The sequence below is a fragment of the Rhamphochromis longiceps genome, linkage group LG14, assembly GCF_057381845.1.
Source record: "Rhamphochromis longiceps isolate RC_006_pf linkage group LG14, R_longiceps_female_GT1.1, whole genome shotgun sequence".
NCBI classification, from domain to species: Eukaryota; Metazoa; Chordata; class Actinopteri; order Cichliformes; family Cichlidae; genus Rhamphochromis; species Rhamphochromis longiceps.
In genome coordinates this window covers 42,659,089-42,715,455 of record NC_140570.1, presented here as the reverse complement: position 1 = coordinate 42,715,455, position 56,367 = coordinate 42,659,089, and the positions used below count along the sequence as shown (strand labels likewise).

At 39.9% G+C, this 56,367-nt stretch overlaps 1 protein-coding gene, 1 long non-coding RNA gene and 1 pseudogene across 3 annotated transcripts; 1 reads left to right on the top strand and 2 right to left on the bottom strand.

Moving 5' to 3' along the window:
- Window positions 1-1,800: 1,800 nt before the first annotated feature.
- On the bottom strand, window positions 1,801-17,714 carry LOC146654906 (uncharacterized; annotated as a pseudogene).
- Window positions 17,715-21,368: 3,654 nt separating this feature from the next.
- Window positions 21,369-23,235, top strand: LOC146654905 (uncharacterized). Its single transcript, XR_014907315.1, has 2 exons — window positions 21,369-22,068; window positions 22,279-23,235. It is a non-coding gene; the product is annotated as an uncharacterized LOC146654905 (long non-coding RNA).
- A 967-nt stretch (window positions 23,236-24,202) lies between these two features.
- On the bottom strand, window positions 24,203-31,882 carry LOC146654904 (uncharacterized). 2 transcript variants are annotated; one of them, XM_085380859.1, is made up of 3 exons: window positions 30,592-31,882; window positions 27,044-27,184; window positions 24,203-26,901 (listed from the first exon to the last, which is right to left on the bottom strand). In XM_085380859.1, the coding sequence occupies exon 3, from the start codon at window positions 26,854-26,856 to the stop codon at window positions 26,071-26,073; it is 786 nt and encodes a 261-aa protein (XP_085236985.1). In that variant the 5' UTR covers window positions 26,857-26,901; window positions 27,044-27,184; window positions 30,592-31,882; the 3' UTR covers window positions 24,203-26,070. The 2 variants fall into 2 exon arrangements, with proteins under 2 accessions (XP_085236985.1, XP_085236984.1); XM_085380858.1 differs by lacking the exon at window positions 30,592-31,882 and having other exon boundaries at window positions 27,044-27,573.
- Window positions 31,883-56,367: the final 24,485 nt, after the last annotated feature.

The window sequence follows — 56,367 nt, the reverse complement described above, 5'->3', positions numbered from 1 at the left end:
AACAGGAGGAGACTGCTGGGAGCACAAGGGCCTGTTTCTAGCAGAGAGGGGGAGAGAGGAGTGAGGCGGCTCTGAGGGACAGAGCCTGCATGCTAACATAACACTGAATGCTGATCAGACTCTTAACGAAGAGACTGCTCATCGTTCTCTGGCGTGAAATAGGATTACCATATGTTGGTTAAAGTCCTGCTAAATGTAAGCCAGCAGTAAATGCTAACAAGGACAAACTGATCAAATAAACTCACTGCGTTACTTAGATAAGGTTGTATTTATGGGGATGGAAATTTGTATAATTTGTAGATTTTAGCATGTAAAAAAATGGAGCTATTTTTAAAGGATGACAAAAAATCTAGAAAATGAATGTAATTCATTGACATTATTGTATCATAGTTTGCATTGTTCTGACCAGCAGTGTCCTGCAGCTCCCTGTGAGCACTTAATGAAAGAGGTTATGGTTTAATGTCAGAGCAGAGAACTCACAGTTGTCAAATATGATTTTGCTCTAATATGCACCATGTGGCGCTGTATGTTTTCTGTGATTGGAGGGTAGTGTCACTGCAGCTGTCACCCCAGCCTGCTCTCTGCTCTGCCTCGGGAAAAAAGCAGCAGAGATACAGATGTAATTACTTGACAGAACAGCAACACTGTATGAAAATGTGACAATTTCATAAAACCCACTGCAGCAAGGGTAACAGATGATACAACACACAATACTGTGCACAACTCTTTAGGCACAGATGTTGGCAGCGAAGCATGGTGAAGCATCCCGCTGTTTTAGTTTTTGTTGTTTTGGGGGTTTTTTTGCAGAGAGCATGTCAAAACTAGAGACTAGAACTACAATTAGATCTTTTATCATGCAAAATAATCAGATCGCTTAAGTTCATTCTGTAGCGTGACAATGACCCCAAACAGAGCCAGAGTAATAGCTTCAGAACATGTACTGAATGTGCTTTATTAAAGGGTTTTTATCAGACTGTGATTTACGTTTACTTCACCTTATGTGTTCATTGTTGAGTAAAAGCTATTGATACCAATTATTTTTATACTATATCCTCACTTCACAGTGAGAATCAAAATCTGTTTCTTCTTTCTTTTGTACTAAACATGTTCTCACACTCTGGAGCCATTTTGGTAACATCTCCAGGCACTTATTTGTCCAATTATTTTTAAGCTATATCTATATTAACTTTAATTTCAGTGATCATAAAAGTTATATACTAGAATAAAAACAGTTTTAAAGTTTTAGAATAGAATAGGATAAACCTTTAATACTGCACAGATGAGAAATTTGGGTGTTACCCAGCTCTTATGGCAAGGGGAATATAAAATATAAAATTGAAAAATTTATAAATTATAAAATTTGCTGACTTTGCACCAAAATGGCTCCAGAGTGTGAGAACATGTTTAGTACAAAAGAAAGAAGAAACAGATTTTGGTTCTCACTGTGAAGTGAGGATATAGTATAAAAATAATTGGTATCAATAGCTTTTACTTTTACTTTTACTGTTAGCGCCGGTGTCCTTCTATTATAGTGATACTAAACAAGGCAGGAAATTATATTTTTATTCTACAAAATGAAATGAATGTATCTACTCTGCAGAAGTGTTTGTGAATTTCAACAGATCGATTAGCTTGCTGCATTATATGTATGAACTGCATTTTTATCAGTTGCAGTTTCACCATCTCAGTGCCTAATGCTTCCCTCTTGTGGTGTCATGGTGGTTAGAAATAAATATGATATGTTATATGAAGTATATAATAAAAGCAAAGGCTTCACGTAAAGAGGGATTGGGACAGCTTTTAAGCAGGGTGACCTGCAGTATCCCACTGATTAACAGCCTCAACTGACACGTTCATGATGACTTTTGCTTTGTTCCCATTCCTCAGATCGATTTTCCCTTTATAAGGTTTGCTAAACCAGATGCTATATTTATGCTAAAAGTGGCCATAAAGAGTAAGGTCAGAAGGAGGAAAGGTAATACAGCAATGAAGAATAAAGGCAAAGTCAAAGACCGATTCCAGCTTTAAAAGCTATCTATGTATTTTTTTGTACATAGATTTATATGAAAAAGATGATCTGATTTCTAGCAGCAAAGGGCACATGCAAAAAAGCATTGGCAGGATAAATTCAGTTAAAGCAGTTAAATCAGTGCAAAGGTACAGAAAAATACTTATATTAGTTTGGAAATCAACAAGCAAAGAAATCCAGATAGATGTGATTTTTCCCATTCAATAGTACTTTTAATGTTCATAATTAAAAATGCTTTTGATTAATTTTGTCAGTAGGAGTAAAAGTTTGATGATTTTTTTCTCAGTTTTACTGCTCCATTAATAATAAGTGTTTAATAATTAATAATAAGTGAATCCAAGTTTTACCCCAATGTTTCCACCATTCCTCTCACCTAACCCTCATTTCCTCTTCAGGCCTTGCCTTTCAACCACACACACCCTCTACAGCAAATTAACAATATCTGAAAGTCATGTCCTTAAGAAATAAGAGGGGAAAATCGAGTTAAGACCCAACACAGGACCTGAAAGGTGCATCTAGCCCTTCAGCTGATTCATCTACCGTTTGCTGAACCCTTGTCAGAAATTGTTAGAAGAAGAAGAAGCTATTCTTAAGGATGGGAAACTCTTGATTGATGGAATCTTGAATATAGAAAAGTAACAATGGATTTTAATCCACAATGTAATGCCATTGGGAAAGCATGTGATTGGCAAATGCATCATTTTTCAGGATAGCAATGATCCCCAAAATACTGTCAGTACAGTAAAAGCATACCTGGATAGAAAAACATACAATAGAACAGCATCAGTCATGGCTTGGCCTCCCCAGAGCCCAGACCTCAATATTACTGAAGCAGTGTGGGATCATTGTGACACGAGAACGGAACAAAAGGCGGACAACACCCAAAGACGTGCTCTGAATATCCTTCAAGAAGCCTGGAAAACTGTTCCTGTGGAAATGACAAGAAAACTAGAACTGAAGAATAACAGTTACAATGCCAAATATTGACTTTCAAGCTTGTTATATTGTTATAAACTCTATTTTACGTATATTTCCATTTATGTTTGCACATGTTCAATAAAATCATTGCTCCTGAGGCAACGAGGAATGGCTAAAGATTTCTGCCACTACTCCATAACAAACATCAACTAAAAGTGTTTGATAAATGCATTCTATTTGCTTTTTTAAAAATCACAAAGTGAAAGATTTTTTTTCAATTTAAGTGAGCATTATGTTAATGTTTTAAATGTCATGGCATAGGATCAGATCGCTTCAAAGTAAATTATATTTTGAAATGTACAATCCCTTAAACACTGTGTCCTGATCTTGAACTAATAACTACTGAGATCTCAAGTCTACTGCATAATAAGACAAACAGCACCATTTAGAAAATTTCTTTTTATTGCAAGTATTCTTAATGCTTTGATGTTTTGTACAGATTTTCATATTTACAGTGATAATTAGTATTCGTCTAATAAATAATACAACTGAAAGTCATTCTCTAGCCTACATGTTTAAATATTGCACGTGCAAAGTATGTATAATATGTGCTTGTCCAATAGATATGCTGTCTTAGCAGCTATTTACAATGTTACATAAGAAACAAATGTGGGATCCAACCACCATGCTACTAAAGAGACACTGTGCGTTTCCCCTCCAAAACAAACCCTCCACTTCAGTGATGGAGTCATGCAATTATTCTACTGGGGTGAAGACAGTTTAATTACAGCATCACTGCAATAACAGTATCCATCCAAAAAAAAAAAAAACATCAAATAAAATTTTAATTATTTCTAAATAAGAAATTCGTGATAAAACAGTTTTCCAATTAACCACTACATAACAGTAGTGTCTAGTTCTTATTTGGTAGGAAATGTCCACCAGTGCTGTAACGTTTTCAAAAATAATAGTAAAAGAAAAAAAGCATTTTGATGAAAAACTAAACCAGCGTGACCTACTGTACAAGTTTGTTTAGGCTGCTTTTGCAGCAGTGCTCTTTATAAAGTCTCCAGGGTGTGATAGTAATAAATCATCTGTGAATGAAACCTTTTACACGTTTAAAATCACTTTGTCTGCCATAGGCAAGAAATCTGTTCCTATAAATACACCGTTTAATTATGTGTTCGCATTGCAACTGCTGCTCTGCCAGAAGTGTAGGTAGAGCAAAGTCAACCTATACATTATACATATCCTCATATTTGAACATTCAATATCAATATATTTTCCACATATTGTGAATATAACGCTGAGTGTGCAGAGAGGGAGAAACACGCAAACACCGTGACGAGACAAGAGCACGGGCAGTGTGATGTTACTTCACCTCTAGATGGCACTATTGCACAACCTACAACCTTCTGCATCGTTTCACTGGAATGGATGACAAGTACAGTGCAAAAACAATAACAGGAACAAACTGAGTCCGATATGATATACATATTTATGCCAAAAAAAAATGCCCGTTTGATCTTGTGTTTCCATGTAGGAACAGGGAAAAATGTCTATATTGTGTTGTCTGGTTCACCTCGGCAGAGTTCTATGGCTTTGGCAGGAGGGTTGAGAGGAAACAGAAAGGGCCTTTACCGCCTGCACCTGGCATGTTTGTGATGAAGCAGCTGCCTCTACTCCTGCTGAGCCTCCTCCCTGTACCTCTGAACCCGAGTGAGCAGAGAGCACCGACGGTCATGCACACACACAGATACTGTACACTTCAACAGACACTGGAGATACAAATGATGGGCCATTTGCTAAACCTGCAGCACACACTGCTTTCTATGTGAAAGAACCATTCTGTGAGAAAAACTCTACTGCTCATTTGATCTATGACCTCTGAAAAACAGTTCATGATTTCCATTACTATTCAATTATAAAAAAAAAAAAAGTACATTCCCTGGGTTATACAGCACTGATATGCAAAGCTTAATTGTATATCTGTAACTCTAGAACTGCAGTATTTATAGTTTTCTTAGTTTAATATTTCAATTTCATATTCTTCTTCTAAGTATAAAATCCCTTTTGTTATATTTGTCTCGTTAATTTAACTGAAATACACTGAAAATTGCTCACAAATTAAGGTTTATGTGTCAATACAAATGCAGGTTTTATTGCTGGGAGCTTCCCGTGATGCACTGACTATTTCTTCTTCCATGACACTAATGTTTTGTCTTTGCTTCATCATTTATGTACTGTACTGTATCCCCAGTTTTCCAGCGAGGGCTGCGTACATTTTGATTGCATTAACGTTTTTATCCAGCCTTTATGTGCAAGCTTGAGCTGCAAAATTCAAATGTAGTTACTGACAGGCCAAAGTGCAACAGGGAAGAGATTAAATGGGATCAAAGGGAGTGGCATTATAAATTCCTTCCTTCCTGAGATTCAAATCCTCCAATCAAAACGGTGCCAGCAATGCAAAGACAGATTTCTTTAAAGGATTGCACACAATAACAAAGTCAGTCGTTTATTTATTAAAGCACTGTTAATAATTTTAGTTGCTGCTATTTCAAATAAATGTTTGGTACAACAAATTTCTCCGTGTTCTGTCTCAGGCTTTATTCGGGCCCTGGTACTAGAGCTATGGTCTGTTCTTGAGTGCAGCAGTGACGACATCAGAGTGGTCCGTCCCAAACCAACTCCCATTGACCCCACAGATAGGAGTTGCATTAAGGTATTGTATGTATGTGCGTGCGTGTGTGTGTGAGAGAGAGGGAGAAGGAGAAACTTCCTGGAGCCCACAATGCCCCAATTTTTAGATATCTACATAATAGTACAGACACAGATCTCTTAGAAGTTTTGCTTTTCCATCATGTTTTTAGCTCACTGGTTACAAAGGTGTTTAAATTGATTAAAATTAAATTGATTCCAATTATTATTAACCCAGGACTCAGAATAGTGGTCCATGTGTTGCTGTGATACCAGCAGCCATGTAGAAAATTCACTTGTGAATATTCATATTTAAGAAACTGGCAATAGTGATTTTGTTAACAAGAAAGGCTTTTTGCTGATTGGTTTATGGGTGTCTGGGCAAATAAGCCTTACTTTCATAAGACTGCATTTTTAGTTATGTTTTTGGCAGAATTTCTCTCAGGAAAGCTTCAACAAGCTCCAGCGTGAGCCTGTCTGTGTGTGTCTGATGCTTGGCCTCTGACAGCAGCCAAGTCATCTCTCTCAGAGAGACTAGCCAAGTGAATACGGACAGCCAGTGATGTGTAAACTGTGTCCTGCCACAGGCGACTTTAAAGTCTGCCTTATCAGTGGGTTATACATATATGCTGAGGTCAAAGGAAAACTAAATATACACACACCAGCACTTTGGTGAATTAACTCGAGTCTTTGCTTTAATCTGTGCTAAGTACAGTAGGAGGTTTGGTAGTACATATGAAGATAAGTTCACACATGCACAGAAACATCAGAAGACACATGAAAGTATAGATATTTCTATTTTAGAAAAAAAAATCCATCGTATCTTGTTTTTTTCTTTACGTTTCTTTGAAGCTGTTTAATATAATCTAAGTTGTAGCTCGTTTGTGCAAGTGTCTCTCTTTTTTTCCTTTGATGCTTTTGATGATATATTTTCCCTGTTCTACCAGACCCAGTGAAAAATGCAGGGAGCTTTCCTGTAGTTTAATATTCTTCAGGCTGCAATAGGTTTCTGCTCAACCACTCTGCTCAGAATATATGTCTTATTCAGTTTTGAGAGTGTGGTAAACCATGTTTTATCTTTGCAATCATAAATTCTTTTTACATTTTGTTTTGCTTTGAATACTACAGATATTATTTGTCATATTATCGGTAGTGTTTGTAGTTGAATAGTGTTATATTATTATTATGTGTTAGGATTTGATCAATCCATGACGTGCACAAATGCATTCACAATGGTCTTTAAAAGCAAATACATTTTTTCTCTCTAACAGCTGCTGTATTTACTTTCCTCTTCAGTCCTTCCTGTACTTGGTCAACCTCCTCTCCTCTTCCCAGTCGGTGTGGCAACTGCTGGGCCGACAGTCTTTGGCCAACAAAAGCGAATACACCCTGAGGGAGATGCCAACCTCCATACCTGTAAGTGTTTTTCTTCTTCTTCTTTTCCACACACTGCAGGTTTTTTTTGTCATCCATCTGAGGGCATGTTTGCACTTTTTATTTGGCCTCCAAACACCACCCACCCATTTGTTTTACTTCAAACGCATTCAAATAAACCCTCTCACACTGAGACTGATATACGTTCTCCACCTTACCCATTGTAAATTTCCACACAGTTTTCGTTTTGCACCCTATCCGGTGCATTCTTGTTCAAAGCCTCTCATTTTACTCCACAGGATTTGATTGACAGACTGATTGCCGTGAATTCGGATGGGAAGATTCATTCTCTCTTCCACTACGAAGAGAGTCACACATTCGGCCTAAGGTGGGATTCATTATTTTTTTCATATTACTTAACATCAGTGGGGAAGTAGACGATATCAGATTATCACCTGGTGACTGCACACACACTTCAGCCTCTGGCAATAGGAGACTGGCATGGTGACGTAATCGGCCTTAAAATGCGGCCTTTAAGGCTGCAGACCCTGAATTGGGATACAGCCTCTGAATCGCTGCATCTTGTAGCTGTGTCGTCTTAAATTGGTCATGTGATTTTGACGCGCCGGCGCGTCCGGCAACCCCAGAGGTTTAACTTAATATTTAAGTGTCTCTTGGTTTTAGACTAGTTGTTTAGTCTAATTTGATGTTTTAAACCAGAAAAGGAAGAAGAGGGCTTAGAATTACAGGTAAGAACCTCAGTGGTATGTGATAAACTGTAAATGTAAAGCTTACAGGTCAGTCCTCATGTTTTTAAATCAGATTTTGAGTCTGTACATGGCACATTATGCTTTTGCATGTTGTGAAATGTGCTGCAAAACAAACTGAGGTAAACTAACTGGTTTACTGTGATGGATTTAAAGTGCGTGTGACTGGTGCGCAGTGGCTGTGGTGCTCACGGTCAGAGTTCAGTCACAAAGAGGGTAACAGAGATGAATTTAAAGTTAAGGTGATGGTGCTTAGATTCATTCACAGACTGAAACCTTCACACCAACTTTATCCTGTGTCTCTTAGTTTTAGACTAGTTGTTTAGTCTATTTTGATGTTTTAAACCATATCACAGGGTTTTTACTTCACCATTTACGGGGTTTTAACAAGCAAACAAAAGACAGATCGTGATGTTTGAAAATGTTTTGGAAATATTCTTTAAAGATTAGATGTAAAATACGCAGAGGATAAATTCAATTGGTTTATTAGTTTATTACATAAGTTGAAAAAAAGTTAAACAAGTAAATAAAGAAACAACGTAAAAGAAAAGTAAACAAAACAAATCGGTAAATAAAGGAAAATGGTAATAAGAAGGGGAAAAAAAAGAAAAGAGAAAACCCCAACAATCCCCTCTGAGCAAGCACTAGGCGACAGTGGGGAAGAAAAACTGCCTTTAAACGGGCAGAAACTTCCGGCAGAACCAGGCTCACGAGGGGCAGTCAACTGCCGGGACTGGTTGGGGTGAAAAAAGATGAAGGAGAGAGGGAAGAAGTGTTAGGAGAGAAGGGGAGAGGAGAGGTGAAAATTAAGATGGAACAGAGGTGGAGGGAGACGAGGTGACGTCAGCAGTAGAAAAAATAGAAAGAGTAGAAAAAGCAGGAGTGTCCCTCCTCCAGAAGAAGCGGAAACGTTTTTTCTTCTTTTCCATGAGCTTTTCCACGACCACTTTTTTCTCTAGGATGAGGGTTCTCAACTGATCGGTTGTTTCTTCAACTTCCTTCTCAAGTTTCTGGCATCTTTGCTCCATTTCTTTTAATAGATTGCACTTGTCTGTATTTTGCTGTTGTTTTTCCTTGTGCATCTTTTCTAACTGCTCATTTCTTCTTGTGATTTCTTGAAGCTTACGCTGCAGGTCTTCATTTATTTTCTCTTGTTGCTGCTTTTGTGCAAGCATTTCAGCGTTTTCACACTTCAAGTTGTCTGAGTTCAACAACATCTCATTAATGACCTCTGAGTGTTTTTTCGCCATTTCATTGATCCTACGCTGCATCTTTGAACATCGTTTTTCCAATACTTCTCCTTCCAGTTCAGGTGTTCTGTCCTTCATTGTATTAATTTGTTCAGTTGTAGATTTCTTCTCTCCAAGTCCTGGAGAATACGTTTTTTTTCTTTTTCCTGTTGCTCTTTCTCTTGAAGAAGCTCTTTATTTTTGCACTCTGTTTCATCCAGCCTGACTGGATTTGGATTTATTGAAGAAGGACCACCAAAATCTTTGTTCTATTTGGTGTACATGTTAAGAGTTGCTGGACTAACAGTTGGTTTGATTTGCTTCAGAGAATCCTCAAAGTCTTTTATCTTAATGTTGCGCACCTCAGCAGCAGCTATAACACGGACTTGTTCTGGTGCCAACTCTCTTATTGGGCCAAGTGCAGCATCTTTGGCTAATGCTGTCAAATCGCTCCCTGAATATCCTTCAGTCACTTTTGCAAGACAGGACAGTTCGTCTTGGCTCAGTGGACTCCCGTGCGTTCCCAAAAGATTTTTCAGCAGCGTAAATCTTGTCTTCTCATCGGGTAAGGTCACATATACTCTTTTTGCAAAGCGCCTTAATATTGCTTCATCGAGCTCCTGGGGCCTGTTCGTTGCTCCCATTACAAGTACTCTGTCATCCTTTCCTGACTGCAACCCGTCAAACTCAATGAGGAACTCAGTTTTTAAACGGCGAGAGGCGTCGTGCTCCCCCTCCCTCCTTTGACAGAGCAAGCCGTCCACTTCATCGATGAAGATTACTGAGGGCTGTCTCTCTCTTGCAACTGCAAAGAGTGCTCGTACGAGCTTCTCGCCTTCTCCCACATATTTGGAGGTCAAACTAGCAGCACTGATGTTGAAGAATGTTGCATTAGACTCTGCAGCAACTGCTTTGGCGAGCATGGTCTTCCCATTTCCTGGTGGGCCAAATAAAAGCAAGCCACGTGCAGGAGCTCTCAGACCAGTAAAGAGATCAGGTCTTAAGGCAGGAAGGATGACAATTTCTTGAAGTGCTTGCTTTGCCAGATCCTGCCCTGCGATGTCATCAAATGACACAGTCGCTCCACTGTATACAATTTCATTTGTAATTAAGCTGACCAGTTTACTGTCCACATTCTTTTTCATATCCCTCTTCGGGGGCTGTTTCACAGCTGCCGGTCTTCCATTCTGAGTTTTTCCCACCCGAGCGGTTTTCTTTGCATCAGTTATTCTTAATGGAGGTCTTACAGAAGTGGAGGGTCTGATGGTGGTGGAAACACCTGCGGGTTGACTTTTAGGAACTGACTTTGGCTTACTTGCAATTGTTTTGGTCGACATTTCTCTTGCGCGACTTCCCCCCTGTTCACAGTCATAACACGGTAAACTAGTCATAAACGAAAACGTTTAGGCTATTTATCGCATTTAAAGGTCTTTCTTTGGGACAACGTCACAGAACACAGAAACGTCACAGGGCTTTGGAGCGTGATGTTACAGAGGTTTACAAATACTTTCAAATATAGCTCTGGTCGAACGTTTGAAGGCTGCGAACAAACTGACTAAAACTTGCTGCTCCTGACCCCTATTTATAGAAAAACTTCAAAGGCTCAAAGGCATGTGCTTGTGACATCATCACATGTCCTTGTGACATCATCACATGTCCTTGTGACATCATCACTCTTCATGAATCAGATTGTCACATGACATTTTAGAATGGGGATGTTTTTTTTTAAACCGTTTTCAAATTTAACCCTCTGTGGTCCAGGGTATAATTGGCCGTTCTTGACTATTTTTGATTTTACCTCTATATTTCACCTTTAAAATATGTTTTTCTTGCCTTATTTGGCACCATTATTTTCAGCACAACCTCAAATATCTGAAATTTGAGTTATTGTTTTCATTTTGGTATACTATATTAGCACAGTTGATCTAAATTAATAACACAATAAATTGTGTGTGCATCTCCTGTTTTGTCATGGTTGTATGTCCCGGTTCGTGACAGGCTGCATGAGCTCATCTGGTGGGAGTGTAGTACTGTAGTATTTCAGGCATAAAAACGTGGTTTTCACAGACCTTGTCACAGGGTCTGAGTCTAAGATTCAAATTGTAAACACACAAACACTCAGGCTTGCTGCAAACCTTAGCTGATCCCCCGTGGGCTTAATTTACTGCCATTGTTTACGCACCATTGTAATTGCTTCTCTAGTTTGGCATTACACTTTAATTATGGAATGTAATTATATTTTGTCTATTTTTAGTTGTGGCATTGTGTTGTAATTAATGAAGGGCCTGCACACTCCAATATCAATTTACAATTTAAATTCTCCACAGCATGTTTAACTACATTATGTTGTGCCTTTCCAGAATCCCAGATTTACTTACACATCTCCCTTTATGATACATTAGTACTACATTTGACCTAAACCTTTTCCATCCTTTTTCCAAACTCTCATTCATTTTTTACCTGATAACCAAAAACTGTGATAGTGAAAGGCTGAAATATTTCTAGGGGTATGAGATTTCTGTGTGTTTTCTGTAGGTGAGCAGCTGCGAGAAGTTTGGCTACGGGGTGATGGTGACACAGGTGGCAGCAACTGCTCCGGGAGTTGTGGCTCTGCACAGTTCAGGTACTATTGCAGTTATTTGGACACAACAAACACTTGTCAGCTGTGATGCTTAAGGCTTATATTATAAGTTGTTGTTGTTGTTTTTGTGTTGTCGGTATAAAGGAGACTTAAGGCAGCTTAGGGAGAAATGTATTTGTCAAACCGTTTTTGTTTGGGTAAGAAAGAGTAAGAAGAGGCGTTCTTTTTTGATAAATGGATTCACATATCAGTTGTATACTGATACTAGGTTTATCCATATGCAAAAGGCTCCAGGAAATACCGTACTCTTGTCAAAAGAGGTCAAAAAATGAAGCTAGTGAACAAATATTTTAATCCTGCATTCTTTCTATTGGCTAGAAGGGGCGACTCAACTGGTTATGGGAAAAGAAGTCTGATTACTTATCAGCCCTTCGCTTATAACAGCACCGCTGCGTTCTGAAACCTATTCTCTCCTATGACTTTACCCACGCAAGAACAGTTCCCTGCTGTGTTGAGCAGCGCTGGCTGTGGAGCACTCATGTGTTCCATGATGTGACATATGTTTGTGCCATCGATAAAAAGGCAGACTGACAGAAAGAAGGATGACCTCAAAAAGTGATATAGTCCAGACAGAGCTTACAAATGATGGGCCATTTGCTAAACCTGCAGCACACACTGCTTTCTATGTGAAAGAACCATTCTGTGAGAAAAACTCTACTGCTCATTTGATCTATGACCTCTGAAAAACAGTTCATGATTTCCATTACTATTCAATTATAAAAAAAAAAAAAGTACATTCCCTGGGTTATACAGCACTGATATGCAAAGCTTAATTGTATATCTGTAACTCTAGAACTGCAGTATTTATAGTTTTCTTAGTTTAATATTTCAATTTCATATTCTTCTTCTAAGTATAAAATCCCTTTTGTTATATTTGTCTCGTTAATTTAACTGAAATACACTGAAAATTGCTCACAAATTAAGGTTTATGTGTCAATACAAATGCAGGTTTTATTGCTGGGAGCTTCCCGTGATGCACTGACTATTTCTTCTTCCATGACACTAATGTTTTGTCTTTGCTTCATCATTTATGTACTGTACTGTATCCCCAGTTTTCCAGCGAGGGCTGCGTACATTTTGATTGCATTAACGTTTTTATCCAGCCTTTATGTGCAAGCTTGAGCTGCAAAATTCAAATGTAGTTACTGACAGGCCAAAGTGCAACAGGGAAGAGATTAAATGGGATCAAAGGGAGTGGCATTATAAATTCCTTCCTTCCTGAGATTCAAATCCTCCAATCAAAACGGTGCCAGCAATGCAAAGACAGATTTCTTTAAAAGATTGCACACAATAACAAAGTCAGTCGTTTATTTATTAAAGCACTGTTAATAATTTTAGTTGCTGCTATTTCAAATAAATGTTTGGTACAACAAATTTCTCCGTGTTCTGTCTCAGGCTTTATTCGGGCCCTGGTACTAGAGCTATGGTCTGTTCTTGAGTGCAGCAGTGACGACATCAGAGTGGTCCGTCCCAAACCAACTCCCATTGACCCCACAGATAGGAGTTGCATTAAGGTATTGTATGTATGTGCGTGCGTGTGTGTGTGAGAGAGAGAGGGAGAAGGAGAAACTTCCTGGAGCCCACAATGCCCCAATTTTTAGATATCTACATAATAGTACAGACACAGATCTCTTAGAAGTTTTGCTTTTCCATCATGTTTTTAGCTCACTGGTTACAAAGGTGTTTAAATTGATTAAAATTAAATTGATTCCAATTATTATTAACCCAGGACTCAGAATAGTGGTCCATGTGTTGCTGTGATACCAGCAGCCATGTAGAAAATTCACTTGTGAATATTCATATTTAAGAAACTGGCAATAGTGATTTTGTTAACAAGAAAGGCTTTTTGCTGATTGGTTTATGGGTGTCTGGGCAAATAAGCCTTACTTTCATAAGACTGCATTTTTAGTTATGTTTTTGGCAGAATTTCTCTCAGGAAAGCTTCAACAAGCTCCAGCGTGAGCCTGTCTGTGTGTGTCTGATGCTTGGCCTCTGACAGCAGCCAAGTCATCTCTCTCAGAGAGACTAGCCAAGTGAATACGGACAGCCAGTGATGTGTAAACTGTGTCCTGCCACAGGCGACTTTAAAGTCTGCCTTATCAGTGGGTTATACATATATGCTGAGGTCAAAGGAAAACTAAATATACACACACCAGCACTTTGGTGAATTAACTCGAGTCTTTGCTTTAATCTGTGCTAAGTACAGTAGGAGGTTTGGTAGTACATATGAAGATAAGTTCACACATGCACAGAAACATCAGAAGACACATGAAAGTATAGATATTTCTATTTTAGAAAAAAAAATCCATCGTATCTTGTTTTTTTCTTTACGTTTCTTTGAAGCTGTTTAATATAATCTAAGTTGTAGCTCGTTTGTGCAAGTGTCTCTCTTTTTTTCCTTTGATGCTTTTGATGATATGTTTTCCCTGTTCTACCAGACCCAGTGAAAAATGCAGGGAGCTTTCCTGTAGTTTAATATTCTTCAGGCTGCAATAGGTTTCTGCTCAACCACTCTGCTCAGAATATATGTCTTATTCAGTTTTGAGAGTGTGGTAAACCATGTTTTATCTTTGCAATCATAAATTCTTTTTACATTTTGTTTTGCTTTGAATACTACAGATATTATTTGTCATATTATCGGTAGTGTTTGTAGTTGAATAGTGTTATATTATTATTATGTGTTAGGATTTGATCAATCCATGACGTGCACAAATGCATTCACAATGGTCTTTAAAAGCAAATACATTTTTTCTCTCTAACAGCTGCTGTATTTACTTTCCTCTTCAGTCCTTCCTGTACTTGGTCAACCTCCTCTCCTCTTCCCAGTCGGTGTGGCAACTGCTGGGCCGACAGTCTTTGGCCAACAAAAGCGAATACACCCTGAGGGAGATGCCAACCTCCATACCTGTAAGTGTTTTTCTTCTTCTTCTTTTCCACACACTGCAGTTTTTTTTTGTCATCCATCTGAGGGCATGTTTGCACTTTTTATTTGGCCTCCAAACACCACCCACCCATTTGTTTTACTTCAAACGCATTCAAATAAACCCTCTCACACTGAGACTGATATACGTTCTCCACCTTACCCATTGTAAATTTCCACACAGTTTTCGTTTTGCACCCTATCCGGTGCATTCTTGTTCAAAGCCTCTCATTTTACTCCACAGGATTTGATTGACAGACTGATTGCCGTGAATTCGGATGGGAAGATTCATTCTCTCTTCCACTACGAAGAGAGTCACACATTCGGCCTAAGGTGGGATTCATTATTTTTTTCATATTACTTAACATCAGTGGGGAAGTAGACGATATCAGATTATCACCTGGTGACTGCACACACACTTCAGCCTCTGGCAATAGGAGACTGGCATGGTGACGTAATCGGCCTTAAAATGCGGCCTTTAAGGCTGCAGACCCTGAATTGGGATACAGCCTCTGAATCGCTGCATCTTGTAGCTGTGTCGTCTTAAATTGGTCATGTGATTTTGACGCGCCGGCGCGTCCGGCAACCCCAGAGGTTTAACTTAATATTTAAGTGTCTCTTGGTTTTAGACTAGTTGTTTAGTCTAATTTGATGTTTTAAACCAGAAAAGGAAGAAGAGGGCTTAGAATTACAGGTAAGAACTGCTCAGTGGTATGTGATAAACTGTAAATGTAAAGCTTACAGGTCAGTCCTCATGTTTTTAAATCAGATTTTGAGTCTGTACATGGCACATTATGCTTTTGCATGTTGTGAAATGTGCTGCAAAACAAACTGAGGTAAACTAACTGGTTTACTGTGATGGATTTAAAGTGTGTGTGACTGGTGCGCAGTGGCTGTGGTGCTCACGGTCAGAGTTCAGTCACAAAGAGGGTAACAGAGATGAATTTAAAGTTAAGGTGATGGTGCTTAGATTCATTCACAGACTGAAACCTTCACACCAACTTTATCCTGTGTCTCTTAGTTTTAGACTAGTTGTTTAGTCTATTTTGATGTTTTAAACCATATCACAGGGTTTTTACTTCACCATTTACGGGGTTTTAACAAGCAAACAAAAGACAGATCGTGATGTTTGAAAATGTTTTGGAAATATTCTTTAAAGATTAGATGTAAAATACGCAGAGGATAAATTCAATTGGTTTATTAGTTTATTACATAAGTTGAAAAAAAGTTAAACAAGTAAATAAAGAAACAACGTAAAAGAAAAGTAAACAAAACAAATCGGTAAATAAAGGAAAATGGTAATAAGAAGGGGAAAAAAAAGAAAAGAGAAAACCCCAACAATCCCCTCTGAGCAAGCACTAGGCGACAGTGGGGAAGAAAAACTGCCTTTAAACGGGCAGAAACTTCCGGCAGAACCAGGCTCACGAGGGGCAGTCAACTGCCGGGACTGGTTGGGGTGAAAAAAGATGAAGGAGAGAGGGAAGAAGTGTTAGGAGAGAAGGGGAGAGGAGAGGTGAAAATTAAGATGGAACAGAGGTGGAGGGAGACGAGGTGACGTCAGCAGTAGAAAAAATAGAAAGAGTAGAAAAAGCAGGAGTGTCCCTCCTCCAGAAGAAGCGGAAACGTTTTTTCTTCTTTTCCATGAGCTTTTCCACGACCACTTTTTTCTCTAGGATGAGGGTTCTCAACTGATCGGTTGTTTCTTCAACTTCCTTCTCAAGTTTCTGGCATCTTTGCTCCATTTCTTTTAATAGATTGCACTTGTCTGTATTTTGCTGTTGTTTTTCCTTGTGCATCTTTTCTAACTGCTCATTTCTTCTTGTGATTTCTTGAAGCTTACGCTGCAGGTCTTCATTTATTTTCTCTTGTTGCTGCTTTTGTGCAAGCATTTCAGCGTTTTCACACTTCAAGTTGTCTGAGTTCAACAACATCTCATTAATGACCTCTGAGTGTTTTTTCGCCATTTCATTGATCCTACGCTGCATCTTTGAACATCGTTTTTCCAATACTTCTCCTTCCAGTTCAGGTGTTCTGTCCTTCATTGTATTAATTTGTTCAGTTGTAGATTTCTTCTCTCCAAGTCCTGGAGAATACGTTTTTTTTCTTTTTCCTGTTGCTCTTTCTCTTGAAGAAGCTCTTTATTTTTGCACTCTGTTTCATCCAGCCTGACTGGATTTGGATTTATTGAAGAAGGACCACCAAAATCTTTGTTCTATTTGGTGTACATGTTAAGAGTTGCTGGACTAACAGTTGGTTTGATTTGCTTCAGAGAATCCTCAAAGTCTTTCATCTTAATGTTGCGCACCTCAGCAGCAGCTATAACACGGACTTGTTCTGGTGCCAACTCTCTTATTGGGCCAAGTGCAGCATCTTTGGCTAATGCTGTCAAATCGCTCCCTGAATATCCTTCAGTCACTTTTGCAAGACAGGACAGTTCGTCTTGGCTCAGTGGACTCCCGTGCGTTCCCAAAAGATTTTTCAGCAGCGTAAATCTTGTCTTCTCATCGGGTAAGGTCACATATACTCTTTTTGCAAAGCGCCTTAATATTGCTTCATCGAGCTCCTGGGGCCTGTTCGTTGCTCCCATTACAAGTACTCTGTCATCCTTTCCTGACTGCAACCCGTCAAACTCAATGAGGAACTCAGTTTTTAAACGGCGAGAGGCGTCGTGCTCCCCCTCCCTCCTTTGACAGAGCAAGCCGTCCACTTCATCGATGAAGATTACTGAGGGCTGTCTCTCTCTTGCAACTGCAAAGAGTGCTCGTACGAGCTTCTCGCCTTCTCCCACATATTTGGAGGTCAAACTAGCAGCACTGATGTTGAAGAATGTTGCATTAGACTCTGCAGCAACTGCTTTGGCGAGCATGGTCTTCCCATTTCCTGGTGGGCCAAATAAAAGCAAGCCACGTGCAGGAGCTCTCAGACCAGTAAAGAGATCAGGTCTTAAGGCAGGAAGGATGACAATTTCTTGAAGTGCTTGCTTTGCCAGATCCTGCCCTGCGATGTCATCAAATGACACAGTCGCTCCACTGTATACAATTTCATTTGTAATTAAGCTGACCAGTTTACTGTCCACATTCTTTTTCATATCCCTCTTCGGGGGCTGTTTCACAGCTGCCGGTCTTCCATTCTGAGTTTTTCCCACCCGAGCGGTTTTCTTTGCATCAGTTATTCTTAATGGAGGTCTTACAGAAGTGGAGGGTCTGATGGTGGTGGAAACACCTGCGGGTTGACTTTTAGGAACTGACTTTGGCTTACTTGCAATTGTTTTGGTCGACATTTCTCTTGCGCGACTTCCCCCCTGTTCACAGTCATAACACGGTAAACTAGTCATAAACGAAAACGTTTAGGCTATTTATCGCATTTAAAGGTCTTTCTTTGGGACAACGTCACAGAACACAGAAACGTCACAGGGCTTTGGAGCGTGATGTTACAGAGGTTTACAAATACTTTCAAATATAGCTCTGGTCGAACGTTTGAAGGCTGCGAACAAACTGACTAAAACTTGCTGCTCCTGACCCCTATTTATAGAAAAACTTCAAAGGCTCAAAGGCATGTGCTTGTGACATCATCACATGTCCTTGTGACATCATCACTCTTCATGAATCAGATTGTCACATGACATTTTAGAATGGGGATGTTTTTTTTTAAACCGTTTTCAAATTTAACCCTCTGTGGTCCAGGGTATAATTGGCCGTTCTTGACTATTTTTGATTTTACCTCTATATTTCACCTTTAAAATATGTTTTTCTTGCCTTATTTGGCACCATTATTTTCAGCACAACCTCAAATATCTGAAATTTGAGTTATTGTTTTCATTTTGGTATACTATATTAGCACAGTTGATCTAAATTAATAACACAATAAATTGTGTGTGCATCTCCTGTTTTGTCATGGTTGTATGTCCCGGTTCGTGACAGGCTGCATGAGCTCATCTGGTGGGAGTGTAGTACTGTAGTATTTCAGGCATAAAAACGTGGTTTTCACAGACCTTGTCACAGGGTCTGAGTCTAAGATTTTTTTTTCACATTCTGTCTCTCACAGTTGAAGTGTACCTCTGGTGCAAATTACTGACCTCTGTCATCATTTTAGGTGGGGGAACTTGCACAATCGGTGGTTGACTAAATACTTTTTTGCCCCACTGTACCTATGAAAATATACTCACTGTATATATATATAATCAAAGCATTTCTTTAGCAAAGTGCACATACTAGCCCTTTTTAAGTTCATTGACATATGTGCACTCAAACAGGCCCAATGAGATTGAGGGTTATACCCCAATTATTTGTGTTAGGTTTGTAAGCTTTTCCAAATGAATACAGAAAATCAGCAAAACCACCATAAAGAAAGCTTATTTAAATAAAGCTGATATTGGGAGAACAAAGCCCAAGGGGTGGAAAATGAGTAAAAAACCTGTGAAGCAGAGAATAACATGAGGGACTGTTGCAGAGCGCATGAGTGAAACAAGCTCACAGATGAGCTGACAAAGATTGGCAGAAATCACTTTAGAGCAGCCGGGTAATAAGGAACAGGTGAACATAGAGTGGAGCAGATAATTACGAGCAAAAACCCAAACAAATACTTTCAGACAATCCTAAAGCTCTTATTTAGTTGCATAGAGCCATGTGTGAACATTTTGTCTTTACATTTTGCTTCCAAGGAACCGAACTGTCTTTTAATTCTGTAATTTATTTCACGTTCTTCAGGCTTTCTGAAGCTCCTTCAAATTTTTCTTTGGACATCATTTTATTATAATTTTCAGTGCAGTCCTTTATTTGTTTGTTCCTATGAATCATTCACACATAATAAAGGCACCTAACTCAAGGGACAAATTCGTTACTGGCACATTACCAGCAGCTTGTCACAAATACACAATTTGTTTCCTGCACAAAAAATGACAACGATAACACACCAGCAAGGTGATTACCAAAGAGCTATTAGCCAAAAACTTGACATATGTCAAGAAACTAAACAAGTAGAGGACAAAAGAACTGGCAGCTTAAATAAAAACATCTACAGCAGACGAACAGAATTTGAAAGTTGTGTCCTTAAGAAATAACACAAAACTGACACACAACCTGAGAGATGCATCTGGCATCTTATGTTTGCAAGTTTCAGTAAACTGCTGCATCTATTTCCCATTTTCCTAGCAAAATACAAAGACATGATGGCTTATTAGCTCATCCTATCCTAAATAACCACTAATGTATGCCAACTATTGTCACTGCTACACTATCAAAAGCTGAAAACAAACATAAAAAACATACAAATTCATCACCACAACAACACAGTTGATAAATAAAGAAATACAGAAGCACACATGCAAATAGAGAGATGACATAAAAGTTCTCACTCAGCTCCCTGCGGTGCTGTTTTAAGCTCCAACTCACTCTAAACAACACCAACGGGGGTCTACTGCTTCCTGAGCATCAACGACCGCGCCACCTTTTTAAGATAAGATAAGATAAGATAAGATAAGATAAGATAAGATAAGATAAGATAAGATAAGATAAGATAACCTTTATTAGTCCCACACGTGGGAAATTTGTTTTGTCACAGCAGGAAGAGGACAGTGCAAAGGTTATTCACTAGTTTCAGTTTTATAATAATATAAAACTTAATTATATAATTATATTCAGGTTACATGACACTTATTGTATAAGATAATTATTTCTGGGATGCTGAATGACAATTTGATGTGTATTTTGTTGCTTTCAGTAGAAATCCTGCTGATGACTCAGTGGATTTTAGATGGAAATTCTGTGTTTCACTCACTATAAACCATCTTCTAATCAGAGGGCGAAAAAGCCACTCTTCTTATTTGGTATTAGCTGAAGAAAATATTTAATCTATACTGACCGTCATCGCTGTTGTCGTCCACCAGGATGACCTCCTTGAGCAAGTGTGTGATTGACAGCTGAGTGGACTGAGCGCAGGATCACCGACAGAGCCTCGTTGACGAAGATGAAGATGAGGGAGATTTGGGGAAGGTCTCTTGAGTAGCTGACCTTTCTACATCTGTAGAAAGACACGACACAACACCTGTAAACTACTTGCATTAAGTAATACGAGGTGCCAGTGGAGCACTAGAGTGATGGTTTGGGAAAAGTAGTCTACAAAGTTATACAATTAAAAAGACAATCATGATTTTGTATTGATGAGCCCATTTACCATGATTTCTAACATTTCTGATCAATTGAATGTTGTATTAAATAACAAGGAATATGCCTTTCTTTTTAAAAAATGAGGACATTTCTCAGTGAACCTTAATTTTTGAGTGCTCGCATATTTAATTTTGAATTTGTAAAAAAGACTAAACTACCTCCATAGAGCTGCTGACGTCTTGTTCAATGGGGCTGAAAGGCAGAGCAAGTGCTGCTTCCTGTTCAACTATAATCACAAGGATTTATTTTCCACATTGGCCTTTTAACTGCATGTGCTGTTTCAGATAGAAACCCTATTTTAAACTTGTTTTGTTTAAACAGCTCTAATGAAGCGGAAAGCGGCAGGGTGAGGCTTTGGCTCTAAGTTTAGCACATGTGGGAAAGGAAGGGGCTTCTTTTATTGTCTCCTTTTCACGTCTTTTTTTCTTTTATCGATTATCTTATTTCCTCTGTGAAATAATAGCTAATTAGAAGTTATTCTATAACAAATCCAGTGTTTTCAATTCACGAGGTTGGAGAACACTTTTTTAGGGTTTTTGGCAGGAAACCATTAGAAAACAGAAGGCAACATTAACAAGATTAACCACGAAGAACTGGGACATTTGTCACCTTTTTTCTCCTTCTGATACAATATTGCAAAAGTCTTGAGGCATCCTCATTTCGTTATATTCTGCTGGGAAAATGGGAAATAGGCAGAGCAATTCACTGAAACGTGCAAACATAAATGGAAATACAGTACATAAGGCAAAAATGTACTTGAAAGTCAATATTTGGTATGGCCACCTTTACTATCGAACATAGCCTGGACTCTCTCTTTCCGGAACACACTGCTTTAATAAATGTTGAGGTCTGGGCTCTGGGGAGGCCAATCCATGACTGATCTAGGTATACGTTTATTGTATTCACCGTGTGTTTGGGATCATTGTCGTAATGAATAAAAATATGCCTTTTCCAACTAGATGCTTTTCAGCTGGGACTGCATGATTAATGAAAATCTTAATATCTGGTTCATATTTCCATCAGCTTTCTCAAGATTCCCAACACCACTGGCAGAGCCTTCATCGTGTTTTACAGATGGATGTAAACACCCTCTGTTGGAGTCATATCAACAATTATTTGAACCAAAAATGTCAAATATGAATTCATAATGCTGTAAGACCTGTTGCCACTGATATAGTCCAGTTCTCGTGTAATTTACCATACCTCAGCCTTTTCTCCCTGTTTCTCTTCACTAAAAATGGCTTCCTGACAGCCTTCCACTGAGACCGTTTCTGATGAGGCTTCAGCAAACAGCAGATGGATCCATTAAAGGGCCAGTGCATCTCTCAGGTACTTCAAGTCTTTGCTTTTCTTTATATTTTTCTACATCTTAAGGACATGATTTCCAGATACAGTTCATCTGCTGTACAGAGTTATTTAGTCCTGCTACTTTTCCGGTTTCCTCAATTTTTTTAAGGACTCACAGCACGCCAGATTTTTGGGAACCACCTAGTTGGTTCAAAATGTTATTTTTACCTATCAGATTTTGTTATCTTTTAGATTCTTAAAGTGCTATGCTGTGGTGTGCTGGGGGAGCAGCACAGCAAAGAAGGACTCATCCAGGCTGGAAAAACTGATCAGGAAGGCTAGCTCTGTGGTCGGCATGAAGCTGGACACCCTGGTGACAGTGGCAGAGAAAAGGACACTAAAGAAACTGATGGACATTATGGACAATGCCAGGCATCCTCTGCACACGGCCATTAACAACCAGAAGAGTCTGTTCAGTGACAGGTTGCTTCTCCCCAAGACAAGAACTAACAGACTTAAAAACTCCTTTGTCCCACACGCCATCAGACTGTTTAACTCCTCTCTGGAGGGGAGAGGGAGGGGAAACAGGAGGACAAAGGAGGGGGGAACAACTAAGCTGTAGTGCCTCTTCACCTCACTGTGCAATACCTTTTGTGCAATACTTTTGTAAATAGTCAACAGTGCAATAGACCTCAATACTCGATACTTTGGGAGCCATAAACATCATTAGACCAGTGCACATATTGGTAAATGGACTGGTTCTTATATAGCGCTTTTCTACTCTTCTGAGCACTCAAAGCGCTTTACACAACTTGTGCATTCACCCATTCACACCCATTCGCACAAGCACATTGTTCTAGGTGCTTTCTAAGTAACATTCACACACATTCATACTCCGATGGATGCATCGGAGAGCAATTTGGGGTTAATATCTTGCCCAAGGATATTTGGCATGCAGACTGGGGGAAGCCAGGAATCGAACCACCAATCTTCCGATCAGCAGATGACCTGCTCTACCGCCTGAGCTACAGCCACCCCCTTATTGTCTCTATTGTGCTCTGTCTTGGTTGTTGAGTTGACTAATGTGGAAATAAAATTTATCCAGCAGTAAACCTGAGTTTGCGGTGAGGGAAGCATCTTGTACAGTACAGCACTTTCCAGCAGGAACTTCGATAGAATGTAAAATAAAACATTTTGTGTATTTTAAAATGACATTCAGTGTGTTTTTGTTGTTGCTGCACTAATCAACCACTTACTACTAACTGCAATGGTAGTTTATTGGATTGGAAAGTGTGGCGATGCTCGCCACCTGGTCTCCCTTCTTGCTTGTTGGTGTGGGCAGGTCTCATTTGTAGGTGCTGAAGAGCTGCTGTGGCTCATTTCCATCAGTGGCACTGGCAATACCTGGGCTCATTCTGTCAGTGAGGTAGTTGAAAAACCCCAGTTGGGTAAAGCGTTTGGGGGTTTTTGTTAACAGACATGCTTATCTATTTAGTTGGTGTTATTTTTTTCAGCTAAATTTTTTAGTGCAATTAGCACTTTCAGCATCAATCCATAGCAATGTGTTGTATTTTTCACATTGTCTGTGTGTAAAATACATATGTAAGCATAGATTACACAAAGGATCCTGCACGCCAAGCTGGATACAAATAGAAATCCCTGGAAACAATTCTTTCTGCGCTTAAGAGCAGCTTCCTATTGCAACGCTGGAGGATTTGTCACCATTACTGGATACGCTGCAGAAGCACAGCAAAGCAGTGACTGTGTGGAGTCGAAAACTATTACACCAACTACACTACACAGTCACCCACATTACCCCAATCACTGGCGTGTTTACACAACAGAGACGCTGAGTCTTTGTTACGGGCGCCAGCCACTGTGGCCTCGTTGTGTGGACACAGAGAGACCTTGCTGTGACTCGCGTCTTCCCTGCTGTGGATTTCTGGAAACCGCGCTTAAAGAAAGCACAAGACTTCTTTCGTAAAATGTGCCTTCCTGAACTTGTTGGGAAATACTTCTCGAAACAACGTGCTGCTCTAAATAGCCTGTAATGTTTCATGTTGTGGTTAAAGATTGATGACAGCTGTGTGGTGCGATGTAAATAGTTTGCATTTCATTTTTATGTGATTGCTGTGTACATGTGAATAGATCTATAATAAAGAAAAACAAACAAATATACTATTCTTTTTTGTTTTATTAAAACAACTTCACACAAAGTACAACTATTTACAATGTACAGTACATCCAAAAGAACAGCTTTAAGAATACTCAACAGGAGCAAGTGTCATTTGGCCCTGGTTTGACAACAACACTGGGGCACATATTAACAAAAACACAGCAAACCTTAACGATCTTATCAAGAAGTGTTGTGTCTTCAGCCTCACATGATAAGAGTAATCAGACTGTGTGTAACATTTTGAACTTGTTGCGCAAACTACCTATTACTCGCTCAACATGAATTCTCAGGTGGGCAATTGCTCTCGTTTGTTCAACGTCCCTTGCATCAAGTTGACAGTAGCCTTTTGTGAAAGCTGGAATCTTGACCTCCGCACACATCATTCCTACAGCATCTCTGATGTCAAAGCCTCTGTCAGCCAATACTACGTCCCCTGGTAACAGCTTTTGAAGAATGCCACATCTCTCTATGATGTGTTTATCTGATGCACGACTAGGGCTGGGCCATATTATACCATTCACGGTAATACCGGTATAATGTTAGGCAACGATAGGAAAATGAAATATCGCGATAGAATGGGAGTAAAACGCGCATGCGCAGTGCCTTTGTTTTCATACGCACATGGCCGATTGTTGAGTGAAACAGATGAACCAGAATTGGTTTGTAAAAATGGTGCAACTTCCGTGATGTGGAACTGGTTTGGTGTTTGTCTGTCAGATACACGACAAAGCACATTTTTTTGCAGAACATGCAAGCGGTCGTCGTTATTGTCGTATTTGTCGGACTAAGATGCTCTTAAATCTGGGAGTAATCTGGGTCCTAAACTCCGTATGCTTCAGGTCAAACAACACTGCAGCATCACTGAGAGTTAAAAACTGTCTAAATTCTTTCATCTTTAGTAAAACGATCAGCATTGCTGCTTTACCAGGTGTAACTATAAAGTTTAACTTCCATGAAAACAAAAAGTTATTACATTTAATGGAGTTAGAAGTTAGCAGGAAGCTAGCGGAAGTTAGCTCGCTAGTTTCGCTAGTTACCTAAGCATGATATAGCATGTTCTGACTGAGAGATTTCTGAAAAAAATCAAACGTACAGCTCTGCTATCACTTCCAACATAAATGAAGACAGGAAACTAAACAGCAGTGACGTTTGTAGGGTTACTGAAGTTGGGCTAGCTGGTATATAATGATGTGCTACGTGATCGCTAGCGACACAGCTATGTTAGCATAACATAAACAGTGAAGCTGGAGGACGAACACTAACACTTTTCCACTTATAAAAGTTAACGTGAAGGTTCTTCATGGTTAGAGACAAATGCAATCGCATGGCAGGATGCTGTAAACGGACCAAACTTCAGTCAGGAGAACAACTGAGATAATCTATCCACAATACCAGGTTAGTCATTAATATACTGCAACAACATGGGAATAGAGCAGCTGCCAGAGAATTCAACATTAATGAATCAATGGTACAGAAGTGGAGGAAGCAAGAAGAATGAGTTTAATAAAGTTTGATTTATCTGACTGCTTTGTTTCGCTTAATGTGCCTTATAATCCCGTGCACCTTATGGTCCGAAAAATGCGTACTGCACACTGCAGTTTAATGTTGCAAAGCACCTCTTTTTAACTTCAGTGGATATTATACATGGTTATGCTCAGGATATGTCAGCCCATTTCTACTGGAAATGCCTTTTGGTTAAACTTTCAGCAAGGAATTTGCATTTGCACTGTTACATTTTTATAAAGCTTTAATGTACATAAAAACCAGCTTCTTGTTTAAGTGAAAATAAATGGAAGGTTGTCTTTTTGCGCTAGTAATGTTGTGGAGTTGTATTTTGTCTCGCATCAATTATATCGTCGGTTATATCGTTATCGCAAATTTTCAAATATATATCGTGATAAATATTTTTGGCCATATCGCCCTGCTCTATGCACGACCCCCCATCCCCTGGAAATGAAAGAAATAGCTCCATGGGGTGTAATCCCGATGAGGTATTTTATGGTCTGTGTACCCTTGTAATGAGAGTATGTTTGTGCGCGTGCCTTTAAATTAGATGGTCTTTCTGTTCGAATCTCAAAACAGTCAACAATGATTGCTACTCGTTTTCCAAAAGTTTCAGTAAACTGTGGAGGCATTGTCGCCTGCAGACAGTGCCTCTCAGGCCAGTGCACCAGTGCTCCTAAGTGGGCATACAAAACATCAATGGTATCGGTGAAGACAGAAGACAGTGTTTTGTGCGACACATGGAATAGATGACAAAGATGCTGGACTGGAAGATCAAGTCTCAGACGCATTAGTGTGAGTAAGAGCATTTGGAAACCTGTCAGTTTCTTCGGTATTGGCAGGAAATCTTTGACAGTGTTGAAGAGGGACATTAAGACAGCATAACAATATAGTCCAGTGTAATATCTTACTTTTTCGGTATCGTCCTTTAAGAAAGTTTCATTCAGCTCTGTCTTTTGCAACTGTGCTCGAAGCAGTCTGTTCTCCTCCAACAGCCGGTTTATTTCTGCTCTGCCCTGTTGACTGCACACACAGTCCTTCGTCTGCCCTTCAGCTTCCGTGACGCTGTCACTCCCATCACCACTGTCCACATTTGCAGCTGGTACGTCAACCTCCACTTGTCCAACACAACTGCTGTCCACTGCCTCCATGACATGGTTGTTGTTCTTCTGTCAGACCTTCATCGATCATCAAGCCTGTAAGATAAAAAATAGTGCATAGACTTAAGGTTAATGTACACCAATATTCCAATGACAGGTGTGTGATTCATCTTTAAGTTATGTGCGGATTAGTGTACCATAAGAGCAATTTAGTATGTTTTCAGAGGGGGGTGTTTACCTGCAATGGGTGCTCTTTTTCGCTTCCGTTGCATACGCCTTGCGTGCCGGTCCGAGTCTGACACAGGTTTGTCGTCGTGCCCCATGTGCAGTGTTGGTGCCCAGTCTGGATTTGTTACATCCATTTCATATGCTGGTTTGCCTGCAATAATGCCAAATCAAAAGCTACTCAGTCGACATGACGTGGTTCTGCAGCATCACACATTAGCATGTTTTATCTCATTATCTATGACCGCAGCGCATTGAAAAAAAAACCCACTAAAAGCCTTTTGGTTTGGTCCTTTTACAGCATCCTGCCATGCGATTACATTTGTTCCTGACCACCGAGAACACTCACGTTAACTTTTATCGAGTGGAAAAAAAGTTAGCGTGTTTATATTGTGCTAACATAGCTGTGTTACTAGCGGTCACGTAGCACATCATTATATACCAGCTAGCCCAACTTCAGTAACCCTACAAATCAATCAATCAAGCTTTATTTATAAAGCACTTTTCATACAGAAAAAATGTAGCACAAAGTGCTTTACATAGTTAAAAGCAGCCCACCCCACCCTCCAACTCACTCCCCACACTCTCAATACACATATATCCCCCCACCCCCACCCACACACACACATACACACACGCGCACACTTAAAGAGTAAAAATTGGGCTGGGCTCGCATGAGCCAAGTGAGGAAACATTATAACAGAGAGCCGTCTGCACCGGGAGCCGGTCACAGACCGCAGCCTCCGGGCTGGGCACACAGCCGGAGGGAGGCCAAGGAGCCCCCCAACCAGGCTGAGAGGACCCCAGAGACCAGCAGCCACGGTCAATAACAGCCCCGGTGCAGAGAGCGCCCTCCGAGGAAACACTGGAGATATGACGCAATACGATATATACAGGGTAAAATGATAAAATAAATAAGAACAGGATACAATATAAATATAAATATAAATAGAGTAAGAAGATTAAAAAATGAATAAGAATAAAATCAAAAAATATTAGGTAAATCCTAAATTAATAATAGAATAACAGGATAGAATAAATAAGCATAAAAAATAAATAAACGCTAAGTAAAAGCTAAATTAAAAAGGTGGGTCTTGAGCCTGTTCTTAAAAACATGTACGTTCTCTGCGGCCCTGAGCTCCTCCGGCAGGCTGTTCCACAGACGAGGACCATACCACTGAAAAGCTGCCTCTCCGTGAGTATGTGTCCTGACTTTAGGGACAATCAAAAGGCCAGTACCAGAGGACCTCAGGGTCCGCGAGGGTTCGTATGGTAAAAGCAGATCTGAGAGATAAGAAGGCCCAAGACCATTAAGACATTTAAAAACCAATAAAAGAACTTTAAAATCGATCCTGAAACACACGGGGAGCCAATGCAGCGATTCTAAAACCGGTGTAATGTGGGCCCGCCCTCTGGTCTTCGTCAGCACACGAGCTGCCGAGTTTTGCAAGAGTTGTAAAGTTGAAATATTCTTCTTAGGAAGACCAGAGAGCAGGGCATTACAGTAATCAATGCGACTGGCAATAAAAGCATGCATCAGCATCTCCGTGTTGGCCCGAGAGAGAATAGGGCGGACTCTGGCTATATTTTTTAGATGATAAAATCCAATTTTGGTTACATGTTTAACATGTGGGATAAAACCAAGCTCAGAGTCAAAAATAACACCCAGGTTTTTCACTTGTAGCGAAGGACATAGTGAAAATGCCTCTAATTTAGACAAGAGTTTCTCTCTCTGAGCTTCAGGACCGACAATTAAAACTTCAGTTTTGTCCTGGTTAAGCTGTAAAAAGTTTTCTGCCATCCAAGATCTTATATCCAAGATACAGTTAAAAAGGGCATCCATTGGTCTGGTGTCATCAGGAGACACGGAGATGTACAGCTGCGTGTCATCAGCGTAACTGTGGAAGTTCACTCCATGCCTCCTGATGACACTGCCGAGAGGCAACATATACAAATTAAAAAGTACAGGGCCTAGAACCGACCCTTGAGGCACACCACATGTCATTTTATGGATCTTAGAGGAGCATGTATCCATACTCACCATAAAAGATCTGTCAGAGAGATAGGAAGTGAACCAGTTGTGTACAGCACCAGAGAGGCCCACCATGTGTTTTAGTCTGTTTAAAAGAATAGCGTGGTCTACTGTATCAAAGGCTGCGCTTAGATCCAGCAGCATCAGGACTGAGAGCTTTTGGGCGTCCCAGTTACATCTAAGATCATTTAAAACCTTTAGGAGAGCCGTCTCTGTGCTGTGGTTCACCCTAAATCCAGACTGGAATATCTCCAGGATCTGTCTATCATTGAGAAAATCAGTAATCTGAGTAAAAACAAGTTTTTCTAAGACTTTACTTAAAAATGGTAAGTTGGATACAGGTCTGTAGTTATTAAAATCATTACAATCCAAATTGCTCTTCTTCAGAAGGGGCCTCACCACCGCCGTTTTAAAGGCAGCAGGGAAGACACCCAACTGAAGAGAGCAATTCATCATGTATAAAAGCTCAGCCTCAAAAAATCCATAAAGTGTTTTAAAGAGTGAAGAGGGGATTGGATCTAAAAGACATGTGGTGGGTCTCACTGTGGAGAAAACCTTCTGAAAGTTCTCAGCATTAACCAGGACAAAGCTGTCCAGTGTCTCCTCAGGTACAATCGAGCCCTCAGATGTGTTTACAATCATATCGCGATTAGATAAAATATCAGATCTGATGGCGCTGATCTTTCCCCTGAAGTGGTCTGCAAACTGCTCACAGAGCGAGTCTGTGGGGGTTCTTTGGGAGCTGTTAAAATCAGGGTTAAATAAATGATCTATGGTGGAAAAGAGGACCTTGGGATTATTTTTGTTAATACTGATTATTTTGGCGAAGTATGAATTTCTTGACTTCCTTAATGTATTATTGTACATTTTAAATTGCTCGGAAAATATTTGATGGTTGATATTATTTTTATTTTTCCTCCATCTCCTTTCTGCTGCCCTGCAATTTCTTTTGAGTTTTTTGACTTCTTCGTTTCTCCAGGGTGATGCATGTTTTACGTTAATCTTTTTGGTGGTGAGTGGAGCAACGGAGTCAAGGCTTTTCTTCAGTTTGCTGTTAAAATAACTAAAAATCAAATCGCAGGGTGCAGGTAAAATCACAGGGGGGCATTTGACTAAAACCCTGGTAAAATTTGCAGCCACTGTCACTGCTGTTTAGTTTTCTGTCTTCATTTATGTTGGAAGTGATAAGAAAGCTGTACGTTTTAATTTGTTTCCAAAACCCCGCAGTCAGGACATGCTATATTGTATTTAGATAGAAGCTAGCGAGCTAACTTGCTGCTAACTTCTAACTCATATGTCATAAATTCCATTGTCATGGATGCCTGGATGTTTAACTCAGTTGTTACACCTGGTAGAGCAGAACGCTGATAATTTTATTAAAGATGAAAGACTTAAGACAGTGTTTTAACTCTCAGTAATGCCACAGTGATCATTTGATATATGGACCTGCAGCAGAGTTTAGGCCCAGACACGGCTAGTGACGTCAGACTCAACAATCGGATAGTGATATGAATTACTTTAGAACTCACCGGAGAGAAAATGCCGCGAGCAAACCAACAAAAAGCTGGGGATTGCACGGAACTCGATATCCGCTCGTCTCACCGCTGCAATCCATGCCTGGCGTCTTTGTTTGGTGATATCGGATACATGGGATCCCTCACGTTGCCGCCAGGATGGAAAACGATTAAAAGATTAATCCAGTTTCTTGCCTTCACGATCGTGAGATCTAACATTGCAACCGACTACACACGTACCACCATAGCTGAAGCTGTATCCTTTGTCTGGCCTACTGTGATGGCGGCAGGGGGCGCATTCTAAAATGTCATGTGACAATCTGATTCATGAAGAGTGATGATGTCACAAGGACATGTGATGATGTCACAAGGACATGTGATGATGTCACAAGCACATGCCTTTGAGCCTTTTCTATAAATAGGGGTCAGGAGCAGCAAGTTTTAGTCAGTTTGTTCGCAGCCTTCAAACGTTCGACCAGAGCTATATTTGAAAGTATTTGTAAACCTCTTCAGAGTCACTGTGCACAGGATTAAAAATGTATCCACGAAAATGCCAACAAAGAACAAACAATCTTGCTGCCTCTCCTTCGAGGTCTGGCCAGCCACTCACTTCAAGAGGGAAGCCTGATATGACACGATCCATTGGTGCCTCATCAGTCCAAAGGACATTACAGGAAAACTCCGACCTACATGCAAAAATTAAACAAATTGAAGAAGAGAAGCTTCAACTGGAGGAGAAGTGCAGACAATTGGAAGCACGAAATCAAGAGCTGGAAAAACAACAGCAACGCCAGCCTTACACAAAAATTATTAGTGAGGCCTGGGAAGGAAAGTTTGGTGAAGCACGACAGAAGATTTTGTTCCTGATGAAGGAAAACAAGACAAAGAGTGCTGAATTAAAAGAAACGTCTGCCCAGCTTCAACGCGCGAATGCTACTATTGGGGAGATGCAAAGGGATCTCCAAAACATGGAGCAAAAGAATCAGGCGCTCCAAGGAACGCTTGATGAAGCTATGGAACAAACTGCACAAATCCTCGGACAGAAAAAGGAAGGGGTCACACAAATGCAGGACCAACTCAAAGGCATAAAGAAAAAATACGAAGTGCTGAAAGTCAGGCTGGATGAAACAGAGTGCAAAAAAAAAGAGCTTCTTCAAGAGAAAGAGCAACAGGAAGAAGAAAAAAAACGTATTCTCCAGGACTCAGACAACTTGAAGTGTGAAAACGCTGAAATGCTTGCACAAAAGCAGCAACAAGAGAAAATAAATGAAGACCTGCAGCGTAAGCTTCAAGAAATCACAAGAAGAAATGAGCAGTTAGAAAAGATGCACAAGGAAAAACAACAGCAAAATACAGACAAGTGCAATCTATTAAAAGAAATGGAGCAAAGATGCCAGAAACTTGAGAAGGAAGTTGAAGAAACAACCGATCAGTTGAGAACCCTCATCCTAGAGAAAAAAGTGGTCGTGGAAAAGCTCATGGAAAAGAAGAAAAAACGTTTCCGCTTCTTCTGGAGGAGGGACACTCCTGCTTTTTCTACTTTTTCTATTTTTTCTACTGCTGACGTCACCTCGTCTCCCTCCACCTCTGTTCCATCTTAATTTTCACCTCTCCTCTCCCCTTCTCTCCTAACACTTCTTCCCTCTCTCCTTCATCTTTTTTCACCCCAACCAGTCCCGGCAGTTGACTGCCCCTCGTGAGCCTGGTTCTGCCGGAAGTTTCTGCCCGTTTAAAGGCAGTTTTTCTTCCCCACTGTCGCCTAGTGCTTGCTCAGAGGGGATTGTTGGGGTTTTCTCTTTTCTTTTTTTTTCCCTTCTTATTACCATTTTCCTTTATTTACCGATTTGTTTTGTTTACTTTTCTTTTATGTTGTTTCTTTATTTACTTGTTTAACTTTTTTTCAACTTATGTAATAAACTAATAAACCAATTGAATTTATCCTCTGCGTATTTTACATCTAATCTTTAAAGAATATTTCCAAAACATTTTCAAACATCACGATCTGTCTTTTGTTTGCTTGTTAAAACCCCGTAAATGGTGGAGTAAAAACCCTGTGATATGGTTTAAAACATCAAAATAGACTAAACAACTAGTCTAAAACTAAGAGACACAGGATAAAGTTGGTGTGAAGGTTTCAGTCTGTGAATGAATCTAAGCACCATCACCTTAACTTTAAATTCATCTCTGTTACCCTCTTTGTGACTGAACTCTGACCGTGAGCACCACAGCCACTGCGCACCAGTCACACACACTTTAAATCCATCACAGTAAACCAGTTAGTTTACCTCAGTTTGTTTTGCAGCACATTTCACAACATGCAAAAGCATAATGTGCCATGTACAGACTCAAAATCTGATTTAAAAACATGAGGACTGACCTGTAAGCTTTACATTTACAGTTTATCACATACCACTGAGGTTCTTACCTGTAATTCTAAGCCCTCTTCTTCCTTTTCTGGTTTAAAACATCAAATTAGACTAAACAACTAGTCTAAAACCAAGAGACACTTAAATATTAAGTTAAACCTCTGGGGTTGCCGGACGCGCCGGCGCGTCAAAATCACATGACCAATTTAAGACGACACAGCTACAAGATGCAGCGATTCAGAGGCTGTATCCCAATTCAGGGTCTGCAGCCTTAAAGGCCGCATTTTAAGGCCGATTACGTCACCATGCCAGTCTCCTATTGCCAGAGGCTGAAGTGTGTGTGCAGTCACCAGGTGATAATCTGATATCGTCTACTTCCCCACTGATGTTAAGTAATATGAAAAAAAAAATGAATCCCACCTTAGGCCGAATGTGTGACTCTCTTCGTAGTGGAAGAGAGAATGAATCTTCCCATCCGAATTCACGGCAATCAGTCTGTCAATCAAATCCTGTGGAGTAAAATGAGAGGCTTTGAACAAGAATGCACCGGATAGGGTGCAAAACGAAAACTGTGTGGAAATTTACAATGGGTAAGGTGGAGAACGTATATCAGTCTCAGTGTGAGAGGGTTTATTTGAATGCGTTTGAAGTAAAACAAATGGGTGGGTGGTGTTTGGAGGCCAAATAAAAAGTGCAAACATGCCCTCAGATGGATGACAAAAAAAACCTGCAGTGTGTGGAAAAGAAGAAGAAGAAAAACACTTACAGGTATGGAGGTTGGCATCTCCCTCAGGGTGTATTCGCTTTTGTTGGCCAAAGACTGTCGGCCCAGCAGTTGCCACACCGACTGGGAAGAGGAGAGGAGGTTGACCAAGTACAGGAAGGACTGAAGAGGAAAGTAAATACAGCAGCTGTTAGAGAGAAAAAATGTATTTGCTTTTAAAGACCATTGTGAATGCATTTGTGCACGTCATGGATTGATCAAATCCTAACACATAATAATAATATAACACTATTCAACTACAAACACTACCGATAATATGACAAATAATATCTGTAGTATTCAAAGCAAAACAAAATGTAAAAAGAATTTATGATTGCAAAGGTAAAACATGGTTTACCACACTCTCAAAACTGAATAAGACATATATTCTGAGCAGAGTGGTTGAGCAGAAACCTATTGCAGCCTGAAGAATATTAAACTACAGGAAAGCTCCCTGCATTTTTCACTGGGTCTGGTAGAACAGGGAAAACATATCATCAAAAGCATCAAAGGAAAAAAAGAGAGACACTTGCACAAACGAGCTACAACTTAGATTATATTAAACAGCTTCAAAGAAACGTAAAGAAAAAAACAAGATACGATGGATTTTTTTTTTCTAAAATAGAAATATCTATACTTTCATGTGTCTTCTGATGTTTCTGTGCATGTGTGAACTTATCTTCATATGTACTACCAAACCTCCTACTGTACTTAGCACAGATTAAAGCAAAGACTCGAGTTAATTCACCAAAGTGCTGGTGTGTGTATATTTAGTTTTCCTTTGACCTCAGCATATATGTATAACCCACTGATAAGGCAGACTTTAAAGTCGCCTGTGGCAGGACACAGTTTACACATCACTGGCTGTCCGTATTCACTTGGCTAGTCTCTCTGAGAGAGATGACTTGGCTGCTGTCAGAGGCCAAGCATCAGACACACACAGACAGGCTCACGCTGGAGCTTGTTGAAGCTTTCCTGAGAGAAATTCTGCCAAAAACATAACTAAAAATGCAGTCTTATGAAAGTAAGGCTTATTTGCCCAGACACCCATAAACCAATCAGCAAAAAGCCTTTCTTGTTAACAAAATCACTATTGCCAGTTTCTTAAATATGAATATTCACAAGTGAATTTTCTACATGGCTGCTGGTATCACAGCAACACATGGACCACTATTCTGAGTCCTGGGTTAATAATAATTGGAATCAATTTAATTTTAATCAATTTAAACACCTTTGTAACCAGTGAGCTAAAAACATGATGGAAAAGCAAAACTTCTAAGAGATCTGTGTCTGTACTATTATGTAGATATCTAAAAATTGGGGCATTGTGGGCTCCAGGAAGTTTCTCCTTCTCCCTCTCTCTCACACACACACGCACGCACATACATACAATACCTTAATGCAACTCCTATCTGTGGGGTCAATGGGAGTTGGTTTGGGACGGACCACTCTGATGTCGTCACTGCTGCACTCAAGAACAGACCATAGCTCTAGTACCAGGGCCCGAATAAAGCCTGAGACAGAACACGGAGAAATTTGTTGTACCAAACATTTATTTGAAATAGCAGCAACTAAAATTATTAACAGTGCTTTAATAAATAAACGACTGACTTTGTTATTGTGTCCAATCTTTTAAAGAAATCTGTCTTTGCATTGCTGGCACCGTTTTGATTGGAGGATTTGAATCTCAGGAAGGAAGGAATTTATAATGCCACTCCCTTTGATCCCATTTAATCTCTTCCCTGTTGCACTTTGGCCTGTCAGTAACTACATTTGAATTTTGCAGCTCAAGCTTGCACATAAAGGCTGGATAAAAACGTTAATGCAATCAAAATGTACGCAGCCCTCGCTGGAAAACTGGGGATACAGTACAGTACATAAATGATGAAGCAAAGACAAAACATTAGTGTCATGGAAGAAGAAATAGTCAGTGCATCACGGGAAGCTCCCAGCAATAAAACCTGCATTTGTATTGACACATAAACCTTAATTTGTGAGCAATTTTCAGTGTATTTCAGTTAAATTAATGAGACAAATATAACAAAAGGGATTTTATACTTAGAAGAAGAATATGAAATTGAAATATTAAACTAAGAAAACTATAAATACTGCAGTTCTAGAGTTACAGATATACAATTAAGCTTTGCATATCAGTGCTGTATAACCCAGGGAATGTACTTTTTTTTTTTTATAATTGAATAGTAATGGAAATCATGAACTGTTTTTCAGAGGTCATAGATCAAATGAGCAGTAGAGTTTTTCTCACAGAATGGTTCTTTCACATAGAAAGCAGTGTGTGCTGCAGGTTTAGCAAATGGCCCATCATTTGTATCTCCAGTGTCTGTTGAAGTGTACAGTATCTGTGTGTGTGCATGACCGTCGGTGCTCTCTGCTCACTCGGGTTCAGAGGTACAGGGAGGAGGCTCAGCAGGAGTAGAGGCAGCTGCTTCATCACAAACATGCCAGGTGCAGGCGGTAAAGGCCCTTTCTGTTTCCTCTCAACCCTCCTGCCAAAGCCATAGAACTCTGCCGAGGTGAACCAGACAACACAATATAGACATTTTTCCCTGTTCCTACATGGAAACACAAGATCAAACGGGCATTTTTTTTTGGCATAAATATGTATATCATATCGGACTCAGTTTGTTCCTGTTATTGTTTTTGCACTGTACTTGTCATCCATTCCAGTGAAACGATGCAGAAGGTTGTAGGTTGTGCAATAGTGCCATCTAGAGGTGAAGTAACATCACACTGCCCGTGCTCTTGTCTCGTCACGGTGTTTGCGTGTTTCTCCCTCTCTGCACACTCATGGGAATGTGCTGTCAGGCAGGACTCAGCGTTATATTCACAATATGTGGAAAATATATTGATATTGAATGTTCAAATATGAGGATATGTATAATGTATAGGTTGACTTTGCTCTACCTACACTTCTGGCAGAGCAGCAGTTGCAATGCGAACACATAATTAAACGGTGTATTTATAGGAACAGATTTCTTGCCTATGGCAGACAAAGTGATTTTAAACGTGTAAAAGGTTTCATTCACAGATGATTTATTACTATCACACCCTGGAGACTTTATAAAGAGCACTGCTGCAAAAGCAGCCTAAACAAACTTGTACAGTAGGTCACGCTGGTTTAGTTTTTCATCAAAATGCTTTTTTTCTTTTACTATTATTTTTGAAAACGTTACAGCACTGGTGGACATTTCCTACCAAATAAGAACTAGACACTACTGTTATGTAGTGGTTAATTGGAAAACTGTTTTATCACGAATTTCTTATTTAGAAATAATTAAAATTTTATTTGATGTTTTTTTTTTTTTTGGATGGATACTGTTATTGCAGTGATGCTGTAATTAAACTGTCTTCACCCCAGTAGAATAATTGCATGACTCCATCACTGAAGTGGAGGGTTTGCTTTGGAGGGGAAACGCACAGTGTCTCTTTAGTAGCATGGTGGTTGGATCCCACATTTGTTTCTTATGTAACATTGTAAATAGCTGCTAAGACAGCATATCTATTGGACAAGCACATATTATACATACTTTGCACGTGCAGTATTTAATAGAAAGCAGTGTGTGCTGCAGGTTTAGCAAATGGCCCATCATTTGTAAGCTCTGTCTGGACTATATCACTTTTTGAGGTCATCCTTCTTTCTGTCAGTCTGCCTTTTTATCGATGGCACAAACATATGTCACATCATGGAACACATGAGTGCTCCACAGCCAGCGCTGCTCAACACAGCAGGGAACTGTTCTTGCGTGGGTAAAGTCATAGGAGAGAATAGGTTTCAGAACGCAGCGGTGCTGTTATAAGCGAAGGGCTGATAAGTAATCAGACTTCTTTTCCCATAACCAGTTGAGTCGCCCCTTCTAGCCAATAGAAAGAATGCAGGATTAAAATATTTGTTCACTAGCTTCATTTTTTGACCTCTTTTGACAAGAGTACGGTATTTCCTGGAGCCTTTTGCATATGGATAAACCTAGTATCAGTATACAACTGATATGTGAATCCATTTATCAAAAAAGAACGCCTCTTCTTACTCTTTCTTACCCAAACAAAAACGGTTTGACAAATACATTTCTCCCTAAGCTGCCTTAAGTCTCCTTTATACCGACAACACAAAAACAACAACAACAACTTATAATATAAGCCTTAAGCATCACAGCTGACAAGTGTTTGTTGTGTCCAAATAACTGCAATAGTACCTGAACTGTGCAGAGCCACAACTCCCGGAGCAGTTGCTGCCACCTGTGTCACCATCACCCCGTAGCCAAACTTCTCGCAGCTGCTCACCTACAGAAAACACACAGAAATCTCATACCCCTAGAAATATTTCAGCCTTTCACTATCACAGTTTTTGGTTATCAGGTAAAAAATGAATGAGAGTTTGGAAAAAGGATGGAAAAGGTTTAGGTCAAATGTAGTACTAATGTATCATAAAGGGAGATGTGTAAGTAAATCTGGGATTCTGGAAAGGCACAACATAATGTAGTTAAACATGCTGTGGAGAATTTAAATTGTAAATTGATATTGGAGTGTGCAGGCCCTTCATTAATTACAACACAATGCCACAACTAAAAATAGACAAAATATAATTACATTCCATAATTAAAGTGTAATGCCAAACTAGAGAAGCAATTACAATGGTGCGTAAACAATGGCAGTAAATTAAGCCCACGGGGGATCAGCTAAGGTTTGCAGCAAGCCTGAGTGTTTGTGTGTTTACAATTTGAATCTTAGACTCAGACCCTGTGACAAGGTCTGTGAAAACCACGTTTTTATGCCTGAAATACTACAGTACTACACTCCCACCAGATGAGCTCATGCAGCCTGTCACGAACCGGGACATACAACCATGACAAAACAGGAGATGCACACACAATTTATTGTGTTATTAATTTAGATCAACTGTGCTAATATAGTATACCAAAATGAAAACAATAACTCAAATTTCAGATATTTGAGGTTGTGCTGAAAATAATGGTGCCAAATAAGGCAAGAAAAACATATTTTAAAGGTGAAATATAGAGGTAAAATCAAAAATAGTCAAGAACGGCCAATTATACCCTGGACCACAGAGGGTTAAATTTGAAAACGGTTTAAAAAAAAACATCCCCATTCTAAAATGTCATGTGACAATCTGATTCATGAAGAGTGATGATGTCACAAGGACATGTGATGATGTCACAAGGACATGTGATGATGTCACAAGCACATGCCTTTGAGCCTTTGAAGTTTTTCTATAAATAGGGGTAAGGAGCAGCAAGTTTTAGTCAGTTTGTTCGCAGCCTTCAAACGTTCGACCAGAGCTATATTTGAAAGTATTTGTAAACCTCTGTAACATCACGCTCCAAAGCCCTGTGACGTTTCTGTGTTCTGTGACGTTGTCCCAAAGAAAGACCTTTAAATGCGATAAATAGCCTAAACGTTTTCGTTTATGACTAGTTTACCGTGTTATGACTGTGAACAGGGGGGAAGTCGCGCAAGAGAAATGTCGACCAAAACAATTGCAAGTAAGCCAAAGTCAGTTCCTAAAAGTCAACCCGCAGGTGTTTCCACCACCATCAGACCCTCCACTTCTGTAAGACCTCCATTAAGAATAACTGATGCAAAGAAAACCGCTCGGGTGGGAAAAACTCAGAATGGAAGACCGGCAGCTGTGAAACAGCCCCCGAAGAGGGATATGAAAAAGAATGTGGACAGTAAACTGGTCAGCTTAATTACAAATGAAATTGTATACAGTGGAGCGACTGTGTCATTTGATGACATCGCAGGGCAGGATCTGGCAAAGCAAGCACTTCAAGAAATTGTCATCCTTCCTGCCTTAAGACCTGATCTCTTTACTGGTCTGAGAGCTCCTGCACGTGGCTTGCTTTTATTTGGCCCACCAGGAAATGGGAAGACCATGCTCGCCAAAGCAGTTGCTGCAGAGTCTAATGCAACATTCTTCAACATCAGTGCTGCTAGTTTGACCTCCAAATATGTGGGAGAAGGCGAGAAGCTCGTACGAGCACTCTTTGCAGTTGCAAGAGAGAGACAGCCCTCAGTAATCTTCATCGATGAAGTGGACGGCTTGCTCTGTCAAAGGAGGGAGGGGGAGCACGACGCCTCTCGCCGTTTAAAAACTGAGTTCCTCATTGAGTTTGACGGGTTGCAGTCAGGAAAGGATGACAGAGTACTTGTAATGGGAGCAACGAACAGGCCCCAGGAGCTCGATGAAGCAATATTAAGGCGCTTTGCAAAAAGAGTATATGTGACCTTACCCGATGAGAAGACAAGATTTACGCTGCTGAAAAATCTTTTGGGAACGCACGGGAGTCCACTGAGCCAAGACGAACTGTCCTGTCTTGCAAAAGTGACTGAAGGATATTCAGGGAGCGATTTGACAGCATTAGCCAAAGATGCTGCACTTGGCCCAATAAGAGAGTTGGCACCAGAACAAGTCCGTGTTATAGCTGCTGCTGAGGTGCGCAACATTAAGATAAAAGACTTTGAGGATTCTCTGAAGCAAATCAAACCAACTGTTAGTCCAGCAACTCTTAACATGTACACCAAATAGAACAAAGATTTTGGTGGTCCTTCTTCAATAAATCCAAATCCAGTCAGGCTGGATGAAACAGAGTGCAAAAATAAAGAGCTTCTTCAAGAGAAAGAGCAACAGGAAAAAGAAAAAAAACGTATTCTCCAGGACTTGGAGAGAAGAAATCTACAACTGAACAAATTAATACAATGAAGGACAGAACACCTGAACTGGAAGGAGAAGTATTGGAAAAACGACGTTCAAAGATGCAGCGTAGGATCAATGAAATGGCGAAAAAACACTCAGAGGTCATTAATGAGATGTTGTTGAACTCAGACAACTTGAAGTGTGAAAACGCTGAAATGCTTGCACAAAAGCAGCAACAAGAGAAAATAAATGAAGACCTGCAGCGTAAGCTTCAAGAAATCACAAGAAGAAATGAGCAGTTAGAAAAGATGCACAAGGAAAAACAACAGCAAAATACAGACAAGTGCAATCTATTAAAAGAAATGGAGCAAAGATGCCAGAAACTTGAGAAGGAAGTTGAAGAAACAACCGATCAGTTGAGAACCCTCATCCTAGAGAAAAAAGTGGTCGTGGAAAAGCTCATGGAAAAGAAGAAAAAACGTTTCCGCTTCTTCTGGAGGAGGGACACTCCTGCTTTTTCTACTCTTTCTATTTTTTCTACTGCTGACGTCACCTCGTCTCCCTCCACCTCTGTTCCATCTTAATTTTCACCTCTCCTCTCCCCTTCTCTCCTAACACTTCTTCCCTCTCTCCTTCATCTTTTTTCACCCCAACCAGTCCCGGCAGTTGACTGCCCCTCGTGAGCCTGGTTCTGCCGGAAGTTTCTGCCCGTTTAAAGGCAGTTTTTCTTCCCCACTGTCGCCTAGTGCTTGCTCAGAGGGGATTGTTGGGGTTTTCTCTTTTCTTTTTTTTCCCCTTCTTATTACCATTTTCCTTTATTTACCGATTTGTTTTGTTTACTTTTCTTTTACGTTGTTTCTTTATTTACTTGTTTAACTTTTTTTCAACTTATGTAATAAACTAATAAACCAATTGAATTTATCCTCTGCGTATTTTACATCTAATCTTTAAAGAATATTTCCAAAACATTTTCAAACATCACGATCTGTCTTTTGTTTGCTTGTTAAAACCCCGTAAATGGTGAAGTAAAAACCCTGTGATATGGTTTAAAACATCAAAATAGACTAAACAACTAGTCTAAAACTAAGAGACACAGGATAAAGTTGGTGTGAAGGTTTCAGTCTGTGAATGAATCTAAGCACCATCACCTTAACTTTAAATTCATCTCTGTTACCCTCTTTGTGACTGAACTCTGACCGTGAGCACCACAGCCACTGCGCACCAGTCACACACACTTTAAATCCATCACAGTAAACCAGTTAGTTTACCTCAGTTTGTTTTGCAGCACATTTCACAACATGCAAAAGCATAATGTGCCATGTACAGACTCAAAATCTGATTTAAAAACATGAGGACTGACCTGTAAGCTTTACATTTACAGTTTATCACATACCACTGAGCAGTTCTTACCTGTAATTCTAAGCCCTCTTCTTCCTTTTCTGGTTTAAAACATCAAATTAGACTAAACAACTAGTCTAAAACCAAGAGACACTTAAATATTAAGTTAAACCTCTGGGGTTGCCGGACGCGCCGGCGCGTCAAAATCACATGACCAATTTAAGACGACACAGCTACAAGATGCAGCGATTCAGAGGCTGTATCCCAATTCAGGGTCTGCAGCCTTAAAGGCCGCATTTTAAGGCCGATTACGTCACCATGCCAGTCTCCTATTGCCAGAGGCTGAAGTGTGTGTGCAGTCACCAGGTGATAATCTGATATCGTCTACTTCCCCACTGATGTTAAGTAATATGAAAAAAATAATGAATCCCACCTTAGGCCGAATGTGTGACTCTCTTCGTAGTGGAAGAGAGAATGAATCTTCCCATCCGAATTCACGGCAATCAGTCTGTCAATCAAATCCTGTGGAGTAAAATGAGAGGCTTTGAACAAGAATGCACCGGATAGGGTGCAAAACGAAAACTGTGTGGAAATTTACAATGGGTAAGGTGGAGAACGTATATCAGTCTCAGTGTGAGAGGGTTTATTTGAATGCGTTTGAAGTAAAACAAATGGGTGGGTGGTGTTTGGAGGCCAAATAAAAAGTGCAAACATGCCCTCAGATGGATGACAAAAAAAAACTGCAGTGTGTGGAAAAGAAGAAGAAGAAAAACACTTACAGGTATGGAGGTTGGCATCTCCCTCAGGGTGTATTCGCTTTTGTTGGCCAAAGACTGTCGGCCCAGCAGTTGCCACACCGACTGGGAAGAGGAGAGGAGGTTGACCAAGTACAGGAAGGACTGAAGAGGAAAGTAAATACAGCAGCTGTTAGAGAGAAAAAATGTATTTGCTTTTAAAGACCATTGTGAATGCATTTGTGCACGTCATGGATTGATCAAATCCTAACACATAATAATAATATAACACTATTCAACTACAAACACTACCGATAATATGACAAATAATATCTGTAGTATTCAAAGCAAAACAAAATGTAAAAAGAATTTATGATTGCAAAGATAAAACATGGTTTACCACACTCTCAAAACTGAATAAGACATATATTCTGAGCAGAGTGGTTGAGCAGAAACCTATTGCAGCCTGAAGAATATTAAACTACAGGAAAGCTCCCTGCATTTTTCACTGGGTCTGGTAGAACAGGGAAAACATATCATCAAAAGCATCAAAGGAAAAAAAGAGAGACACTTGCACAAACGAGCTACAACTTAGATTATATTAAACAGCTTCAAAGAAACGTAAAGAAAAAAACAAGATACGATGGATTTTTTTTTCTAAAATAGAAATATCTATACTTTCATGTGTCTTCTGATGTTTCTGTGCATGTGTGAACTTATCTTCATATGTACTACCAAACCTCCTACTGTACTTAGCACAGATTAAAGCAAAGACTCGAGTTAATTCACCAAAGTGCTGGTGTGTGTATATTTAGTTTTCCTTTGACCTCAGCATATATGTATAACCCACTGATAAGGCAGACTTTAAAGTCGCCTGTGGCAGGACACAGTTTACACATCACTGGCTGTCCGTATTCACTTGGCTAGTCTCTCTGAGAGAGATGACTTGGCTGCTGTCAGAGGCCAAGCATCAGACACACACAGACAGGCTCACGCTGGAGCTTGTTGAAGCTTTCCTGAGAGAAATTCTGCCAAAAACATAACTAAAAATGCAGTCTTATGAAAGTAAGGCTTATTTGCCCAGACACCCATAAACCAATCAGCAAAAAGCCTTTCTTGTTAACAAAATCACTATTGCCAGTTTCTTAAATATGAATATTCACAAGTGAATTTTCTACATGGCTGCTGGTATCACAGCAACACATGGACCACTATTCTGAGTCCTGGGTTAATAATAATTGGAATCAATTTAATTTTAATCAATTTAAACACCTTTGTAACCAGTGAGCTAAAAACATGATGGAAAAGCAAAACTTCTAAGAGATCTGTGTCTGTACTATTATGTAGATATCTAAAAATTGGGGCATTGTGGGCTCCAGGAAGTTTCTCCTTCTCCCTCTCTCTCACACACACACGCACGCACATACATACAATACCTTAATGCAACTCCTATCTGTGGGGTCAATGGGAGTTGGTTTGGGACGGACCACTCTGATGTCGTCACTGCTGCACTCAAGAACAGACCATAGCTCTAGTACCAGGGCCCGAATAAAGCCTGAGACAGAACACGGAGAAATTTGTTGTACCAAACATTTATTTGAAATAGCAGCAACTAAAATTATTAACAGTGCTTTAATAAATAAACGACTGACTTTGTTATTGTGTGCAATCTTTTAAAGAAATCTGTCTTTGCATTGCTGGCACCGTTTTGATTGGAGGATTTGAATCTCAGGAAGGAAGGAATTTATAATGCCACTCCCTTTGATCCCATTTAATCTCTTCCCTGTTGCACTTTGGCCTGTCAGTAACTACATTTGAATTTTGCAGCTCAAGCTTGCACATAAAGGCTGGATAAAAACGTTAATGCAATCAAAATGTACGCAGCCCTCGCTGGAAAACTGGGGATACAGTACAGTACATAAATGATGAAGCAAAGACAAAACATTAGTGTCATGGAAGAAGAAATAGTCAGTGCATCACGGGAAGCTCCCAGCAATAAAACCTGCATTTGTATTGACACATAAACCTTAATTTGTGAGCAATTTTCAGTGTATTTCAGTTAAATTAACGAGACAAATATAACAAAAGGGATTTTATACTTAGAAGAAGAATATGAAATTGAAATATTAAACTAAGAAAACTATAAATACTGCAGTTCTAGAGTTACAGATATACAATTAAGCTTTGCATATCAGTGCTGTATAACCCAGGGAATGTACTTTTTTTATATAATTGAATAGTAATGGAAATCATGAACTGTTTTTCAGAGGTCATAGATCAAATGAGCAGTAGAGTTTTTCTCACAGAATGGTTCTTTCACATAGAAAGCAGTGTGTGCTGCAGGTTTAGCAAATGGCCCATCATTTGTAAGCTCTGTCTGGACTATATCACTTTTTGAGGTCATCCTTCTTTCTGTCAGTCTGCCTTTTTATCGATGGCACAAACATATGTCACATCATGGAACACATGAGTGCTCCACAGCCAGCGCTGCTCAACACAGCAGGGAACTGTTCTTGCGTGGGTAAAGTCATAGGAGAGAATAGGTTTCAGAACGCAGCGGTGCTGTTATAAGCGAAGGGCTGATAAGTAATCAGACTTCTTTTCCCATAACCAGTTGAGTCGCCCCTTCTAGCCAATAGAAAGAATGCAGGATTAAAATATTTGTTCACTAGCTTCATTTTTTGACCTCTTTTGACAAGAGTACGGTATTTCCTGGAGCCTTTTGCATATGGATAAACCTAGTATCAGTATACAACTGATATGTGAATCCATTTATCAAAAAAGAACGCCTCTTCTTACTCTTTCTTACCCAAACAAAAACGGTTTGACAAATACATTTCTCCCTAAGCTGCCTTAAGTCTCCTTTATACCGACAACACAAAAACAACAACAACAACTTATAATATAAGCCTTAAGCATCACAGCTGACAAGTGTTTGTTGTGTCCAAATAACTGCAATAGTACCTGAACTGTGCAGAGCCACAACTCCCGGAGCAGTTGCTGCCACCTGTGTCACCATCACCCCGTAGCCAAACTTCTCGCAGCTGCTCACCTACAGAAAACACACAGAAATCTCATACCCCTAGAAATATTTCAGCCTTTCACTATCACAGTTTTTGGTTATCAGGTAAAAAATGAATGAGAGTTTGGAAAAAGGATGGAAAAGGTTTAGGTCAAATGTAGTACTAATGTATCATAAAGGGAGATGTGTAAGTAAATCTGGGATTCTGGAAAGGCACAACATAATGTAGTTAAACATGCTGTGGAGAATTTAAATTGTAAATTGATATTGGAGTGTGCAGGCCCTTCATTAATTACAACACAATGCCACAACTAAAAATAGACAAAATATAATTACATTCCATAATTAAAGTGTAATGCCAAACTAGAGAAGCAATTACAATGGTGCGTAAACAATGGCAGTAAATTAAGCCCACGGGGGATCAGCTAAGGTTTGCAGCAAGCCTGAGTGTTTGTGTGTTTACAATTTGAATCTTAGACTCAGACCCTGTGACAAGGTCTGTGAAAACCACGTTTTTATGCCTGAAATACTACAGTACTACACTCCCACCAGATGAGCTCATGCAGCCTGTCACGAACCGGGACATACAACCATGACAAAACAGGAGATGCACACACAATTTATTGTGTTATTAATTTAGATCAACTGTGCTAATATAGTATACCAAAATGAAAACAATAACTCAAATTTCAGATATTTGAGGTTGTGCTGAAAATAATGGTGCCAAATAAGGCAAGAAAAACATATTTTAAAGGTGAAATATAGAGGTAAAATCAAAAATAGTCAAGAACGGCCAATTATACCCTGGACCACAGAGGGTTAAATTTGAAAACGGTTTAAAAAAAAACATCCCCATTCTAAAATGTCATGTGACAATCTGATTCATGAAGAGTGATGATGTCACAAGGACATGTGATGATGTCACAAGGACATGTGATGATGTCACAAGGACATGTGATGATGTCACAAGCACATGCCTTTGAGCCTTTGAAGTTTTTCTATAAATAGGGGTAAGGAGCAGCAAGTTTTAGTCAGTTTGTTCGCAGCCTTCAAACGTTCGACCAGAGCTATATTTGAAAGTATTTGTAAACCTCTGTAACATCACGCTCCAAAGCCCTGTGACGTTTCTGTGTTCTGTGACGTTGTCCCAAAGAAAGACCTTTAAATGCGATAAATAGCCTAAACGTTTTCGTTTATGACTAGTTTACCGTGTTATGACTGTGAACAGGGGGGAAGTCGCGCAAGAGAAATGTCGACCAAAACAATTGCAAGTAAGCCAAAGTCAGTTCCTAAAAGTCAACCCGCAGGTGTTTCCACCACCATCAGACCCTCCACTTCTGTAAGACCTCCATTAAGAATAACTGATGCAAAGAAAACCACTCGGGTGGGAAAAACTCAGAATGGAAGACCGGCAGCTGTGAAACAGCCCCCGAAGAGGGATATGAAAAAGAATGTGGACAGTAAACTGGTCAGCTTAATTACAAATGAAATTGTATACAGTGGAGCGACTGTGTCATTTGATGACATCGCAGGGCAGGATCTGGCAAAGCAAGCACTTCAAGAAATTGTCATCCTTCCTGCCTTAAGACCTGATCTCTTTACTGGTCTGAGAGCTCCTGCACGTGGCTTGCTTTTATTTGGCCCACCAGGAAATGGGAAGACCATGCTCGCCAAAGCAGTTGCTGCAGAGTCTAATGCAACATTCTTCAACATCAGTGCTGCTAGTTTGACCTCCAAATATGTGGGAGAAGGCGAGAAGCTCGTACGAGCACTCTTTGCAGTTGCAAGAGAGAGACAGCCCTCAGTAATCTTCATCGATGAAGTGGACGGCTTGCTCTGTCAAAGGAGGGAGGGGGAGCACGACGCCTCTCGCCGTTTAAAAACTGAGTTCCTCATTGAGTTTGACGGGTTGCAGTCAGGAAAGGATGACAGAGTACTTGTAATGGGAGCAACGAACAGGCCCCAGGAGCTCGATGAAGCAATATTAAGGCGCTTTGCAAAAAGAGTATATGTGACCTTACCCGATGAGAAGACAAGATTTACGCTGCTGAAAAATCTTTTGGGAACGCACGGGAGTCCACTGAGCCAAGACGAACTGTCCTGTCTTGCAAAAGTGACTGAAGGATATTCAGGGAGCGATTTGACAGCATTAGCCAAAGATGCTGCACTTGGCCCAATAAGAGAGTTGGCACCAGAACAAGTCCGTGTTATAGCTGCTGCTGAGGTGCGCAACATTAAGATGAAAGACTTTGAGGATTCTCTGAAGCAAATCAAACCAACTGTTAGTCCAGCAACTCTTAACATGTACACCAAATAGAACAAAGATTTTGGTGGTCCTTCTTCAATAAATCCAAATCCAGTCAGGCTGGATGAAACAGAGTGCAAAAATAAAGAGCTTCTTCAAGAGAAAGAGCAACAGGAAAAAGAAAAAAAACGTATTCTCCAGGACTTGGAGAGAAGAAATCTACAACTGAACAAATTAATACAATGAAGGACAGAACACCTGAACTGGAAGGAGAAGTATTGGAAAAACGACGTTCAAAGATGCAGCGTAGGATCAATGAAATGGCGAAAAAACACTCAGAGGTCATTAATGAGATGTTGTTGAACTCAGACAACTTGAAGTGTGAAAACGCTGAAATGCTTGCACAAAAGCAGCAACAAGAGAAAATAAATGAAGACCTGCAGCGTAAGCTTCAAGAAATCACAAGAAGAAATGAGCAGTTAGAAAAGATGCACAAGGAAAAACAACAGCAAAATACAGACAAGTGCAATCTATTAAAAGAAATGGAGCAAAGATGCCAGAAACTTGAGAAGGAAGTTGAAGAAACAACCGATCAGTTGAGAACCCTCATCCTAGAGAAAAAAGTGGTCGTGGAAAAGCTCATGGAAAAGAAGAAAAAACGTTTCCGCTTCTTCTGGAGGAGGGACACTCCTGCTTTTTCTACTCTTTCTATTTTTTCTACTGCTGACGTCACCTCGTCTCCCTCCACCTCTGTTCCATCTTAATTTTCACCTCTCCTCTCCCCTTCTCTCCTAACACTTCTTCCCTCTCTCCTTCATCTTTTTTCACCCCAACCAGTCCCGGCAGTTGACTGCCCCTCGTGAGCCTGGTTCTGCCGGAAGTTTCTGCCCGTTTAAAGGCAGTTTTTCTTCCCCACTGTCGCCTAGTGCTTGCTCAGAGGGGATTGTTGGGGTTTTCTCTTTTCTTTTTTTTCCCCTTCTTATTACCATTTTCCTTTATTTACCGATTTGTTTTGTTTACTTTTCTTTTACGTTGTTTCTTTATTTACTTGTTTAACTTTTTTTCAACTTATGTAATAAACTAATAAACCAATTGAATTTATCCTCTGCGTATTTTACATCTAATCTTTAAAGAATATTTCCAAAACATTTTCAAACATCACGATCTGTCTTTTGTTTGCTTGTTAAAACCCCGTAAATGGTGAAGTAAAAACCCTGTGATATGGTTTAAAACATCAAAATAGACTAAACAACTAGTCTAAAACTAAGAGACACAGGATAAAGTTGGTGTGAAGGTTTCAGTCTGTGAATGAATCTAAGCACCATCACCTTAACTTTAAATTCATCTCTGTTACCCTCTTTGTGACTGAACTCTGACCGTGAGCACCACAGCCACTGCGCACCAGTCACACGCACTTTAAATCCATCACAGTAAACCAGTTAGTTTACCTCAGTTTGTTTTGCAGCACATTTCACAACATGCAAAAGCATAATGTGCCATGTACAGACTCAAAATCTGATTTAAAAACATGAGGACTGACCTGTAAGCTTTACATTTACAGTTTATCACATACCACTGAGCAGTTCTTACCTGTAATTCTAAGCCCTCTTCTTCCTTTTCTGGTTTAAAACATCAAATTAGACTAAACAACTAGTCTAAAACCAAGAGACACTTAAATATTAAGTTAAACCTCTGGGGTTGCCGGACGCGCCGGCGCGTCAAAATCACATGACCAATTTAAGACGACACAGCTACAAGATGCAGCGATTCAGAGGCTGTATCCCAATTCAGGGTCTGCAGCCTTAAAGGCCGCATTTTAAGGCCGATTACGTCACCATGCCAGTCTCCTATTGCCAGAGGCTGAAGTGTGTGTGCAGTCACCAGGTGATAATCTGATATCGTCTACTTCCCCACTGATGTTAAGTAATATGAAAAAAATAATGAATCCCACCTTAGGCCGAATGTGTGACTCTCTTCGTAGTGGAAGAGAGAATGAATCTTCCCATCCGAATTCACGGCAATCAGTCTGTCAATCAAATCCTGTGGAGTAAAATGAGAGGCTTTGAACAAGAATGCACCGGATAGGGTGCAAAACGAAAACTGTGTGGAAATTTACAATGGGTAAGGTGGAGAACGTATATCAGTCTCAGTGTGAGAGGGTTTATTTGAATGCGTTTGAAGTAAAACAAATGGGTGGGTGGTGTTTGGAGGCCAAATAAAAAGTGCAAACATGCCCTCAGATGGATGACAAAAAAAAACTGCAGTGTGTGGAAAAGAAGAAGAAGAAAAACACTTACAGGTATGGAGGTTGGCATCTCCCTCAGGGTGTATTCGCTTTTGTTGGCCAAAGACTGTCGGCCCAGCAGTTGCCACACCGACTGGGAAGAGGAGAGGAGGTTGACCAAGTACAGGAAGGACTGAAGAGGAAAGTAAATACAGCAGCTGTTAGAGAGAAAAAATGTATTTGCTTTTAAAGACCATTGTGAATGCATTTGTGCACGTCATGGATTGATCAAATCCTAACACATAATAATAATATAACACTATTCAACTACAAACACTACCGATAATATGACAAATAATATCTGTAGTATTCAAAGCAAAACAAAATGTAAAAAGAATTTATGATTGCAAAGGTAAAACATGGTTTACCACACTCTCAAAACTGAATAAGACATATATTCTGAGCAGAGTGGTTGAGCAGAAACCTATTGCAGCCTGAAGAATATTAAACTACAGGAAAGCTCCCTGCATTTTTCACTGGGTCTGGTAGAACAGGGAAAACATATCATCAAAAGCATCAAAGGAAAAAAAGAGAGACACTTGCACAAACGAGCTACAACTTAGATTATATTAAACAGCTTCAAAGAAACGTAAAGAAAAAAACAAGATACGATGGATTTTTTTTTCTAAAATAGAAATATCTATACTTTCATGTGTCTTCTGATGTTTCTGTGCATGTGTGAACTTATCTTCATATGTACTACCAAACCTCCTACTGTACTTAGCACAGATTAAAGCAAAGACTCGAGTTAATTCACCAAAGTGCTGGTGTGTGTATATTTAGTTTTCCTTTGACCTCAGCATATATGTATAACCCACTGATAAGGCAGACTTTAAAGTCGCCTGTGGCAGGACACAGTTTACACATCACTGGCTGTCCGTATTCACTTGGCTAGTCTCTCTGAGAGAGATGACTTGGCTGCTGTCAGAGGCCAAGCATCAGACACACACAGACAGGCTCACGCTGGAGCTTGTTGAAGCTTTCCTGAGAGAAATTCTGCCAAAAACATAACTAAAAATGCAGTCTTATGAAAGTAAGGCTTATTTGCCCAGACACCCATAAACCAATCAGCAAAAAGCCTTTCTTGTTAACAAAATCACTATTGCCAGTTTCTTAAATATGAATATTCACAAGTGAATTTTCTACATGGCTGCTGGTATCACAGCAACACATGGACCACTATTCTGAGTCCTGGGTTAATAATAATTGGAATCAATTTAATTTTAATCAATTTAAACACCTTTGTAACCAGTGAGCTAAAAACATGATGGAAAAGCAAAACTTCTAAGAGATCTGTGTCTGTACTATTATGTAGATATCTAAAAATTGGGGCATTGTGGGCTCCAGGAAGTTTCTCCTTCTCCCTCTCTCTCTCACACACACACGCACGCACATACATACAATACCTTAATGCAACTCCTATCTGTGGGGTCAATGGGAGTTGGTTTGGGACGGACCACTCTGATGTCGTCACTGCTGCACTCAAGAACAGACCATAGCTCTAGTACCAGGGCCCGAATAAAGCCTGAGACAGAACACGGAGAAATTTGTTGTACCAAACATTTATTTGAAATAGCAGCAACTAAAATTATTAACAGTGCTTTAATAAATAAACGACTGACTTTGTTATTGTGTCCAATCTTTTAAAGAAATCTGTCTTTGCATTGCTGGCACCGTTTTGATTGGAGGATTTGAATCTCAGGAAGGAAGGAATTTATAATGCCACTCCCTTTGATCCCATTTAATCTCTTCCCTGTTGCACTTTGGCCTGTCAGTAACTACATTTGAATTTTGCAGCTCAAGCTTGCACATAAAGGCTGGATAAAAACGTTAATGCAATCAAAATGTACGCAGCCCTCGCTGGAAAACTGGGGATACAGTACAGTACATAAATGATGAAGCAAAGACAAAACATTAGTGTCATGGAAGAAGAAATAGTCAGTGCATCACGGGAAGCTCCCAGCAATAAAACCTGCATTTGTATTGACACATAAACCTTAATTTGTGAGCAATTTTCAGTGTATTTCAGTTAAATTAATGAGACAAATATAACAAAAGGGATTTTATACTTAGAAGAAGAATATGAAATTGAAATATTAAACTAAGAAAACTATAAATACTGCAGTTCTAGAGTTACAGATATACAATTAAGCTTTGCATATCAGTGCTGTATAACCCAGGGAATGTACTTTTTTTTTTTTTATAATTGAATAGTAATGGAAATCATGAACTGTTTTTCAGAGGTCATAGATCAAATGAGCAGTAGAGTTTTTCTCACAGAATGGTTCTTTCACATAGAAAGCAGTGTGTGCTGCAGGTTTAGCAAATGGCCCATCATTTGTATCTCCAGTGTCTGTTGAAGTGTACAGTATCTGTGTGTGTGCATGACCGTCGGTGCTCTCTGCTCACTCGGGTTCAGAGGTACAGGGAGGAGGCTCAGCAGGAGTAGAGGCAGCTGCTTCATCACAAACATGCCAGGTGCAGGCGGTAAAGGCCCTTTCTGTTTCCTCTCAACCCTCCTGCCAAAGCCATAGAACTCTGCCGAGGTGAACCAGACAACACAATATAGACATTTTTCCCTGTTCCTACATGGAAACACAAGATCAAACGGGCATTTTTTTTTGGCATAAATATGTATATCATATCGGACTCAGTTTGTTCCTGTTATTGTTTTTGCACTGTACTTGTCATCCATTCCAGTGAAACGATGCAGAAGGTTGTAGGTTGTGCAATAGTGCCATCTAGAGGTGAAGTAACATCACACTGCCCGTGCTCTTGTCTCGTCACGGTGTTTGCGTGTTTCTCCCTCTCTGCACACTCATGGGAATGTGCTGTCAGGCAGGACTCAGCGTTATATTCACAATATGTGGAAAATATATTGATATTGAATGTTCAAATATGAGGATATGTATAATGTATAGGTTGACTTTGCTCTACCTACACTTCTGGCAGAGCAGCAGTTGCAATGCGAACACATAATTAAACGGTGTATTTATAGGAACAGATTTCTTGCCTATGGCAGACAAAGTGATTTTAAACGTGTAAAAGGTTTCATTCACAGATGATTTATTACTATCACACCCTGGAGACTTTATAAAGAGCACTGCTGCAAAAGCAGCCTAAACAAACTTGTACAGTAGGTCACGCTGGTTTAGTTTTTCATCAAAATGCTTTTTTTCTTTTACTATTATTTTTGAAAACGTTACAGCACTGGTGGACATTTCCTACCAAATAAGAACTAGACACTACTGTTATGTAGTGGTTAATTGGAAAACTGTTTTATCACGAATTTCTTATTTAGAAATAATTAAAATTTTATTTGATGTTTTTTTTTTTTTTGGATGGATACTGTTATTGCAGTGATGCTGTAATTAAACTGTCTTCACCCCAGTAGAATAATTGCATGACTCCATCACTGAAGTGGAGGGTTTGCTTTGGAGGGGAAACGCACAGTGTCTCTTTAGTAGCATGGTGGTTGGATCCCACATTTGTTTCTTATGTAACATTGTAAATAGCTGCTAAGACAGCATATCTATTGGACAAGCACATATTATACATACTTTGCACGTGCAGTATTTAATAGAAAGCAGTGTGTGCTGCAGGTTTAGCAAATGGCCCATCATTTGTAAGCTCTGTCTGGACTATATCACTTTTTGAGGTCATCCTTCTTTCTGTCAGTCTGCCTTTTTATCGATGGCACAAACATATGTCACATCATGGAACACATGAGTGCTCCACAGCCAGCGCTGCTCAACACAGCAGGGAACTGTTCTTGCGTGGGTAAAGTCATAGGAGAGAATAGGTTTCAGAACGCAGCGGTGCTGTTATAAGCGAAGGGCTGATAAGTAATCAGACTTCTTTTCCCATAACCAGTTGAGTCGCCCCTTCTAGCCAATAGAAAGAATGCAGGATTAAAATATTTGTTCACTAGCTTCATTTTTTGACCTCTTTTGACAAGAGTACGGTATTTCCTGGAGCCTTTTGCATATGGATAAACCTAGTATCAGTATACAACTGATATGTGAATCCATTTATCAAAAAAGAACGCCTCTTCTTACTCTTTCTTACCCAAACAAAAACGGTTTGACAAATACATTTCTCCCTAAGCTGCCTTAAGTCTCCTTTATACCGACAACACAAAAACAACAACAACAACTTATAATATAAGCCTTAAGCATCACAGCTGACAAGTGTTTGTTGTGTCCAAATAACTGCAATAGTACCTGAACTGTGCAGAGCCACAACTCCCGGAGCAGTTGCTGCCACCTGTGTCACCATCACCCCGTAGCCAAACTTCTCGCAGCTGCTCACCTACAGAAAACACACAGAAATCTCATACCCCTAGAAATATTTCAGCCTTTCACTATCACAGTTTTTGGTTATCAGGTAAAAAATGAATGAGAGTTTGGAAAAAGGATGGAAAAGGTTTAGGTCAAATGTAGTACTAATGTATCATAAAGGGAGATGTGTAAGTAAATCTGGGATTCTGGAAAGGCACAACATAATGTAGTTAAACATGCTGTGGAGAATTTAAATTGTAAATTGATATTGGAGTGTGCAGGCCCTTCATTAATTACAACACAATGCCACAACTAAAAATAGACAAAATATAATTACATTCCATAATTAAAGTGTAATGCCAAACTAGAGAAGCAATTACAATGGTGCGTAAACAATGGCAGTAAATTAAGCCCACGGGGGATCAGCTAAGGTTTGCAGCAAGCCTGAGTGTTTGTGTGTTTACAATTTGAATCTTAGACTCAGACCCTGTGACAAGGTCTGTGAAAACCACGTTTTTATGCCTGAAATACTACAGTACTACACTCCCACCAGATGAGCTCATGCAGCCTGTCACGAACCGGGACATACAACCATGACAAAACAGGAGATGCACACACAATTTATTGTGTTATTAATTTAGATCAACTGTGCTAATATAGTATACCAAAATGAAAACAATAACTCAAATTTCAGATATTTGAGGTTGTGCTGAAAATAATGGTGCCAAATAAGGCAAGAAAAACATATTTTAAAGGTGAAATATAGAGGTAAAATCAAAAATAGTCAAGAACGGCCAATTATACCCTGGACCACAGAGGGTTAAATTTGAAAACGGTTTAAAAAAAAACATCCCCATTCTAAAATGTCATGTGACAATCTGATTCATGAAGAGTGATGATGTCACAAGGACATGTGATGATGTCACAAGGACATGTGATGATGTCACAAGCACATGCCTTTGAGCCTTTGAAGTTTTTCTATAAATAGGGGTCAGGAGCAGCAAGTTTTAGTCAGTTTGTTCGCAGCCTTCAAACGTTCGACCAGAGCTATATTTGAAAGTATTTGTAAACCTCTGTAACATCACGCTCCAAAGCCCTGTGACGTTTCTGTGTTCTGTGACGTTGTCCCAAAGAAAGACCTTTAAATGCGATAAATAGCCTAAACGTTTTCGTTTATGACTAGTTTACCGTGTTATGACTGTGAACAGGGGGGAAGTCGCGCAAGAGAAATGTCGACCAAAACAATTGCAAGTAAGCCAAAGTCAGTTCCTAAAAGTCAACCCGCAGGTGTTTCCACCACCATCAGACCCTCCACTTCTGTAAGACCTCCATTAAGAATAACTGATGCAAAGAAAACCACTCGGGTGGGAAAAACTCAGAATGGAAGACCGGCAGCTGTGAAACAGCCCCCGAAGAGGGATATGAAAAAGAATGTGGACAGTAAACTGGTCAGCTTAATTACAAATGAAATTGTATACAGTGGAGCGACTGTGTCATTTGATGACATCGCAGGGCAGGATCTGGCAAAGCAAGCACTTCAAGAAATTGTCATCCTTCCTGCCTTAAGACCTGATCTCTTTACTGGTCTGAGAGCTCCTGCACGTGGCTTGCTTTTATTTGGCCCACCAGGAAATGGGAAGACCATGCTCGCCAAAGCAGTTGCTGCAGAGTCTAATGCAACATTCTTCAACATCAGTGCTGCTAGTTTGACCTCCAAATATGTGGGAGAAGGCGAGAAGCTCGTACGAGCACTCTTTGCAGTTGCAAGAGAGAGACAGCCCTCAGTAATCTTCATCGATGAAGTGGACGGCTTGCTCTGTCAAAGGAGGGAGGGGGAGCACGACGCCTCTCGCCGTTTAAAAACTGAGTTCCTCATTGAGTTTGACGGGTTGCAGTCAGGAAAGGATGACAGAGTACTTGTAATGGGAGCAACGAACAGGCCCCAGGAGCTCGATGAAGCAATATTAAGGCGCTTTGCAAAAAGAGTATATGTGACCTTACCCGATGAGAAGACAAGATTTACGCTGCTGAAAAATCTTTTGGGAACGCACGGGAGTCCACTGAGCCAAGACGAACTGTCCTGTCT

Coding starts and splice junctions, on each gene's coding strand:
- LOC146654904 (XM_085380859.1), bottom strand. CDS start 26,856: ATGGAGGCAGTGGACAGCAGTTGTGTTGGACAAGTGGAGGTTGACGTA.